General features: G+C 36.1%; 3 protein-coding genes across 5 annotated transcripts; 2 read left to right on the top strand and 1 right to left on the bottom strand.

The window, feature by feature from the left end:
• Positions 1 to 21,827: 21,827 nt before the first annotated feature.
• Positions 21,828 to 52,031, top strand: dis3 (DIS3 exosome endoribonuclease and 3'-5' exoribonuclease). Its single transcript, XM_087237269.1, has 21 exons — positions 21,828 to 22,111; positions 25,364 to 25,521; positions 25,665 to 25,858; positions 27,154 to 27,227; positions 27,321 to 27,488; positions 27,589 to 27,750; positions 27,999 to 28,115; positions 29,912 to 30,049; positions 31,090 to 31,236; positions 31,323 to 31,439; positions 31,537 to 31,638; positions 33,186 to 33,250; positions 33,381 to 33,465; positions 33,568 to 33,695; positions 33,796 to 33,882; positions 41,217 to 41,373; positions 43,893 to 44,107; positions 46,040 to 46,208; positions 46,415 to 46,573; positions 46,676 to 46,798; positions 51,625 to 52,031. Exons 1-21 carry the CDS (start codon positions 21,893 to 21,895, stop codon positions 51,691 to 51,693), a joined length of 2,853 nt encoding a protein of 950 aa, XP_087093395.1. The 5' UTR covers positions 21,828 to 21,892; the 3' UTR covers positions 51,694 to 52,031.
• A 1,654-nt stretch (positions 52,032 to 53,685) lies between these two features.
• Positions 53,686 to 66,697, bottom strand: bora (bora aurora kinase A activator). Of its 3 annotated transcripts, none has more exons than XM_087235721.1 (12): positions 66,560 to 66,697; positions 66,273 to 66,452; positions 64,456 to 64,562; positions 64,323 to 64,368; positions 64,142 to 64,223; positions 63,786 to 63,839; positions 63,628 to 63,684; positions 62,321 to 62,550; positions 62,041 to 62,194; positions 57,549 to 58,159; positions 54,538 to 54,678; positions 53,686 to 54,399 (listed from the first exon to the last, which is right to left on the bottom strand). In XM_087235721.1, the coding sequence occupies exons 2-12, from the start codon at positions 66,423 to 66,425 to the stop codon at positions 54,379 to 54,381; spliced, it is 1,656 nt and encodes a 551-aa protein (XP_087091847.1). In that variant the 5' UTR covers positions 66,426 to 66,452; positions 66,560 to 66,697; the 3' UTR covers positions 53,686 to 54,378.
• A 140-nt stretch (positions 66,698 to 66,837) lies between these two features.
• mzt1 (mitotic spindle organizing protein 1) lies at positions 66,838 to 71,880 on the top strand. The gene is given in 3 exon segments (NM_001302806.1): positions 66,838 to 67,124; positions 69,785 to 69,930; positions 71,542 to 71,880. Coding segments are annotated over 3 exon segments (228 nt in total). The 5' UTR covers positions 66,838 to 67,072; the 3' UTR covers positions 71,572 to 71,880.
• The last annotated feature ends 209 nt before the right edge of the window (positions 71,881 to 72,089 follow it).

Here is a 72,089-nt window from a genome sequence, read left to right as displayed (position 1 = left end):
CGCTCAAACCACTTCAGAAGGTCATCTGGGATGCGTTCCAGATGAAACTGGACAGGTCTAATCATAACCTGAAATGAGCTTAAGTGAGAATTGGTGTCTGTACTGCAGTTCGTTGGCCTATGCTAAAGCACGTAGTTCAATAGGCCTAGATGTAGACTAAATGAGCAGTCAGTCTTTTTGAGGCTAGCCTACTCCTAATTGAGTGGAGGAACTATGACGTCAATTTGTATGCAAAAACTCGGAAGCGAGTTAGAATTTTAGCAGTTCCGGTTCCTTCGTCCCAAAGTCAATGGGTTTTCTCGATGGGGTTTCAGTAAAATCGCTTAAAAAAGGTTCGTGGCAAACACAAACTCAAAATACTTTCACGTTTTGTTCTACCACATAAAACACATCACTTACAGCACACTCTTGAATTTTTTAATGGGTTATGCTTCTTTAAAAAGACGCTTGCTATCAAGTTGCTAAATGGGACTACAGGCGGCGTCGGAGACATTACACGTCATCGAGCTGATCTGGTCTGGAGCGCAGCTCGCTCGTGTTGGGCATTTGGATTAGTCTGTTATTTAGGTGTTTTCATGAATAGTATTATATAGTTTGTAGTATTATTCTATTTGGGAATTCAGATTGTGTGCAGATAATTCCTTCACTTGTAAAGGCTGACGAGACAGATTCATTTGCTAATCATTTATGCTAATTAAACAATATTATGAAGATAACGTTACTGCCTACTAGTGCAGCCGGTCTCTCTCCTGCTCTCAGTAATGCAAACGTATGAATAAACGTGTAGAACTACATGCATGTAGGTCAGTAAATGGTGAGTGCATTTTCATTTTTAGGGTGAACTATCTCTTTAGGGACTCAATACTTTGGTTGCCAAATCCAATAAAACAAGGTCTAATGGACCTTGTGCCATGCTAAGCAAGCGTCTCTCTCTTTATAGACGTCCGACCGTTTAAGCACTCTTTGGTTGTCAAAAATAAAAAGACACAAATAAATTGTAGTGATGAGACCCTCTATTTAGGATATAAATTTGCCATACATATAATATTTTTAGGTGACGCAGTAGGTAGTGCCGTTGCCTCACAGCAGGAAGGTCACTGGTTCGAGCCTCAGCTGGGTCAGCTACCGTTTCTGTGTGGAGTTTGCATGTTCTCCCTGCATTCGCGTGGGTTTTCCTCCGGGTGCTCCGGTTTCCCCCACAAGTCCAAAGACATGCGGTACAGGTGAATTGGGTGGGCTAAGTTTTCCGTAGTGTATGAGTGTGACTGAGTGTGTGTGTGTGTGTGGATGTTTCCCAGAGATGGGTTGCGGCCGGAAGGTCATCCGTTGCGTAAAAATTGTGCTGGATAAGTTGGCAGGTTAATTCCACGGTGGCGTGTAATAATAAAGGGACCAAGCCGAAAAGAAAATGAAGGAATAATATTTTTCAGATGCTTGAACTGTTATTGTCACCCTGAATGACCTTTTAGGGGATGTTTGGTGTCTTTTATTTAATTAGTTGTTTTGATGAGTGAAAACCTCCCCTTCAGTGTGTCTTTATGCCATTAACTATGTACTTTTTCAAAGGTCAAAAAGGTACTTTCAAGAACAACATTGGCTTATTTTTTTGAGCCCCTCCAAATCATGCTAACAAAAAATGCTGAAAATACCACAATAGGTTCTACTTTACTACTGACCATATTTAAATGCCACAGTTTGACTTCTGACAGATCGGAGCTTTAGTGTGACATCAGTTAAAGCTGCACTAGGTGATCTGCCAAAATGCTAACTGGTTAGCATAATATTTCAAATACAATCCCTCCCCTGCTGTCCAAAGCCACGCCTCCTGAAATCACCAACGCGCGCATTAAAGATGACGGACCCACTAGATCATGTCGCTCGCCAGTTAGAAAACTTGATAGTACTTTAAAAATACCACAATTCTGAACGAAAACATGCATTATATCTAGCACGTTTTCAGTTAGCAAGCAAAACTTGTCATGATGTGCAATATTTCATGCATGCAAGGATCGCATGCAAATAAAGAGCCATCGGCCCTTAATTTTTGTCATAGAATTGTGTATTAGATTAGATTGTACGTTAGATCAACAGCACAGACTGAACTTATAGCACCAGGTTAAACTTTCTGACCCCTTTATGGTAATCAAATTGAAAATGAACACAGGCCACAACTGACCATTGAGGATGATCTCCAAAATTAAACCAATGGACTTGTCCTGAACACATGCTGTCCACCAGTCTCCTTGAGGTTAGGTTATTAATATTAAATTAAAGAAATGAATAAATGATTATACAAACTATATAGCCCATGACTGTTAAAACTGTTGCACTTTTTGTGTTGGCAATATGCTCATGTTTATATAGGCCTATTGTTATGTGTGCAACATTTGTATATTTATAGCCACCTCTGAGAAATGTCGGGGTCACAATGGTTTTAAGCAAAGACTTAAAAAGTCATACATTTGAAATAGTGACTGACACCTGCAGAAACCATGGTTGTGATGTTCCATTCCCATATAGACATGGTTACATCAAAACGAGTATTAAATATTAAGCCAAAAATATAAAACCGAATTACGTATACGCTACTATTTTTATAAAGTGATATGTGCAAATAAAAATACACACTTTTGTCTTTGCAGACTTTTCATCTTTGCATTAACTTGTGTTGTATTACAGTTTTTTTTTCAGTCGCTTTGGTAAACTTCTCAGATTTGAAATTTGCTAAGCAGTAAGTGCATTTCTCAAAACAGCACATACAAATAACCAAACAGCATGGATTACATGCAAAGGCCAGTCTCTTGCTTAAAGTCCTTGGTTCATCTCTCAATGAACATGTCAGTGCCGTCAGAATGACAAGTCCTTGTGTCATTGTGTACGGATAAGACAGTCAAATTACTTACTCATGTTGTCAATGTAACAGCGTACTCTGGATGGACGTCCTCATGTAAGCTACGGCTAATTTATTTCATTTTTTTGCGGCTTGTACTGTGATTCGTTGCCAGATCATGTCATTGTGATACAGAAAGGAAAAGACAGCACTTCATAGGACAAAGAAAACAAAAAACAAACCCAAAACAAAAGTAGAAATGTGAACATAGGACAATCTCCTTTCAGATACACCTCACCTTCATTGGACAAAGTCCAGATTGACCTGGGAGCAATTTACCAATTACAGATTTAGAAAAAAACGTCTAATGGAAATGTACAGAAAAATGCATTATCACTAAATATTAAGACAACTTGTTCAACTTCTTTTATATATAATATATAACTTGACATTAACTTTTTTCTCACACCCCACTGGTCATTTTTACGAGACAAAATTTTGTTGTTGAAAACTGTAAATTTGACTTTTGCATGCAAAAAGTACTTGAGTAGGAGACATTTTACTCGATTTGGGTCATTAAAATAACTCTGACTACCAATATAATGATATAGGTAGCCTATATCTGCTGTAGTAACTTAAAACCTACAGTAGTTTGACAAAAAAGAAAAAAAAAGACCAAAAACAATACCCATTCTTGTCTTAAGGAAATTTTTATTGAGCAATTTAAAAAAAAAAAAAAAACAATAAGTTCATGACATGTTAAATATATAGTACATTCTGCTGGTTTTAAACATACATACGTAATAATAAATACAGTCATGTAACAACCATAACATTACCATTATGTCTTAGGACATCTTTGATTAACTTTTTACTACCTTCCCCAAATGTTGACTAATGAAGGTACATTTTTAACAACTATTTACTTGTTAGGCTACTTTATTGTCAAACCACGTTGCGTACAAATGCATTCAACAGACCTGTATGACAGTGTATTGCTGTACATGACAAATAAAAACACGAGACAGGTGTTTAGAAAGAGAAGTTTATTTTGAACTTACCTTGGTCAATTTCTAAGGGCAGCCCCGAGAGAACTGACAACACCGAGCGAGAACCGCCGTGCTTTATAGGAATGCATATGCAAATGTTTACATGGCGACGTCACTGCTGGGAGTCTCGTTGTCATGGTGAGCGCTGAGGAGAGCACGCCTCCCATTGGACCAAACAGGCTCGGGAATCTCCGTCACGGCGTGACGGCGAGTTGCGGACAAAAACATATTAAATATACTCAATATATATATTTTTACATTTTTTTGGTGCCGTGTGTTATTCTGGGATGCAGTAGAATAGGGAGACAGATGATTATAATTAAAGACCAATGACTCTGACAAACTCCTAGTGGTGGTAAGCTTCTTATTATCCAAGATCGCCATCTAGCGATCACATAACCTAATAGCATGTTACTTGCTACTCCACTACATCATGCCCGTAGCCGGGGTGGGGGCATGCCTAGCCCTAACCTAAACGTAAACCCAATTAGTACCTTACTAATTATTAACAAACAGCTAGTTAGTTTACTATGCTAGTAGTGTTAGTTTAATTGTTTGTTAATACTGTGAATTGTGACCTAAACTGAAAAAGTGTTGCCAAAAGGTCCAGCATTTGTCCTTTTAATTATTTTATGTAATTGAATATTATATATTTAACAAATAATGAATATAATATATTTATATTCAATATATATTCCTGTCACGTCTGTGTTTTTGAGGCTGTTTGCTCACTTCATTCGTTTTTTTTTTGTTTTGTTTTTTTGTTCTGATCAGATATCCATCCGATCGCTCAAACCACTTCAGAAGGTCATCTGGGATGCGTTCCAGATGAAACTGGACAGGTCTAATCATAACCTGAAATGAGCTTAAGTGAGAATTGGTGTCTGTACTGCAGTTCGTTGGCCTATGCTAAAGCACGTAGTTCAATAGGCCTAGATGTAGACTAAATGAGCAGTCAGTCTTTTTGAGGCTAGCCTACTCCTAATTGAGTGGAGGAACTATGACGTCAATTTGTATGCAAAAACTCGGAAGCGAGTTAGAATTTTAGCAGTTCCGGTTCCTTCGTCCCAAAGTCAATGGGTTTTCTCGATGGGGTTTCAGTAAAATCGCTTAAAAAAGGTTCGTGGCAAACACAAACTCAAAATACTTTCACGTTTTGTTCTACCACATAAAACACATCACTTACAGCACACTCTTGAATTTTTTAATGGGTTATGCTTCTTTAAAAAGACGCTTGCTATCAAGTTGCTAAATGGGACTACAGGCGGCGTCGGAGACATTACACGTCATCGAGCTGATCTGGTCTGGAGCGCAGCTCGCTCGTGTTGGGCATTTGGATTAGTCTGTTATTTAGGTGTTTTCATGAATAGTATTATATAGTTTGTAGTATTATTCTATTTGGGAATTCAGATTGTGTGCAGATAATTCCTTCACTTGTAAAGGCTGACGAGACAGATTCATTTGCTAATCATTTATGCTAATTAAACAATATTATGAAGATAACGTTACTGCCTACTAGTGCAGCCGGTCTCTCTCCTGCTCTCAGTAATGCAAACGTATGAATAAACGTGTAGAACTACATGCATGTAGGTCAGTAAATGGTGAGTGCATTTTCATTTTTAGGGTGAACTATCTCTTTAGGGACTCAATACTTTGGTTGCCAAATCCAATAAAACAAGGTCTAATGGACCTTGTGCCATGCTAAGCAAGCGTCTCTCTCTTTATAGACGTCCGACCGTTTAAGCACTCTTTGGTTGTCAAAAATAAAAAGACACAAATAAATTGTAGTGATGAGACCCTCTATTTAGGATATAAATTTGCCATACATATAATATTTTTAGGTGACGCAGTAGGTAGTGCCGTTGCCTCACAGCAGGAAGGTCACTGGTTCGAGCCTCAGCTGGGTCAGCTACCGTTTCTGTGTGGAGTTTGCATGTTCTCCCTGCATTCGCGTGGGTTTTCCTCCGGGTGCTCCGGTTTCCCCCACAAGTCCAAAGACATGCGGTACAGGTGAATTGGGTGGGCTAAGTTTTCCGTAGTGTATGAGTGTGACTGAGTGTGTGTGTGTGTGTGGATGTTTCCCAGAGATGGGTTGCGGCCGGAAGGTCATCCGTTGCGTAAAAATTGTGCTGGATAAGTTGGCAGGTTAATTCCACGGTGGCGTGTAATAATAAAGGGACCAAGCCGAAAAGAAAATGAAGGAATAATATTTTTCAGATGCTTGAACTGTTATTGTCACCCTGAATGACCTTTTAGGGGATGTTTGGTGTCTTTTATTTAATTAGTTGTTTTGATGAGTGAAAACCTCCCCTTCAGTGTGTCTTTATGCCATTAACTATGTACTTTTTCAAAGGTCAAAAAGGTACTTTCAAGAACAACATTGGCTTATTTTTTTGAGCCCCTCCAAATCATGCTAACAAAAAATGCTGAAAATACCACAATAGGTTCTACTTTACTACTGACCATATTTAAATGCCACAGTTTGACTTCTGACAGATCGGAGCTTTAGTGTGACATCAGTTAAAGCTGCACTAGGTGATCTGCCAAAATGCTAACTGGTTAGCATAATATTTCAAATACAATCCCTCCCCTGCTGTCCAAAGCCACGCCTCCTGAAATCACCAACGCGCGCATTAAAGATGACGGACCCACTAGATCATGTCGCTCGCCAGTTAGAAAACTTGATAGTACTTTAAAAATACCACAATTCTGAACGAAAACATGCATTATATCTAGCACGTTTTCAGTTAGCAAGCAAAACTTGTCATGATGTGCAATATTTCATGCATGCAAGGATCGCATGCAAATAAAGAGCCATCGGCCCTTAATTTTTGTCATAGAATTGTGTATTAGATTAGATTGTACGTTAGATCAACAGCACAGACTGAACTTATAGCACCAGGTTAAACTTTCTGACCCCTTTATGGTAATCAAATTGAAAATGAACACAGGCCACAACTGACCATTGAGGATGATCCCCAAAATTAAACCAATGGACTTGTCCTGAACACATGCTGTCCACCAGTCTCCTTGAGGTTAGGTTATTAATATTAAATTAAAGAAATGAATAAATGATTATACAAACTATATAGCCCATGACTGTTAAAACTGTTGCACTTTTTGTGTTGGCAATATGCTCATGTTTATATAGGCCTATTGTTATGTGTGCAACATTTGTATATTTATAGCCACCTCTGAGAAATGTCGGGGTCACAATGGTTTTAAGCAAAGACTTAAAAAGTCATACATTTGAAATAGTGACTGACACCTGCAGAAACCATGGTTGTGATGTTCCATTCCCATATAGACATGGTTACATCAAAACGAGTATTAAATATTAAGCCAAAAATATAAAACCGAATTACGTATACGCTACTATTTTTATAAAGTGATATGTGCAAATAAAAATACACACTTTTGTCTTTGCAGACTTTTCATCTTTGCATTAACTTGTGTTGTATTACAGTTTTTTTCAGTCGCTTTGGTAAACTTCTCAGATTTGAAATTTGCTAAGCAGTAAGTGCATTTCTCAAAACAGCACATACAAATAACCAAACAGCATGGATTACATGCAAAGGCCAGTCTCTTGCTTAAAGTCCTTGGTTCATCTCTCAATGAACATGTCAGTGCCGTCAGAATGACAAGTCCTTGTGTCATTGTGTACGGATAAGACAGTCAAATTACTTACTCATGTTGTCAATGTAACAGCGTACTCTGGATGGACGTCCTCATGTAAGCTACGGCTAATTTATTTCATTTTTTTGCGGCTTGTACTGTGATTCGTTGCCAGATCATGTCATTGTGATACAGAAAGGAAAAGACAGCACTTCATAGGACAAAGAAAACAAAAAACAAACCCAAAACAAAAGTAGAAATGTGAACATAGGACAATCTCCTTTCAGATACACCTCACCTTCATTGGACAAAGTCCAGATTGACCTGGGAGCAATTTACCAATTACAGATTTAGAAAAAAACGTCTAATGGAAATCTACAGAAAAATGCATTATGACTAAATATTAAGACAACTTGTTCAACTTCTTTTATATATAATATATAACTTGACATTAACTTGTTTCTCACACCCCACTGGTCATTTTTACGAGACAAAATTTTGTTGTTGAAAACTGTAAATTTGACTTTTGCATGCAAAAAGTACTTGAGTAGGAGACATTTTACTCGATTTGGGTCATTAAAATAACTCTGACTACCAATATAATGATATAGGTAGCCTATATCTGCTGTAGTAACTAAAAACCTACAGTAGTTTGACAAAAAAGAAAAAAAAGACCAAAAACAATACCCATTCTTGTCTTAAGGAAATTTTTATTGAGCAATTAAAAAAAAAAAAAACAATAAGTTCATGACATGTTAAATATATAGTACATTCTGCTGGTTTTAAACATACATACGTAATAATAAATACAGTCATGTAACAACCATAACATTACCATTATGTCTTAGGACATCTTTGATTAACTTTTTACTACCTTCCCCAAATGTTGACTAATGAAGGTACATTTTTAACAACTATTTACTTGTTAGGCTACTTTATTGTCAAACCACGTTGCGTACAAATGCATTCAACAGACCTGTATGACAGTGTATTGCTGTACATGACAAATAAAAACACGAGACAGGTGTTTAGAAAGAGAAGTTTATTTTGAACTTACCTTGGTCAATTTCTAAGGGCAGCCCCGAGAGAACTGACAACACCGAGCGAGATCCGCCGTGCTTTATAGGAATGCATATGCAAATGTTTACATGGCGACGTCACTGCTGGGAGTCTCGTTGTCATGGTGAGCGCTGAGGAGAGCACGCCTCCCATTGGACCAAACAGGCTCGGGAATCTCCGTCACGGCGTGACGGTGAGTTGCGGACAAAAACATATTAAATATACTCAATATATATATTTTTACATTTTTTTTTGGTGCCGTGTGTTATTCTGGGATGCAGTAGAATAGGGAGACAGATGATTATAATTAAAGACCAATGACTCTGACAAACTCAAAAGCTGCGTCCCAAATGGCACACTATACACTATGCACTCATGCACTATGTACTTATGCACTTACACACTCAACAGGATAGTATATGTATGTAGTGCTGTCCCAAATGGCACACTAATGTTTTTTTACTAAGCGGAAATTTAAACCGTTTCCCTGATGACGTTTGACTGTTGCCAAATCAGTGAAATAAACGACTGAATTATCAAGTAATACATGCCGTGAGTATTGCCGCATTTGCCATCCGGAGGCGCTATAATCACTCTCGTAGGAGAATTTTGCTTTCACTATCCAAAATAAATAAAGTTATTCAACATGTGCGTCCGATCGCTCCGCCCCTTCCGCTACGTAAGCAAACCTGCGGTCGTTGAGTGCGTGAAGTGTCCATCATTTTAGCGGCTGAATGAGTGCATCATCCGGGTAATTAAAGTGCACTTATTATTTTGAGAGTTTTCAATGTGAACACACTACTTACACTATTTATACTACAAAATGGCGTAAAATAGTGCATAAGTATGCGATTTGGGACGCAGCTCTAGTGGTGGTAAGCTTCTTATTATCCAAGATCGCCATCTAGCGATCACATAACCTAATAGCATGTTACTTGCTACTCCACTACATCATGCCCGTAGCCGGGGTGGGGGCATGCCTAGCCCTAACCTAAACGTAAACCCAATTAGTACCTTACTAATTATTAACAAACAGCTAGTTAGTTTACTATGCTAGTAGTGTTAGTTTAATTGTTTGTTAATACTGTGAATTGTGACCTAAACTGAAAAAGTGTTGCCAAAAGGTCCAGCATTTGTCCTTTTAATTATTTTATGTAATTGAATATTATATATTTAACAAATAATGAATATAATATATTTATATTCAATATATATTCCTGTCACGTCTGTGTTTTTGAGGCTGTTTGCTCACTTCATTCGTTTTTTTTTTGTTTTGTTTTTTTGTTCTGATCAGATATCCATCCGATCGCTCAAACCACTTCAGAAGGTCATCTGGGATGCGTTCCAGATGAAACTGGACAGGTCTAATCATAACCTGAAATGAGCTTAAGTGAGAATTGGTGTCTGTACTGCAGTTCGTTGGCCTATGCTAAAGCACGTAGTTCAATAGGCCTAGATGTAGACTAAATGAGCAGTCAGTCTTTTTGAGGCTAGCCTACTCCTAATTGAGTGGAGGAACTATGACGTCAATTTGTATGCAAAAACTCGGAAGCGAGTTAGAATTTTAGCAGTTCCGGTTCCTTCGTCCCAAAGTCAATGGGTTTTCTCGATGGGGTTTCAGTAAAATCGCTTAAAAAAGGTTCGTGGCAAACACAAACTCAAAATACTTTCACGTTTTGTTCTACCACATAAAACACATCACTTACAGCACACTCTTGAATTTTTTAATGGGTTATGCTTCTTTAAAAAGACGCTTGCTATCAAGTTGCTAAATGGGACTACAGGCGGCGTCGGAGACATTACACGTCATCGAGCTGATCTGGTCTGGAGCGCAGCTCGCTCGTGTTGGGCATTTGGATTAGTCTGTTATTTAGGTGTTTTCATGAATAGTATTATATAGTTTGTAGTATTATTCTATTGGGGAATTCAGATTGTGTGCAGATAATTCCTTCACTTGTAAAGGCTGACGAGACAGATTCATTTGCTAATCATTTATGCTAATTAAACAATATTATGAAGATAACGTTACTGCCTACTAGTGCAGCCGGTCTCTCTCCTGCTCTCAGTAATGCAAACGTATGAATAAACGTGCAGAACTACATGCATGTAGGTCAGTAAATGGTGAGTGCATTTTCATTTTTAGGGTGAACTATCTCTTTAGGGACTCAATACTTTGGTTGCCAAATCCAATAAAACAAGGTCTAATGGACCTTGTGCCATGCTAAGCAAGCGTCTCTCTCTTTATAGACGTCCGACCGTTTAAGCACTCTTTGGTTGTCAAAAATAAAAAGACACAAATAAATTGTAGTGATGAGACCCTCTATTTAGGATATAAATTTGCCATACATATAATATTTTTAGGTGACGCAGTAGGTAGTGCCGTTGCCTCACAGCAGGAAGGTCACTGGTTCGAGCCTCAGCTGGGTCAGCTACCGTTTCTGTGTGGAGTTTGCATGTTCTCCCTGCATTCGCGTGGGTTTTCCTCCGGGTGCTCCGGTTTCCCCCACAAGTCCAAAGACATGCGGTACAGGTGAATTGGGTGGGCTAAGTTTTCCGTAGTGTATGAGTGTGACTGAGTGTGTGTGTGTGTGTGGATGTTTCCCAGAGATGGGTTGCGGCCGGAAGGTCATCCGTTGCGTAAAAATTGTGCTGGATAAGTTGGCAGGTTAATTCCACGGTGGCGTGTAATAATAAAGGGACCAAGCCGAAAAGAAAATGAAGGAATAATATTTTTCAGATGCTTGAACTGTTATTGTCACCCTGAATGACCTTTTAGGGGATGTTTGGTGTCTTTTATTTAATTAGTTGTTTTGATGAGTGAAAACCTCCCCTTCAGTGTGTCTTTATGCCATTAACTATGTACTTTTTCAAAGGTCAAAAAGGTACTTTCAAGAACAACATTGGCTTATTTTTTTGAGCCCCTCCAAATCATGCTAACAAAAAATGCTGAAAATACCACAATAGGTTCTACTTTACTACTGACCATATTTAAATGCCACAGTTTGACTTCTGACAGATCGGAGCTTTAGTGTGACATCAGTTAAAGCTGCACTAGGTGATCTGCCAAAATGCTAACTGGTTAGCATAATATTTCAAATACAATCCCTCCCCTGCTGTCCAAAGCCACGCCTCCTGAAATCACCAACGCGCGCATTAAAGATGACGGACCCACTAGATCATGTCGCTCGCCAGTTAGAAAACTTGATAGTACTTTAAAAATACCACAATTCTGAACGAAAACATGCATTATATCTAGCACGTTTTCAGTTAGCAAGCAAAACTTGTCATGATGTGCAATATTTCATGCATGCAAGGATCGCATGCAAATAAAGAGCCATCGGCCCTTAATTTTTGTCATAGAATTGTGTATTAGATTAGATTGTACGTTAGATCAACAGCACAGACTGAACTTATAGCACCAGGTTAAACTTTCTGACCCCTTTATGGTAATCAAATTGAAAATGAACACAGGCCACAACTGACCATTGAGGATGATCTCCAAAATTAAACCAATGGACTTGTCCTGAACACATGCTGTCCACCAGTCTCCTTGAGGTTAGGTTATTAATATTAAATTAAAGAAATGAATAAATGATTATACAAACTATATAGCCCATGACTGTTAAAACTGTTGCACTTTTTGTGTTGGCAATATGCTCATGTTTATATAGGCCTATTGTTATGTGTGCAACATTTGTATATTTATAGCCACCTCTGAGAAATGTCGGGGTCACAATGGTTTTAAGCAAAGACTTAAAAAGTCATACATTTGAAATAGTGACTGACACCTGCAGAAACCATGGTTGTGATGTTCCATTCCCATATAGACATGGTTACATCAAAACGAGTATTAAATATTAAGCCAAAAATATAAAACCGAATTACGTATACGCTACTATTTTTATAAAGTGATATGTGCAAATAAAAATACACACTTTTGTCTTTGCAGACTTTTCATCTTTGCATTAACTTGTGTTGTATTACAGTTTTTTTTCAGTCGCTTTGGTAAACTTCTCAGATTTGAAATTTGCTAAGCAGTAAGTGCATTTCTCAAAACAGCACATACAAATAACCAAACAGCATGGATTACATGCAAAGGCCAGTCTCTTGCTTAAAGTCCTTGGTTCATCTCTCAATGAACATGTCAGTGCCGTCAGAATGACAAGTCCTTGTGTCATTGTGTACGGATAAGACAGTCAAATTACTTACTCATGTTGTCAATGTAACAGCGTACTCTGGATGGACGTCCTCATGTAAGCTACGGCTAATTTATTTCATTTTTTTGCGGCTTGTACTGTGATTCGTTGCCAGATCATGTCATTGTGATACAGAAAGGAAAAGACAGCACTTCATAGGACAAAGAAAACAAAAAACAAACCCAAAACAAAAGTAGAAATGTGAACATAGGACAATCTCCTTTCAGATACACCTCACCTTCATTAGACAAAGTCCAGATTGACCTGGGAGCAATTTACCAATTACAGATTTAGAAAAAAAACGTCTAATGGAAATGTACAGAAAAATGCATTATGACTAAATATTAAGACAACTTGTTCAACTTCTTTTATATATAATATATAACTTGACATTAACTTTTTTCTCACACCCCACTGGTCATTTTTACGAGACAAAATTTTGTTGTTCAAAACTGTAAATTTGACTTTTGCATGCAAAAAGTACTTGAGTAGGAGACATTTTACTCGATTTGGGTCATTAAAATAACTCTGACTACCAATATAATGATATAGGTAGCCTATATCTGCTGTAGTAACTTAAAACCTACAGTAGTTTGACAAAAAAAAGAAAAAAAGACCAAAACAATATCCATTCTTGTCTTAAGGAAATTTTTATTGAGCAATTTTTTGAAGAACAGTAAGTTCATGACATGTTAAATATATAGTATATTCTGCTGGTTTTAAACATACATACGTAATAATAAATACAGTCATGTAACATCCATAACATTACCATTATGTCTTAGGACATCTTTGATTAACTTTTTACTACCTTCCCCAAATGTTGACTAATGAAGGTACATTTTTAACAACTATTTACTTGTTAGGCTACTTTATTGTCAAACCACGTTGCGTACAAATGCATTCAACAGACCTGTATGAGAGTGTATTGCTGTACATGACAAATAAAAACACGAGACAGGTGTTTAGAAAGAGAAGTTTATTTTGAACTTACCTTGGTCAATTTCTAAGCGCAGCCCCGAGAGAACTGACAACACCGAGCGAGAACCGCCGTGCTTTATAGGAATGCATATGCAAATGTTTACATGGCGACGTCACTGCTGGGAGTCTCGTTGTCATGGTGAGCGCTGAGGAGAGCACGCCTCCCATTGGACCAAACAGGCTCGGGAATCTCCGTCACGGCGTGACGGCGAGTTGCGGACAAAAACATATTAAATATACTGAATATATATTTTAACAGTTTTTTTGGTGCCGTGTGTTATTCTGGGATGCAGTAGAATAGGGAGACAGATGATTATAATTAAAGACCAATGACTCTGACAAACTCCTAGTGGTGGTAAGCTTCTTATCATCCAAGATCACCATCTAGCGGTCACATAACCTAATAGCATGTTACTTGCTACTCCACTACATCATGCCCGTAGCCGGGGTGGGGGCATGCCTAGCCCTAAAAAAACCTTCTTAGAAAAGTAATAACATGAAAAATGACAGAAACTTATTTATTTATTCATTCATTCATTCATTCATTTTCTTTTCGGCTTAGTCCCTTTATTAATCCCTATAGTCACCACAGCGGAAACTGCCACCTTATCCAGCACATGTTTAACACAGCGGATGCCCTTCCAGCTGCAACCCATCTCTGGGAAACATCTATACAACACTCATACACTACGAAAAATTTAGCCTACCTAATTCACCTACATGTCTTTGACTTTGAACTTACGGGAAACCGGAGCACCCGGCCGGAGGAACGCGGGGAAACTCCACACAGAAACGCCAACTGAATCACTGAAGCTCGAATTCTTGCTGTGAGGCGACAGCACCAGCCACCACGTTATTTAACCTATTTGTTTGTTTGTTTGAACGTATTGTTATTTAAATGAGCCAAGAAAAAAATTAGCCTACTATTAGCCTATATATTTTTTCTGCTTTGTTTAATTTTGTTATTGTGATTTTATCAGATCATATGAACAGTATCTACAAAAAAATCCCATTTCGTCATGTTTTTTTAACAGCATGCGATCATTACATTTTGATAAATTAAAACTGTGAATTCGATCATCCAAATCGCTTCAACATTGAATGTTACATAGGCTTCAAAAACATGTCCTTGTGCATTCTAATTAAACATTGTATGTATGTAGGCCTACCTATATTTATTTGATCTGTTTGTTGTTGTGCATCTGTTAGGCTATTCAGTGACAAATGGTCAAGGCCACTGCACACCACAATTATTTCTCCATAATCTCAATGCTACATAGTTGAGAGGCAGTTTTAACATGAAGTGACACAACATCTGACGCACAGATGCCACTGAGTGTAGTGACACTTCCGGTGCACGTACGGTTTTCACTGTCATGTGTCACTCGGTACTAGTGGCATGCGTAGTGAGCTGTGTCACTCAGTGTCGCGCTGCATGTGACTTCAGTGATATCGACACTAGGCGAAGCTTAATGACACAACATGCGCAAAACCATATTTAATCATTACGTCACTTTTTACATGATTTATTGCGTCGCAAGTTAGTTTATATGCTGGACTACCATTATGTTTTAATAAGGCATTTATTTGACGTATTCGTAGCTATACTTCCGGTATTTATTGCTACTATGCGTAATATTTAGTCATTTGACAGTAAGCTACATATCAGTGGATATCAAATATATTGTGACATGCTGATTTGTTGTGCTGTATATTATTGCATCATGTCTGTTTCTTTGCTGGCTACATGGACTTCTCTATGTTTGTTAATTTATTAATTTATTTTATTATTTAAATTATTTATTTTTATTTTAAGGTATTTTAAATAATATGCTTTATAAAGTTAGAATAAAATGCATGTTGTTAATCCATAACATATATGCGGATAATAGGTGTCATTTGCCTAAATATTTTTAATTATTAATGTAAAATTAAACTTATCATATTGCTTATAACGTGCTTATACTGACACCTATTGGCACATCTCAAAATATCACTGACATGACTCTCTTTTTTATTTTTTTTATGCTGGTTCAACAAGAACCAGCACAGTTTCTTATACAATACAATACAATCACCTTACATTTCTTAACAAGAATGAAATAAGTGAGAAAAAAAAAGTAAAGGAGAAGCAAACAAACAAAAACAAACAAAACAAAAAAAAAGAGAGGAGATACATAATTATCAAATTATACTAAAAAAAATGTATTTCATCAACTGATACAATGCCCAGTTCACAAAAAACCTATAGCTCACAAAAATATAAAGTCATTCAATGCAGTGTGTTCATATATGTACACTTAGCAAACATATTTTCACTTCATTAGTAACTACACAGTTACTTTTAAACAAAATAAGATACAACACAACATTAGCTATCCTTCATATTGGACTTGAACACAGATGCTATTGTCCTCCACAATGGTGCACTCAAAAAAATGATATGTTGGCTCTAACTTTTTTATGTCAACAGGTTCCACGTAACCGAGTTAAGCTTAAAGAAAGAATATTTATTTAAGTGAACTTAAGTTAGTTACATAAATGAAAAGTTGTTTAGTTCAATCAACACAACATTTAGAATTTAGCTTTAATTTATTTACTGTTAAAAAAATCCGTTAAATTTACGGAAAAATGCCGGCAGCTGTTGCCAGTAATCTACTGTACAAATAGGCTACATCAAATACATTCCACAGTCTGTATTTTTCATCAAACACTTAACCCCTTAAATCCCAGAGCAAACTCCTCACTAGTGTCCTCACTACAGAGGGTTGAACACTCAGGCAGTGATGTGATGAAGTTAATCAGATAATTAAGAGTCTAATTAAGGATGAATTGATGAACAACTGTTAACAAGCAGAATCACTGAAGGAAAGAAAAACACAAATTACAGCCAAAAGATGAAATCAACTGAAATTAAAATTCTAAATAAAATAATAATTAAAATAATTACACAATAAAAATGAAGATCTCAGCAGAGATCATTAAACAACTTCACTAACATCAGGAGTTTCACTCATTACTGAGCTCTGACTTTATTTCTGTCATGTGGACAAAAGCTCTTCATGACATTTCTGTTGTTCTTTTGAAGTCACCATGATGTAGGTCAGCATCTGCTTTAGTTGGGCTCTTCAGCTGCTTATTCAACAGTTTATTTTGGGTTGCTATAACTGATTATGTCCTTCGCATATCTGCATAGCATGAGAAACCAAAATCTATATAAGAATCAGTCTGAAAAGATTAGTTAGGGTATTGAAACCTCCCTCATCTGCTTCTGTGTTTGTTGAATAATTTGTTAGCTCGATGTAAGAAATGAGCAATGTGGGTAAATGAAACCTGGCGCTTCAGCTCTACATGCAGGTACGGGTAACTGCAGTCTGGAGCAATGGGCGTGGCACTAGGTGGGGGCGTGGCAAAAGGTATTTCATTGGTCAAAGGTTTTATTCCCGGTTAAATGCTTTGGCTAATCAGCAATCACCAAACGCGACGGTAAGACGTGTTGCTGACAGCTGTAAACAGACGTAAATTAGGATAGTTTTGTTTTTCGGTTAAAACTGTGGTAATTTGTTTAGGTGTCTGTTTTGTGCCAATATTTTGAGACCTCTACACAGGATAGACACTCATTTGCAAAGTTCATCACAAAGTATTATTTATTTTGCAGTATGCATTTTATTTTGGGTCATTTGTGATGCCGTGAACAGTGATCCCACATAGAAATCTGACACGTCAATTGTGTACGTGCAAATTAGGATACATATAAAATAAAAATAATAAATAATAAAATAAATAAATAAATAAAAATAATTATATATATATGTGTGTGTGTGTAAATACATACATATTTAATTTTATATTTACAATATGTATACATGCATGCATACATTATACACTTGATCTTTTTTTTCCTTCAGCCATAGATCCAAGAGGTCTTGTATGTTAATTTATTTTATTTTTATAGTTTATTTTTTTTACTTATTTTCTTTACTTTTTTACATTCATAATTTTTATCATTTAGGGTGAAGCAGTGGCGCAAGAAGGTTGCTGGGTCGCTGGTTCAAGCTTTGGCTCAGTTGGCGTTTCTGTGTGGAGTTTGCATGTTCTCGCTGCGTTCGCGTGGGTTTCCTCCGGGTGCTCCAGTTTACCCCACAGTCCAAACACATGCGGTACAGGTGAATTGTGTAGACTAAAGTGTCCATAGTGTATGAGTGTGTGTGTGAATGTGTGTGTGGATGTTTCCCAGAGATGAGTTGCAGCTGGAAAGACATCCGCTGCATAAAAACTTGCTGGATAAGTTGGCGGTTCATTCCGTTGTGGCGACCCCGGATTAATAAAGGGACTAAGCCAACAAGAAAATGAATAAATGAATTTTCATCATTTATTATTGTGTGTGTTTGTGTGTGTGTGTCTGTGTGTGTGTGTGTGTGTGTGTGTGTGTGCGTGCGTTTTGTCTTTAATTCAGCTACCATCAGAACTGTTTAGAAAGGTTCTTTTAGATGTTTATGATGAAGAAGATGGAGCCTTCCTCACACTATTATCTGGTCAAATATAGAGTGGAGTTTAAGCTCTCCTGATGTGAATCCTGTGGTTGGCTCTACATAAACACCATTGGATACTGTGGCGATGGGAGGAAAAGGAATGTAAAGAGTAATCTATTCAAAAAAGAGTTTGACGTCTTTTGCTGTGAGCAAATGAAAAACGTAAAAATGGCCGTTTTCTTCATTTTCCTTTTTTGGTTTGAAAACGGATATGGATTGGACGGAAGTTACCCTGATTCGGAAGATACCCTGATTGCTTTGGTCACTAAATGTAACTGCAACTATAGAATCACCTATATAGTTCATGGAGAGCAACATGTTTTTCTGGAGTTTTCTTACATATCTTGGCAAACATCACTTATTTTCACTTAATCAGTTAGTTTGCTTCGATTAAAATGACAGAGAACATTTAAAAAGATAAATACATTATTTTTAAAATGCTATAAATTTATTACCTTTAAAATAATTGTTATCATTCATTCATTCATCGTCTGCCGCTTTTCCGGGGGGAAGCAGTCTTAGGAGAGAACCCCAGACTTCCCTATCCCCAGACATAGTGCCTCTAGCATGTCCTGGGTCTTCCCTGAGGCCGCCTCCTGGTGGGACATGCCTGGAACACAGCATCCAGCATCAAACAGCATCCAGAAGACATCAGAAACAGATGCCCGAGCCACCTCAGCTGACTTCTCTCGGTGGAGGAGCAGCGACTCTACTCCGAGCTCCTCCTGGGTGTCAGAGCTCCTCACCCTATCCATAAGAGTGCGTCCTGCCACCCTTCTAAGGAAACTCATTTCGGCCGCTTGTATGCGAGATCTTGTCCTTACGGTCATGATCCAAAGCTCATGACCATAGGTGAGAGTAGGAACGTAGATTGACTGGTAAATCGAGAGCTTTGCCTTTCGGCTCAGCTCCATCTTTACCACAACAGATGTAGTGGTTTTTGGTTTTTCTCTTAATGAATCAAACTCAGTCTGGAGGTTATGAATATCAGAAGAGTATACTTTATTGTCGACAACAAAGGAGAATTTTCAGGAGACCCCCAGTAGCATCTCTGTCTGAAAAATTATGTCTCACTGATGTTCTGGCCTGCTTATATACTTCTTTTGCAACTATTTTTCCCTTTGATCTACATATGTCACACAAATTCCACCTAGGTTAACCCCTGACCTCAATTTCCACCTAGGTTAACCCCTGACCCCAATTTTCACCTAGGTTAACCCCTGACCCCAAATTCCACCTAGGTTAACCATAAAGCTTATCCATTTCTTGTAAAACCTTAATTCTTCTAATAGTATGTATGTCTACAAGCAGATTATACAAATACAATTTGAATATATAGATTAACTTCACACTTTAAAGAGTATAAAATTCACTTCACAGACCGGTACATCGACCGCATTACTGCTGCCGCTGCACCAATCCGCCTGTCAATCTCACGTTCCATCTTTCCCTCACTCGTGAACAAAACCCCGAGATACTTAAACTCCTCCGACTGGGGTAAGGACTTTCCTCCAACCTGGAGATGCCAAACCACCTTTTTCCGGTGGAGCACCATGGCCTCGGACTTGGAGGATAATAGAGATGAAATCCTGTGTTCCCCAAACCGGACCCCCTCCAGCCCAAGCCTGCGCCTTGAAATTCTGTCCATAAAAATTATGAATAGAATTGGTGACAAAGTGCAGCCCTGCCAGAGTCCGACATGCACTGGAAACAAATGTGACTTATTGCCGGCAATGCGAACCAGACTCCTAATCTATTCATACAGGGACGAGACGGCCCTCAACAGATCGCCTCTGACCCCATACTCCCCGAGCACCCTCCACAGAATGCCGCGAGGGACACGATTTAATGCCTTCTCCAAATCCACAAAACACATGTGGACTGGTTGAGCATACTCCCATGAACCCTCGAGCACCCTGGTGATGGTATAGACCTGGTCCAGTGTACCATGGCCCGGACGCAAAACGCATTGTTCCTCCTGGATCCTAGGTTCAACCATTGGCCGGATCCTCCTCTCCTCCTACCCTGGCATAGACTTTCCCCGGGAGGCTGAGGAGTGTGATCCCCCTATAGTTGGAGCACACCCTCCGGTCTCCCTTCTTAAAAATGGGAACCACTTCCCCAGTTGCCGAGTCTAAAGGTACTGTCCCCAACCTCCATGCGATGTTGTAAAAACGTGTCAGCCACGACAGCCTCACAACATCCAGAGACCTAAGATACACAGGGTGAATCTCATCCACCCGAGCTGCTTTGCCACTCCTCCCTGAACCGCCACCTTATCGTGGTGGAGGGGTTTGAGTGCCTGAGTGATCCTAAGAGCTATGTTGTCAGGGGCTAATGCCCCTGGTAGGGTCTTCCAAGGCAAACAGGTCTTAGGTGACAGGTCAGACTAAGTGTGGTTCAAAAACCCCTTATGTGTTCTATAACATCAAGAACTGTGACGTCGCCCGGTATGGCGCAGCCAGGGCCCCACCCTGGAGCCATGCCTGGGGTTGGGGCTCGTATGCGAGCGCCTGGTGGCCGGATTTTTTCCCACGGAACCCGGCCGGGCCTAGCCCGAAGGAGCGACGTGGGACCATTCTCCCGCAGGCCCACCACCTGCAGGGGGAGCCGTAAGGGGCCGGTGCATTGTAGAACGGGTGGTGGTCGAAGGTTAGGACCACAACAACCGGATCGTCGGGCACAGAAACTGGCTCTTGGGACATTGAATTGTTATCATTATATATATATACATTTTTTTTTTTTTTTTTTTGGCCCACCCGAAATGTCACATGGCCAACCCTAGAGTTCCAAGTTGGAGCTGGGCCTGATTTTTAAGGGTTTTTAAGGAAGGGTGAGGGGTGGGGGAGCTTGACTGTTTTATGCTCAATCTAACATGAATATGAATGTACGAATGGTGTGGGACCCAGCAATTTACAGTGTACATCTATTATCTATTTATTTAGGTTATAACCTAAATAGATTTATTACAGTACATCCTATATCAGTTGGGCACAGATATGCATTATAAATAACAATAAAATTCTTAAGCATTAAATAAAGAACAATATCTTAAAGACATTGCTATTACACAGAAACAAATGTATTGAATACAAGCAGTTTTAATAAACTTTCTGTTTGAGCTCTCCTTAACAGCAAGTCAAATTCCTTTAAAAAAGCTGATTGCCGAATTATTGTTATGTTTAATCGTTTGACTTTGGCTAGTAGACTAAATATTTACTCTTATTAAATATTTTCAGGTTACTAGAGCTAAAATGTCGTCAAAGATGTCGAAATTTTCGTGAATCGTAGGAATTTTCCGCCATCTAGTGTTGAATAGAGTGAACATATCAGCTAACGTAAAATGACAGAAGATTAACATGCTCTAACTGCTTACAGCCTCCCAATAATTTACAGCATTTTCAAACACATTGTAAGCCATTTTATCGGCGCATGTGTGAGTTCAGCCAAATATTATAGAATACACTTAAAGTGACTTTGGTTCTTCGTTGTAAGTAAGACTAGGAACCTTTATGTCGCTGAATCACCCCGGAACAATATAGAGGCGGCGCGCGGCTGCACACGCGGGTTCACTGTGTGCTGTGTTTTGGTGGAACAGCTCTTCAAAACCGCTTGACCATTAGCTTGACCATGTTGAAGTCCAAAACATTTGTAAAAAAGACCCGTTCTGGCGGAGTGTTGAAAATCGTACGGGAACATTATCTCCGAGATGACATCTGGTGTGGAAGTGAAGTTTGTAAGGAGTGCAAAGATGAAGCTCCGGTGCTGCAAGAAGAAACTTGTATAGAAAGCAACCTCTGCCCATATCCTCACTATTTAATCCCAGACACCAATGTGGTTTTACATCAGGTACATTCTGGTTTTGTGTTTTTTGTTTTGTTTTGTTGTTTTATATGTGTAATTCACTTGTCTGTAGTTGAACCCCAACATTGTCTTCAGAATATCTGAAAAAGATATTGAATTAACGCTAGTCCGTTAACGTTAGACTTTTTGTGTTGTCGGTGTATGACAAATTATCATGAGGAACCTTATGAAGCGGGGTTAAAAAATCTGTAACGTTAGTTGGCTTAAGGGCTTTAACGTGTACTTAAAAAAAATATGACTGTTTTTTTGTTATTTATATTGTGTTTTGTTGTTTATATAGGTTAATTAATTACGTTTTATTTATTTAACTTTAGTTATTAAAATAGGTCACTGCTTTAGTCAAAATTAAAACTGCAAAGTTTTAAATGCTGCATCAAATCATTTCCATAAAACAACAGGGTTGTTTTTTTACAGGGGGAATTAACTTAACAGTTGTTCTTTGGCAAAATATATTTTATTCAGATTTGATCTTGTTTTAGTTAAATTAAGCATTTAATTCATTCAGAGAAATGTTGCATTAAGCAAAAACATTACACAAATTTGTGCCTTACCACAGCTATTAAAAAAAATGGTTTGTCATAACAGTTTTTTTTTAACGTTTTCAAACAGTAAGTGAAATAGATTTTTCTTCTCCTGAGCAGTAGTTTTTTTTGTTTTTTATGTATTTTTGTCTCTTCCAAAAAAGTATATGATATATTATAAAATATGTGTCATGGTGGTTCAGTGGTTAGCACTGTCAGCTCACAGTAAGAAGGTTGCTGGTTCAAGTTCAAGCTGGGACAATTGGCATTTCTGTGTGGAGATTGCATGTTCTCGCTGTATTTGTGTGGGTTTTCTCCAGGTGCTCCAGTTTGCCCCACAGTCCAAAGACATGCTCTATAGGTGAATTAAATCAACTATATCGGCCATAGTGTGGGTGTTTCCCAGTGTTGGGTTGCGGCTGGAGGGGCATTTGCTTTGTAAAACATGTGCTGGAATAGTTGGCGGTTAATTCTGCTTTGGTGACCTCTGACATTAAGACAGGGCCAAAGGAAATGGAATGAACAAATAGAATAAATATATATGATACCATATAATTTCTTTGTAATAATCCATGTTAAGTTAACAGCTACTTTGATAGTACAGTACTTTATATACATAAAACAAAAATATAATTTGCGTAGTTGAATTTAGGAAAAAAACTGCAATTTTATATTTAATAACTGTCCCTAAAACCAAGGTTTTACTTTAAGTTTATATATTTTTTATTAATATGGTTAAAATGATCAAATATTATGTTATTATTGGTTCTGGTTTAAATAAATATGTTAAATTTTTACTTAAATTATCAATTTAAATGACAATGGACAAACTGTTTCATATTTTGAAATTATTATTTTCTCAAAAGTAGTTTGAAACATTAAGGTATGCACTTAATCTTGGAATACATTTATTATGGTTACTACATTTTTTTTTATGTAGACACCAAAATTCTCATATTTGATTAAAGTGTTTCTGAAATGTATTGCGATTGTGATGCATTTGTAGGCCAGTGAATCTGCATAAAATATAATAAACATATTGCAAAAATAAAGATACAACATAGTTTTCTGGAGAGTCTGCAAGTATTTGGAGCACTGAAATTAAAAGATCAAGTGTAAAATAACACTAAAACCTTTCATCAAAGTTGGCCTAAAACTATTCAACAACATCCATTCTTGTCTCAGGAAAGTTTGAAAAAAACATTTGTTATCCACTTCAAATGTTGACTTCTATGGTCTTCTTTATAGAAATAATTAAATGCAATTATTTTTTGTCAAAGCTATTTATTTGATTATTTCTAGTGCCCATATGGTTTAAATTTGCTTAAAGTCTTACATAGTCATTTGCAGGTCTAAAAAATAAATAAATAAAAAAACACAGTTTTCTGGTTCCAGAACAATGACTGTAAAAAATATGGACAACGCGACAGCCCCTTTTCCCATTGAACGCCTTGAGGGCAAAACGCCTGCTTGACGGGCACAAACTGTCGCAAAAGACTGCTGAAATTGGAGCCTTGACATGCGCAGAAGGACTGTCTGATGGAGCCAGAGGAGGAGCCGCGAAAATGAGCGGAGTCCAGCTTCCAACCAAACGCTTTATGTAAAATCAACCACGCCCCCCGAACTTCTCAGCATGCGTTTGCTGTCATATCAACACAAATGAATTTAATAACGTTAACAAATATGAGTGTTTTATATATTCAATCGCGCCAGCTCCGGGCCGCAGCACATAACATACTCGTGGCGTCGCGGGCTGATTCCGGCTCACATGCGGCAGCGCCGGCTCGCTCGGCCGCCACATCTGGCTCGATTGACTCGGGCTGGAATCGGGCAGTGAGTCCAGGCATACGGAGTAGGTCCAGCAGAGGTAGTCAGTCTGAGCTCTGAGGGGTAAGTCTCCGGCAGGCGAGAATCTAGCCGGAACTAGCCCGAGTGTATTTTGCTATCTGGGTGGTTAGGCGTGTATCAGCAAACTAATAAAGCCCGAAAAAAGCCCTGAACTTAGCGAATAAACAGTGTTCCACCAGGATCATGTATGTCAGAAACTATAGTTTACTGCTGAACTCATTTTGTCATGGTAAAATAACACAGAAATCGAATAATAACACTTCAGTCTCCTGCCGAAGCTCAGACGCGCTGCTTTGAGAAACTGTCAATCACAGCTGTCAATCACGATGACACGCCCAGCATTAAATTACTGCTAAAAACAAACTGTTTACAAAAATGAAGATCTGCACCTATTTCAGCACAACAACCAGTGCCTTAATCGACCAGAACCATCTTTCGGGACATTTTTATTTTATTTTATTGTGTAATTAATTTTTTTATTTAGGCTCAAGTCTCCTTCATTAACACGGAGGAGGCGGACTTTATGACTTGTACTGCAGCCAGCCCCCAGGGGGCGATCTAACGGCCGAGACCTTCACTCAAACGCAGGCTTGCGGCACACTTGTTCCAGAATCCCAACTTAACATTGCAGATTCTGCGATGCAACTATTGCAGATTAGCACATTATAATATTGATATATTGTGCAGCTCTAGTGTAGTGTAAAGAATAATAATTTGGAAAAAAAGTTATGTGTATAATTAAAATCTACAAATGCAAATAAAAAGTGAATAATACAATAGTTTTGGATGTTTTCCCTCTGTTAGCCTGAATGCTGGCAGAGTCTTGCTTTAAATGACACATAACTGATTTGGAATTTAATTCCGACAGATCGACATCCTTGAGGACCCTCTGATCAGGAACGTCATTATTCTTCAGACCGTTTTACAAGAGGTCAGACACAGGAGTGCACCAGTTTACAAAAGAATCAAGGATGCTATTCACGAAAAGGAAAAGCACTTTTACACCTTTACAAATGAGCACCACAGGTAACTCATTTTTCCAGACTGTATTTATTTTTAACCAAGTAACTTCACAACATGCTTTTTATTTGGCTTGAGTACATTGTCAGCACCATTGCTTAATGTTAGGACCCTTTATAGTATAATCTTATCTTTATTTTTGTTTAAAGGGAGACATTTATTGAGCGAGAGCAAGGTGAAAGTGCTAATGATCGCAATGATCGAGCCATCCGTGTCGCTGCTAAATGGTACACTGATCACCTTGCTAAGGCAACTGATGGCGGGACACTGAAAGTGGTTCTGTTGACCAATGACCGGGCCAATAAAGAAAAGGCAGAGCAGTTTGGTCTTACTGTGTACAGATGTAAGAGACATTGTTTTTGTGTTCCTCTAAGGTTTTGTGCCTATAGTTCAACATTCATTTGACTCCATTTACTCTAATGATTTTTGTGGAAAGATTATGACGTTTTTTTTTGAGATTTAAATAAATTTAAGGGTTAGTTGTACCAAAAACACACTTACTGTTTACTCGCTCTCAAATGAGTTTCTTTCTTTCGTTGAGCCCAAAAACAGAAGATTTTGAAGAATATTGGTAACCTATTACTATTCTGTATGACTTCAATTGATCAATCAATTAATAAATACTGTGGAAGTCAGTGTACTTCATAGAATCTGTTTGCGCATAATGGAAGAAATAAACTCAGATTTGGAATAAGTTTAGAGAATAATTTAAGTCAAAAGTAAAATAAATGATGACATGATTTCAAATTTTGAATTAAATACTAAAATTTGGCAAATATGGTTCAAACAATAGTGATGTTTTATAATGTTACAAAATGTTTCAAATAATACTTTTTTTCCTTAATTTATCATAAAAACGGTTATGGTTTCCAGAAAAAAACATTAGGCAGCACAACCATTTTCAACATAAATATTTCTTATGCATCAAATAAACTTGTTTATAATGATTTCTGAAGGATCATTTAACACTCATAACTAGAGGAATGGCAACACACGGGATTACATTTCATTTAAAAAAATCTATAAATATATATATATATATATATATATATATATATATATATATATATATATATAAACAGTTGTATCAAATTCTGATCATATTTCACAAGCTATTGCTGTATTTTAATTTAATGCAAAATTGATGCTTATAATTGATGAGCATAAGGAGACATAGCTTTCAAAAATGATAGTCATGCCTTTAACTTTCTAACAGGAAAGTCAGCACAATAATAATTTTTAATTACTTTAAAAAATAATTTTAAACATCCTTAAAAGGATAGTTCATTCAAACATGAAAATATTTTTTTCATTTACTCACCCTTGGCTTGTTCCAAACCAGTTAACATTTTTTGGTTCTGCTAAACACACAACAAAGATATATTGAAGGATGTTTGATAGCATTGACTTTTATAGTAGGAAAAAAACATACTATGCAAGTCAGTGGTAACAGGTTTCCAGCTTTCTTAAAAAAATCTAATATAATTGCTTTGAAACGAGTCAAGCTTGAGTAAATGATGTATACATTTTTATTATGAGGTGAACTATCCCTTTAATCTTTAATCATATAGTAATAACTGAAATTGCATGTTATAATATGAATACTGGTTTCATTTGTATAATTTGTTTCTTTTGTAGGTGAAGAGTATATCAAGAGTTTGGTTGGCAACCCTGAGCTTGTGGACAGGCTTGCAATGACATCTGATGATCAAGTGCGTACAATGTGTTGACTGAAGAACAAGGTTTTTTTTCTGTAGAATATAGTTGTTTTAATTACATAATAACTTCTCTTTTATTATCTATAGAATGAAATCACTGGCAGTAAGTTACTCTTTCCAGAGCACCTGCCCTTATCCAGGATTCAGACTGGCATCAAGAATGGAGTATTCATTCAGGGTACATTTCATGCCAACCGTGATAACTATCTGGAAGGGACAGTCTTTGTAAATAGAGAGGGGGAGGATATCAATGAGGTAATTAAACTGAATGATAAACGATCAGCCATTAATTGTTTATCTGATAAAATAAATATGATTTCAGCAGAAAATAGTCTAACATTGGATGTTTTGGTAGATTCTACTTCAAGGCCTTCAGAATTTAAACCGGGCTGTGAATCAAGATGTAGTGGCTGTTGAACTCTTTCCAAAAGACCGCTGGGTTGCTCCATCATCTGTCGTCCTTCAGGATGATAATTTAAATGATGAAGATACTGAAGAAGATGAGAATGACAGTAAAGTAGGTTAAGTCCAATATAAAGATCAATGGTTCTACCATTGATACAAGAACAAACATTTGTTAAAACAATAACAATAGTTACCCTGCTGCTGGATCAGAAAGGTTTTGTTTCAGAAGCAGTAAAGTATTTTTTTTAATTGAGCAATAATAATAATAATAATAACAATAATAATAATGTACGCTGTGTTTGTATAAATGTTGTTACCAATGCAATGCTTTTGTAATGTGTGTACTCTTTTGTGTTGTAGTTGAAGAGTGTAGCATCAGAGTCTAGTGTCCTAAAACCCACAGGAAGAGTGGTGGGCATCATAAAGAGGAACTGGAGGCCTTTCTGTGGGATGCTTGCACAGTCACAGATCAAAGAGGTAGCAGTGCACCTCCTTTGCTTATATTATTTGTATTGTTGGCATGTCTGCCCTAGACATGATTTAGATTTTGTGTTCACATGCCTTCTCATTCATTTCAGTTCAGTTTTTTGTTGTGTATAAGCTTGTTTAGTGCCATGAGCAAATGGCTTATGGTTTCATAATGTCGTACTACAATTACTTTTTATTTCACATGTCTTTTCAGGGGTCAACAGTAAGGATTTACCAAATTTATCAACAAAAATAAATAAATAAATAATTATTTCTTAGCCACAAATTTAAATATTGGGTTAATAAAAGCTAAATATAGCTGTATACATTAACTTCTTATTCCACTAAACTTTTCTTTAAAAAAATTTTTATTTAAAAAAGAATTATTGCCATGTATCTGTCCTGGCTAAAGGTCTCTTTAATCACCAGTTAACTACACATAAATGGTGAGTTAATCTCCTATTAAAGCAATGTTATTGTAGTAAATGATAATTAAACCATATTCATTCAGTTTCTTTTCGCTTAGTCCCTTTAATCATCAGGGGTTGCCACAGCAGAATGAGCCGCCAACTTATCCAGCATATGTTGTACTCGGTGGATAACCTTCCAGCTACAACCCAACACTGGGAAATACCCATATACTCTTGTTGTTACACACATACACTACGGTCAATTTAGCTTACCTAATTCACCCAAAGACAAGGAGAACATGCAAATTCCACACAGAAATGACAACTGACCCAGCAACCTTTCTGCCTTGAGGCAATCGTGCTACCCACTGCACCACTGTGACGCCCTTAAACCATATTAACAAAAATAACTAAGCAAAAGACAGCAGGTGAAAAACAAACCGTGTGTGATGATGAAAGGATGATGTGCACGGTTAATGTAAGGCCTACTAATAATCTGTTCAAAGAATGGTTAAAGTGAATGTGGCAACTGCTGCTGCTGCTTGCAAAAATATATATTTTTTTAAAAACATCTGGAACTTTTAAAAGCAGCAGGACTGTGGGTGCACAAGCATCACTTTTGTCCAGTCTATTTCAAAGACAACCGATCGCAGCAGTTGCGTTTCCAGGCATGTTTGCCTCACGCCAGGAACCGAGATCGCATTTGCTTGTCGCACACATCACATTACCTGTCTAACCTGCCACAGCTGATATCTATTCACATTTAGAGGGTTGGCAGGTGTTAATATCAAGCCCTCGGCACAATGCTGGGCCAAGGCAAAGCTGGAATTATCAGACCACATGATGGTGGTCTGATAATGCCTGATTTTCACCTTTAGAGAATCAGGGATGAAATCTCGTCCAGGATCTTGATCGGTTACGATTCTCATTGCAGATTAACTGGTGAAGTGAGCCATTTAAAGATATAATCTGGCGTCTCACAATCTTTGCATCTCACAATCTTGTTGAAGAAAAATTGCAGCCCCTTCGATCTTATAAAAACATGTTTGGAGTAAGGTGATAATTTTTTTTGGATGGACATTGTATACAGTTGTCAACATTTGAAGTGAATGTTAACCTTTGAATAAAGTTCTCCTAAAACAATTAAACAACATCAAAATTGTCATAAGACAAGAATGGATTGACTTTTTTGATCCACTTCAAATTTTGACCCTGTGTATTTTCTAAAATAAGATGAAAGCATGCAAACATAATTCAGTTGTAGCTAAAATAATGTCTAGATTTTGTAGCTTGGCACAATCTTAAAAGGCAAAATGACCAAAAATGTATAAAATATTATATTCCTTTCTGGTGCATTTACTTTATTTTTTGTATTATTTTGAATTTAAACACCAGGCAACAAGACACCTTTTCACTCCAGCAGACCGGAGAATCCCACGAATCCGCATTGAAACCAGACAAGCTGCCACACTGATTGGACAGAGGATTATGGTTGCTATAGATGGATGGCCTAAAAACTCAAGATACCCAAACGTAAGTGTTGATTATTTTTGACATCCTTTTTTTTGCAATATTTTAAAGGGCACATAGTTTACCCCTTTTTTATGATTTAATATTAATATTATAGTTATTCTGAGTGTGCCAGTTTAGCATCAGTTAAAAACACAGTTCAGATTTTTTTATTATCATGTGTTTAAAAGTGTCATGCGTGTGGACAGCTCCCTGTTTTAGAGGCGTGTTGCTTCACATAAAAATTAATTTAAAATTCCCGGCCAATGTAACAAGGGGGCAAAGCTAATAGCTCCCCCGCTCTGTGTTTGGCAACAAACAGGCAGACAGAGAGAAGCAGCATGACAGGATCAGCATTCAGCCGTACATGTATGCCTCGGACACGGACCAAGCAGAGAGTGCACAATCATTTGTGTCTTTGTATAGTTTTACAGCCAACTGTGTGCTAGTTTAAAGTTCCGAGCTTGTACACCAAGCCTAATAACTACACACACTGAATTAACTTTGACTGAGGCACCGGATGACCCACTTAGAGCCGCGAAATGGCACACCAGACATGGACATTCGCACATTCATGTGGTGAATGCTGATATTGTGTAGAGCCCAATGAGCCTTGCATCTAAAAATAGAGCAAGGGTGTTCCTTTAGTGACATCGTTCCTTTAGTGACACACACACGCTGAAAATGGCGGACGTGAAACGACAAACTGATGATTGGGTGACGCGTCCCTGTCAATCAATATTGTTGGGCGGGGGGACCGCACTCCTACGTCAAGTTGTGGTTGATCTAAAAACTGCTCCAATTGGTCCAACGTTTTTATGTTGTTAACTTGGAAAAAAAGGACTGGCTGTGTTTATATCATTCCAATATGACGATCTATACTATACTTACACAGTTGTCTGTCCAAACAGCTTAAAAAGTATTTTTTTCACCATAGGTGCCCTTTAATGCAAACTAATGTAGCTATGAAATGTAATAATCATTTAAACAAAACTGCAATCTGGAAACGTGGATAACATTCCACTCACTAATCATTTCCTAAATCACTTCTCGATGTCTCTCAGGGTCACTTTGTGAAAAACCTTGGCACTGCTGGAGATAAAGAGACAGAGACCGAGGTGCTTCTTCTAGAGCATGATGTTCCTCACCAACCCTTCTCTCAGGCTGTTCTCAGTTTCCTTCCCAAGATGCCCTGGGGTATTACAGAGGAGGTATTCTAAAAGGATTAATTGTATGTAAATGTTTCATAATAACTGATGAAATGCACAAGGCTTGATGTTTATCTGTAATCCCTCAGGACCTGAAGGTCAGGGCAGATCTCAGACATCTCTGTGTGTGCAGTGTGGATCCTCCAGGATGTACAGATATTGATGATGCTCTTCACTGCCGGGAACTGGAGAATGGAAATTTGGAGGTATAGCAGTTTGTGTAAAGTATCAAATGAGGTAAATAATAATGTGGTAGTGCAGTTCTTTTGAGTTTTTGCATTAAATGCTGTGATTTTGTTATAGGTTGGTGTTCACATAGCAGATGTCAGCCATTTTATTCGGCCAGGGAATGCACTAGACCAAGAGGCTGCAAACAGAGGCACCACAGTTTACCTTTGTGGAAAGGTATTTATTTGTGAAAAAAAGCAATGCTTATAAGGATTTAAGGAATGCCAATGTGTTCACATGCACTTAAATAGAAAAAAGTAAAGAAAAACAGAAATTTGCCTAATTCTGTATTTGCCAAATTCTTTTTTGAATTAGCCTTTTGTTGGGAAAAACTAATTCTAATAAATATTCAGTTGAAGACAACATTGTTTGACTTGTTAAATTACCTGCTGTGAAACAACTAGTTTTTCACCTGCTGTGAAAAAAGAGTTTTTTTTTTTTCCAATTTAATAGCTTAATTATTTAATAGTTAATTACGAAGTGAAGATTTTAACACTTTTTTTAAACAATGTTTATTGTTTTATAACTAATTTCTAATAATTTATTTTGTCTTTGCAATGATGACAGTTTATAATATCTAACCAGTTAATGTATTTTGCAATATGCTTGTGTTCAGTACGGTATGGTTCGTTTTCACTGTCAAAGTTTACCTAAAAGCGAACTGTACCATACCACTTTTTGGTTCCTCTTTGCGAAGGGTACCTAGGAGGAAAAACCATACCAAAAGGCGGAGCAAGCTGCGCAGCTGAACGCTATTAGTTTACAGAGATGCATCACTTGAAGAAGTAGAAGAATGAAAAAAAGGAACAACTATTTTTTAAAAACACAGCTGAGACATTACACCATAATAATATATACATATAATAACAAGCCATGGTCGACCCGAGCTCAAACAAACCTTGTCGTCGTCTTGATGAACAGCAAGATAACAAGAGGTTACATGTGCTGCTGAAGATTAAAGACAGATATGAGAGGTTTGCACTGACTGTGGGCTATATTTCGTTTTGTTCGTGAACCCAAATAAGGACTAAATATTTGCTGTGTGTAGTTTTTCTGTAATTGGTAACGTATCATAGATTGTAAGGGTCTGTATGTGTTTATATATGTTGCATTTATTTATTTATTTCACACAATTGCAGATGTTACTGTAGGCTATTTCACATTATCATTGATCAGCAGTTATAATCTAATTCTGTTATAGAAAGGTTTGTAATGAACATTTATACACAAGTATTTATGTGTATAAAGCATCTGTTTTGTGAGAAGTGATTCTCATATGATATATGAATGACCCGTACAGCGTTATTGCGACATTTCCTCTAATTAAAATGACATTGTCTGAAACTTTCTGTCGTACACTAAGCCCACCAAAAGGATAACTTCCTTACTCTGTTAAAAAACACTTGGAAAATATTTGAAAAAGAGTACCTTTGCTTCATTTTTTGCTATATTTGTGAATAATTATTGTTGGATTTAATTTTAAAATTTAATCAGAAACCAGATAACTGAGAAAATTGCTTTACATTGTGCATGCTTCAATTATTATAAATAAATGTTATTCCTTTAACAGATTTATTTATGTAAAATAAATATAAAATCATTCCACAAAAATGTGTTGAGTTATTTAACAGATTTGAGTTTGATAATTATAAGAAAGTTTTACACTGCCTTTATTCAGTACATTATAATAATTTCTGAATTTCCATTGTCGTTTCTTTTGAAAGAGAATAGACATGGTTCCTGAACTTCTGAGTTCCAACTTGTGCTCACTGCGGTCCAACGTTGAGAGGTGTGTTTTCTGTGAACCTTTTATTACATGAGTGATTACCTTTTGCACTCACTCTGATTTTTTATTCTATAATTTCAAATCAATTGTATAGTGAAAACATTCACTTTCTAATGAGCAATTGCTCTCTTAGGTTGGCATTCTCTTGTATTTGGGAGATGAATCATAAGGCTGAAATCATCAAAACTCACTTTACAAAGAGTGTCATTAACTCAAAGGTTTGCTGCATTTAATTTTCAAAAATAATTGTAAACTAAAGTCGGTCCAGTGTAAAGAATTTAATTTTTTATGTTATTAGTTTTTTTTTGTTTTTGCATTAGGCCTCACTTACATATGCAGAAGCTCAGATGAGGATTGATGACACCACCATGAATGACGACATCACAAAGAGCCTTCGGGGCCTTAACAAATTGGCTAAGATCTTAAAGGCCCAGAGAATTGACAAAGGGTATCTCCATTTAACTAGATCTGTCTTTTTTAAACATGGTTATGATTTTTTAAAAACTGTTACATAGCTTATCTTACTGTTGTTGTTGTTGTTATTTCAGAGCGCTGACACTCTCATCTCCTGAAGTACGCTTCCACATTGACAGCGAAACGCATGACCCTATAGATCTGCAGACCAAAGAACTAATGTGAGCTTTTGAAATGTGAATTATGTTATTTATTTTTATATTCTGAACTCCAGAATAGCATGTATTGCCTGAACAAATAAGATCAATAAGGTCTAAAGATACAGACAGCAACATCTGGTTTGATTGCGCTGTACACGTAATGTTAATATCATTACAACTAAAAGTTTTGTTTGTTAGAAATGCATATTTGGCTGTAACTAGAGTTGATGGTCACATAACGTTAGTTCATATCCACATCATGATTAACACAAATGATATTTTATATACATTACATTTGTTATGAAAAAAAATTATTTATTACCTAAATAGAGTAATTTCACATCGGTTAACATTGGGATGTACAAAGATGGGAAAAAATATCAAGATGGACATGTTTACATATATTATTATGTTTATTTGTCTGTTTAAACACACCTAAATCCCAAAGTGTTCACTTTTGCTTCTTTGCAAATCGCATCTACAGAAGCTGTTTGGAGAACAGTGTCTTGTCATTATGGAGCGCGTCTGACAGTCACGCACTGCTCTGTGAATTGACTGAATAACAGGTTGTATAGGAAAGACAATGACGCATGACTTTAGAGAGGAAAGGAATGTGGCTGTTTTTATATTAATTTCAACATGTTTCATGCCAAAACAAAAAGAAAGCAGAATTCTCTTAAACAGCTTTTGGAGTTATATATCATTTAAGAGCAGTTGTGTTCAAAGAAAGATTAAAAATTAGGAAAAATACTTAAAAGGGATGATAGTGAGATAGAATTATAAAATAAGGGAGAAATCTGAGGAAAAGTGGGAGGTCAACAGCACTTCTCTACATGCAATAGGCTCAAGTCTGATAAAGTTAAATAGTTGAATTGTACCATTTTTGAATCCATTCATATTGTGTAGGTCAATAATGTCATTTGTGCAAATGTGTAAGTTATTTTTTTGGGTGAGCCATACCTTTAACTGTTACGTCCAACTGGTTATAGCATAAATGTGGCATTAATACAAGGATAAGATCAAGTATTTAAATTGAAAAAAAAGTTTCTGAGAAAATTTTTGAGAACTGAGAAACGATTTAAACTGAATTCAATAAGGGTAATCCGAACCGGATTCTCTAAAATTATTGCTGCATCCTCCAAATGGTGCATTTGATGCCAAAGGCTTTCTCAATTTGGATCCTCAGTCAAATGTCTACCAAGTAATGACCCCCGTGGGGACCCGGGGTAGAATAGGTCCCTAGCACCCCCTTGCTGATCGTAAGAGGCGACAAATGGGGCAACTTGTTGGCCGTGAGTTGCGACTCGTGTCAGTGGAGGAAGAGATCCTGGTGCTTGAGGATTTTGGTTTGCTGCGGCTACCACTTATCCAACACATCACTTTGGCTCCTACTTCATTTAGACGAGAGGTTGGAAAGGCCCATTCCAATCAATCGGCTTGTCAGGACTTGCCCTGGAACAATTTTGGAATTACAATCAACCATAAAGTTTTCACTCCTTCCAGAAGGCGCTGGCGTAGGGTCAATTGAGCATTATAGACCTTGTGTTTATATGCTTAAGTATACCATTTCTGTATCCTTGATGTACATCCAGTGGATGTCCGTGGCTCTGTACATCCCCTTGTAGGACTCCGAGGTGGGTGAGGAGCAGAGATGATGAACAAATTTCTACTTAACATGGCAAAAATCCAAAACACAAAAAAACGAATACTGGATCAAGATTTGGAGGTTGAACCTACAACTGATTTAATTTTCTCTTCTGAAAATGAAAACTGGCAAAGATTTATCTTATTGGAATCTCTGACTGATGATATGCCCCTTACCAAACTGTCCCCTTTCGCAATTCACAAAGGAATCACAGGAATTGCAGGAGCAGTAAAAGATATCAAAAAGCTGCGATCTGGACAAATTTTGGTGGAATGTGCTAGGAAAGCAAACTCGGAATTTACTACGAGCAACAACTTTGGCTGGAATTACTATGAAAGCTTACCCTCATCCTTCTTTAAACAACAGCAAAGGTGTAATTCGTACCAGAGAACTCCAAGATATGGACGAAACTGAAATTGCGTCTGAATTAAAGCAACTCGGTGTAATTGATGTCAAAAGAATGATCATCAAAAAAGATGGACGGATGATTAAAACAGGAACATACATTCTGACTTTTAACAGACCGCAACCACCAGAGAAAATCAAACTTGGATATCTAAGTGTCACTGTGGTTATATTCATACCAAATCCATTGAGATGTTTTAAATGCCAGAAATTTGGTCATGGGTCTGCAGGATGCAAGAATAAGGCTGTTTGTCAAAATTGTGGTGAGGATGATCATGAAATGAACTGCACAAAACCCTCTAAATGTAAAAACTGCCTTGGAGATCATGCAGCTTCATCAAAGAATTGCCCCATCTGGCTCAAGGAGAAAGAAATACAGAAAATCAAACACACAAGGAAGGTGAGCTATCTTGAAGCTCGTAGGATAGTTGAAGGACTCCCTGCCTTTAACTTGAGTAAGCCCTATTCTGCCGTTCTCACACCAAAGACACAAACAACTAGTTGTCAAACAGATCTAACTTGGTTATCCAAAGACAAACCTCAAACGATAAGCAGCACAAAAAATTCAACTTCCCAAAAAACAAAGAATGTGTACATTCAAACCGGTCCAATTCAAGACTCATGTCTGGAACAGAGAGAATCAAAAGTGAAAAAGAAAACTCAAAGCACAACAACTCAACAGTCAAATCAAGATAAATGTCGATCTAAAAAAAATGATGACAATCCTAAAGATATTGAAATGACTGACATTATGCCTAGTCGTAGTCGCAGTCTCTCACCCAAGTGTAAAAACAAAGGACCTGCACCTGTCTTTCCCACTTGAGGATAAACAGTCATATAATACAGTGGAATTGTAGGGGACTGAAAACTAACTTTGCAGAGTTACAGCAGTTGACTGCTGTTTTTAACCCACTTGCTTTTTGTATTCAGGAGACCCACTTATCTCCAAATGATTCCTTCAATTTTAAAGGTTTTAAAATGTTTAGTATATGTGGACCAAATTTACAACGGCCTTCTGGGGGATCAGCTATCTTGGTGAAAAATGATATAATTCAGAGTCAAATTGCATTGGATACCCAGTTACAAGCAATAGCAGTTCAACTTACTCTACATAGAGCTATTACATTATGCTCTATCTATATTCCCCCTCATGATGCTGTGATACCCCTAGAACTGGATAAACTTGTTTCACAATTACCCACTCCATATATACTTATGGGTGATTTTAACAGCCACAATCCTTTATGGGGCGAAGACCGATGTGATGTCAAAGGAAGAAAAATGGAAGTTTTTATAGAAAATAATGACTTGTGTCTACTGAATGATGGAACAAAAACATATCTTCATCCAGGCCATGGTACATATACTGCAATTGATTTGACAATATGTAGTGCTGATCTTTTTCTTGACTGTTCATGGAGGGTCTGGGATGACCTGTGTGGAAGCGACCACTTTCCAGTTATACTCACATTTCCACAAATTGATGTACAACTTAGACCCTCAAGGTGGCAACTCAAGAAAGCAGACTGGCTCACTTTTCAAACTATGTGTTGCGAAAAATTTATTTCAGCAAACCAAGAAAATCCAATCTCTATAGAATCCTTCACTCAGCAGTTAATTGCCATAGCAGATGAGACCATTCCAAAGACATCAACAAAACCGAAACGAAAGACCAATCCATGGTTTAATGAGCAATGCAAAAAAGCTATTGAAACAAGGAAAAAGGCTGAACGTGTTTTTAATAAACATCCATCTACTGCAAATTTTATTCGTTTTAAAATTTGCAGAGCCCAAGCTCGCAGAATCATAAACGAAGCAAAGAAACAAAGTTGGAAACAATTTGTTTCAAGTTTAACTTGCTATACTCCCATGAAGAGGATCTGGAACATGATTCGTAAAATGAAGGGAATGGAAAATGGATCTCGTATACAACACATTAAAAAACAAGGGATACTTCAGACCAAGGAGATGGATATAGCAAATACGCTGGCTGAATCCTTTGGAAAAAACTCATCAATAGAAAACTGCCTTCCTGAATTTCAGTTAATACGAGCACAGCAGGAATGTAAAGAACTAAATTTTAGTTCTGATAACAAGGAAGTATACAACCAACCTTTTAAGATGGAAGAATTATTGAACTCCTTAAAATGTTCACATGATACAGCTATTGGTCCAGATAAAATTCATTACCAGTTCTTAAAGCACTTGCCATATAGTTCATTATGTCTTTTATTGGATAGTTTTAACCTTGTCTGGTCTTCTGGTAAAATACCAGCTTCCTGGAAAGAAGCAACAGTAATACCTATACCTAAACCAGGAAAAGACCCCTCTGATCCAAATAACTACAGGCCAATTGCTCTAACCAGTTGTTTATGTAAAACTATGGAGAGAATGATTAATAACCGTCTTGTCTGGATACTGGAATCAAATAAACAATTAACTGACTACCAGTGTGGATTTAGACGTGGAAAAAGCACGTTGGATCAATTAATTCGAATGGAAACCTATATCAGAGACGGATTCATCAGGAAAGAACATGTTGTTGCGGTCTTTTTTGATTTGGAAAAAGCATATGATACAACATGGCGGTATGGAATATTAAAGGATCTTTACAGAATGGGATTTAGAGGAAGGCTTCCTATCTTTATCTCAAACTTTCTCACTAGAAGGAACTTTAGAGTTCAAGTGGGAAATTCTCTATCAAATGATCACAAACAAGAACTTGGAGTTCCTCAAGGAAGTATACTCTCTGTCACACTCTTCAGCATCAAGATAAATAGCATTGTGGAAATCATTCGACCAGACATGTTCTGCAGCCTTTATGTGGATGATCTTTGTATCTGCTACAGAGGGAATAATATGAGCACAATTGAAAGGAAGCTACAATTATGTATTCACAGAATTAACCAGTGGTCTGTTAAAAACGGTTTTAAGTTCTCTAGAACCAAAACTGTTTGTACACATTTTTGCATCCAGCGATCTGTTCATCATGATCCAGAACTTTTTATCAACGGAGATCCGATCAAAGTTGTTAAAGAAATCAAGTTTTTAGGTCTTCTTTTTGACAACAAAATGACTTTTATCCCTCATATGAAGTTGTTAAAAAACAAGTGCTTGAAAGCTATGAACATAATCAAAGTGTTGGCAAAAACTAAATGGGGAGCAGATTTAACTGTACTTTTGCGTCTTTATCGAGTTCTCATTCGATCCCGTTTGGATTATGGGAGTATAATTTATGATTCTGCCAGGAACTCGTATAAACAGATACTCAATACAGTACATCAGCAAGGATTACGGCTTGCTTTAGGAGCATTCAGAACATCACCTGTACAGAGTTTATACACTAAAGCCAATGAACCTTCTCTCCAAAACCGACGGCTGAAACTCTCATTACAGTATGCTGTTAAATTAAAAGCAAATAAGAACAACCCAGCTTATTCTGCAGTATTTAACCCACAGTTTGTACAGTTATATGCAAGTAAGCCAAAAACCATCAGACCATTTGGTGTGCGCATTAACCCACATCTACAAAATTTAAACATAAACCTGGACATATTAAGTCAAATACACTTCAGTGCCCTGCCTCATTGGACTCTAAAGAAGCCCATAATCAATATGGATTTAGGACATCAGAAGAAAGGAGTAACTCATCCCAGTGTTTACAGACAACATTATTTGGATATTAGAAGCCAATATTCTCAGCATTCACCTATTTTTACAGATGGCTCTAAGGTGGAAAATAGCATAGCAGCTGCAATGGTAACTGGTCAACAACATTATGGAATCAGTCTGCCTAAAGAATGCTCCATATTCACAGCTGAAGCCCGCGCTTTACTTTTAGCATTGGAGTATATAGAAAATGCCCAACAAAAGAAATCCATCATTTTTACAGACTCTAAAGCATGCCTCCAAGTTATAGAATCTTCAACGAATGATCATCCTTTGATTGATAATATTTTAACTAAAGTTCACCAACTACAAAATCAGTTTTATCACATCATTTTTTGCTGGGTTCCAGGACATGTCGGACTTTTAGGCAATGAGCGAGCTGATGCAGCTGCTAAAGATGCTTTGAAGCAAGTAGTGAACAAATGCCAAATTCCTCCGTCAGAGATGAAACCTTTTATCAACGCTTACATTTTAAACAAGTGGCAAAAGGAATGGGATGCATTAGAAAACAATAAATTACATGAAATCCAACCTGAAGTTTCACACAGAATTTTAAGACATTTTAAGAATCGATTTGATCAAGTAGTTTTTACCAGATGTCGTATTGGGCATACGAGAATAACACATGGTTTTTTGCTCCAAGGTGAAAACCCTACTCAGTGTTTGTATTGCAAAACTCATCTTACTGTAAAACATATTTTACTGGACTGTCCTGCTTTTACTGATTCCAGAAGGACTTTTTATGAAATGAACTCTTTTAAGGACATTTTTGACAAAGTAACACCCGAAAAGATTTTAGAATTTTTATCATGTATTAACACAAAAAATCTTATTTAATTTATGTTTTATTTTGTTTGTTGATTTTTAAATTGTATATTTATTGTTGAAAGATTCCTGCCATGAAGATAGCCTTGGTTGCTGACATGGCACTAAATAAAAAATACATTACATTACATTACCAAGTAATGAAGGATACTATCGGTAGTTCTTTCACAGCCTTAAACATCCCAAGATTTATTGTGCACTGTTTTTAAAGAAATTGCTAAATCAAAAGCACTATGACATTTCTTACCAAGATGTAATTTTATAGACGTTTACGTTTTTATGTGCACATATGTTTACTTTGGCCTATGCATTTAAACAGTTTTGGAACCTTGTTTGCCTTCAGATAATTTTATATAAGTTTTTTATTTAAGACTCAATTGTCTCATTTCAGAACTTACTGTTGAGTGCGTGTAGATGTTGAAGGACTCACATTTGAAGTTTACAGTCTCTGAATTGTGACTCAACTATTGTTTCACCTGTTTTCAGGATCAGTGTTGTGGAGAATGACAGCACTGCCTCATTTAGCTTTAAACTAGTTTAATCTGTCATTTGTTAACACCTCCTGGTTGGTCTTCCATCTGTTCATTGGTCTTGTGAATGACTAGTCCAACAATATGTTTTTGTTCTAGCTTATACAGCACTCTATTCTTCTAAACTGTGCTGATAAATGGTCCATGTAGTGTGTCATTAAAAATTTTTTTTTTTTTGTAAAATATTACCATTTGGTCTCAGTCTGGAGCCTTTCTGTTATTTATGTAAAAAAAATAATAATAATTCAATTACTTGTTTTATGTTATGTTATTTTCCCCAGGGAGACTAACTCTATGGTAGAGGAGTTCATGTTGTTGGCGAATATCTCAGTAGCTCAGAAGATCTATGATGAGTTCTCAGAATGTGCTCTGCTGAGGAAACATCCTGCACCGCCACCGTCAAACTACGACATCCTCATCAAGGCTGCAAAGTCCAGGGTGGGCATAAATCCTTTCATTTCTAATTTTATTTTAATAAAACTGTAATTTAAATGCACAACATGTTTATCACATTTATAAATGCTGTGATCTAACTGAACAGAAGGCAAGTCTGTTTTGTTTTATGGTGTTAAGTTAAGCAGGTTATAGAAGGAGAGTTTTAGCTATGGATCATCATACTATTAATGTACCAAACACGCAGATGGTAAAAATAAATTAAACCAATGTTAGACTTTTTTGCTTTATTTAGTTTGGGGCAGTATTTTCCCCACTAGAATTAATATTTAAAGGTCCCGTTATGAGACTCTGATAAACATCAAGCAAAACTGAAGAGTGAATGCATGCAATTTAATTTTGAAATGATCCTATCAAGATTAAGGTGTTTTGAAGGTTTTTTTTTTCATTAGAAATGTTTCTGACTACCAAACACTAATGATTACACCTTTTACTATCACTTCAGTGATATATTGCTTCACCGCCCTGCTGAAAAAAAACAGCTTAAACCAGCCTAGGCTGATTGGTTGGTTTTAGCTAGTTGACCAGCCTGGTTTTAGAAGGTTTTTGGCCATTTCCAGGCTGGTTTCAAGCCATTTTCAGCCTAGTCCTAGCTGGTCAGGCTGGGAGATGACCAGGTAAAACCAGCTTGACCAGGCTAGCCAGGTTGGGAGCCCAACCAAAACCAGCTATGTCCAGCCTAAACCAGCTGGTTAAGCTGGTTTTAGCTGGATTTATCTGGTCATTTTTCCAACCTGACCAGCTAAGACAGGGCTAGAAATGACTGGAAACCAGCTTGGAAATGGCAAAAACCCTCTAAAACCAGACTGGTCAACCAGCTAAAACCAGCCAACCAGCCTAGGGTGGTTTAAGCTGTTTTTTTAGCAGATGCTATTAGGGATGCTCAGAATAACCGATTAACCATTACCCATGCTTATGCGCCAGGCGTGCCTCACGTTTTGCCGTTGCGCGCTGTGCGCTCAAGCGGGAAAAGCATGTTACCTCAGTCACGTCTTTTTCATTCTTCAATCAAATAAAAGTAGAGTAGGGGTTTCCTCTGAGGTGATAGCAGTGTTTGTGTTGTCAAGACGACTACGGCCAACTTTTAATGATGGAGAGACTATTGGTCGCTGTTCCAGAGCTGTAGGACTTTACAAATCTTGAATATCATAATGCTATTCAAGATTTTTGAAGTCATACAGCTCTGGATGACTTGAAACAGCGACCACTAGTCTCTCCTCCATCATTAAAAGTTCACCGTAGTCATAGTGACAACATAAAAGGCAGTGAGGTGCACCTTGCGTTTTAGGTTTCAGGGTTGACAGTGCATGTCAAAGAACAAACCAAGCATGAAGACAAGTGAATTGTCTGTAGACCTCCAAGACAGGATTGTCTCAAGGCACAAGGCTGGGGAACATTACAGAAAAATTTCTGCTGCTCTGAAAATTCCAATGGGCACAGTGGCCTTCATCATCCGTTAGTGAAAGATGTTTGGAACCACCAGGACTCTTCATAGAGCTGGCTGGCCATCTAAGCTGAGTGATCGGGGGAGAAGGGCCTTAGTCAGGGAGGTGATCAATAACCTGATGGTCCCTCTGTCTGAGCTCCAGCATTCTTCTGTGTAGAAAGGAGAACCTTACAGAAGGACAAACATCTGTGCAGCAATCCACCAATCAGGCCTGTATAGTAGAGTGGCCAGACGGAAGCCACTCCATCCACTCTTTGAAGTGCATGCCAGGCATTAAGTTTAGAGAGAACCAAGCACCTCTCTTCACTAGGCTAATACCATCCATACAGTGAAGCATGGTGGTGGCAGCAGTATCATGCTGTGGGGATGTTTTTCAACAGTACGAACTGGAAGACTAGTCAGGATAGAGGGAAAGGTGAATGCAGCAATGTACTGAGACATCCTGAATGAAAACCTGCTTCAGAGTCCTCTTGACCTCTGACTGGGTCGACAGTTCATCTTCCAGCAGGGCAATGACCCAAAGCACACCACCAAAATATCAATGGAGTGGCTTCCCAACAACTCGGTGAATGTCCTTGAGTGGCCCAGTCAGAGCCCAGATCTAAATCCTATTGAACATCTCTTGAGAGATCTGAAAATAGCTGTACACCATCGCTTACCGTCCAATCTGATAGAACTTGAGAGGTACTGCAAAGAGGAATGGGCATAAAACCCCAAAGACAGGTGTGTCAAGCTTGTGGCATCATATTCAAAAAGGCTTGAGGCTGTAATTGCAGCCAAAGGTGCATCACGTGCACATGTGATTTTTTTTATTTTTTTTTAATTCATTTTTTATTTTGAATAAATTTGCAACAATTTCAAAAAATCTTTTTTTCACATTGTCAATATGGGATATTGTGTGTAAAATTTTAAGGAAATAAAGGAATTGAATCCATTTTGGAATAAGGCTGTAAAAAATTTTTGAAAAAGTGAAGCACTATGAATACTTTTTGGATGCACTGTATGTATTGTTTGTCAGTTTCATTGACATTTCTCTCCTGTTGTTCTTGTCATTCAGGATCTGGAGATCCACACAGATTCCGCCAAAGCTCTGGCCGATTCCCTAAACAATGCAACGATTGAGAACTTTGCATATTTCAACACTCTTCTGAGGATTCTGGCCACCCGCTGCATGATGCAGGCTGTGTATTTCTGCTCGGGCATGGACAGTGATTTCCACCACTATGGCCTGGCATCACCTATTTACACACACTTCACCTCACCCATCAGAAGGTGAGGTGCACTCAAAAACTGCTATGTATTCAATTGAAAGGGTTTAGTAAGTTCAAAAAAAGATAAATCTCATAATTTACTTCCACTCCCTAGGATCTAAAATTAAGCACACAAAAAAATTATTACTAATAGTTCTATTTATCAAACTAGAGTGGACACAACAGTGAACAGTGTTGCAATGGGTCATGGTTTTGTCCTGTTTTCAATCCAAATATCTGAAAAACATTTTAAATCAAGAAACATACTAGACACATGAAATAGCATAAATTATGTCTTGTTTTCTGAAATAACAAAATAAGTAAAAGTTTACTTAAAACAAGCTAAATTATTTGTCAATGGGGTAAGAAAAATAATCTTAATGAGATATAATCTCAAACAGAAGTTTTAAGCATCACTTCATTTTTTCATGCAATTTTTTTTTGTTTAGTAATCTTGATTTAAGATTTTTTTGATATTTGGACTGGAAACGAGACGAAATGACTAAGTAAGAAAAGCTTTTTTGCTGTGCAGCTATACATGACAACAGATGAAAAAATAAATGATCCAAATAAGGCAAGAAAATAAAAACATGTCTTTAGTCTTGCAATGCAGGGCAAAGTAACTGTACCACAAAAGCTTCATTCTGTTATTAACCTTTTCACTGCTCAGTTTAAAAGATTCTATCTAGCCTTGGATTGAGTTTTGTTAGGCGATCATTATTTTAGAACGCTCACCCTTAATGTTTCTGTGTCGTCGCATCATTTTTGTCACGTGACACACCGCAGCCACAATAGCGCTGTATGACAGATGTATTCCTTTTATTATAGTTTTCCCGATCAATACAAAATATTCACACGCTTGCTCATCATCTCATCAACTACCTGATATTCCAATTCACAATATCATCTGAGTGTTTTTGTTGTTTAAAAGACGTATAAATAATCTTGATCGTGATCTATAACATGAGATGGGCATTGCCATGTTTACTTGAGTCCGGTTGTATGCCTCATACATAAAAGCAGGATTCAGCACGTAAATTCATCAGTTACTCCCAAAATGCTTGCAAGCAAGTGGCTGGCCATCTGGGAGAATAATAGTTTAAACTTTGTTGTTACTCTCACTACGTGTATCTGATATGAATAATACACATCAGCAAATTATATTTGAATAGATTGTTAGACTTTCATAGACTTTCTTGTGTGTTTTAAAAACTCTAAATGTATTGTTTTACTAGTACTTGTGTGTATTTACATGCCTAAAACAAAATAAGCTGTGTGTGGTTAGAAACTTTGCATAATTGTGATAATATGACACGTCTTTCTCTGGCTCCAAAGCTCAATTCGAATTTTTCACGTCATGCTTGTCAAGCTGGATAACAAGTAAACACCAGCACCATGGACATTACGTTTCTCACTACAAAACGGAACAAAAGTAGGATTTTGTAGTGATTTGGGATTTGTTGCTCCCTTCCTCGCCATGTATCTTTCCTCTAACGTTACCTCAGCTCGTTTTTTTTTCTCTGTCCTGTCTGTGAGGCGCCGAACTCTGCTGGCATCAGTGCACGAGAGAGGCAGACTGCGTTCACTCTGCTCCTCGCTCAACTAAAGTTTTTTTCAATAATAAAACATCTCCGCTTTGCAACATGACAAATCGATTATGAAATTCATTGCCAATGCTTTTAGTAATCAATTTTAATCGATTTATTGTTGCAGCCCTATTTTAGCTTTCTTCTAACTATCTTATTTTGTGCCTAACAAAAGTATAATTACAGAATGCTTACATTTATGCCAAGCATAAACTAACTCTGCAATCAAAACATGACATTTGGCTGAAATGATTTCACAGATGATACATCCACTGGGATCGTATAAAATACCATGATGATGACAGTAATTCTTCACAGGCCAAGTTCTCTTGATTGAACATTTATACTTGTGCTGTTGTATTTTGTAGATACGCTGATATCATCGTTCACCGTCTGTTAGCAGTGGCTATTAATGCAGACAGCACATACCCTGATTTGATGGACAAGCATAAGCAGTCAGCCTTATGCAACAACATCAACTACAGACATAAAATGGCCCAATACGCACAGAGAGCCTCAGTGGCCTTCCACACTCAGGTTAGTACAAACACTTAACATCTATACTAAAAATCCCTAGATTGACCCTTTGTCTTGCAAATAACCATATGTGGAAACAACCATATTACACTTGTAATAACCCCCCCAGTGGCACTCTAGGGTTTTTCCAATAAGTATTTCCATGACTAAATGGTTAAATGCTTTGTTTTTATTTTAACATGATATCTGTCATCTTGACCCTTTAGCTGTTTTTCAAGAATAAGGGAATCATAAATGAAGAAGGCTTTATTCTGTTTGTGAGAAAAAATGCCATCATCATCCTCATCCCTAAATTTGGTTTGGAGGGGACCGTGTTCTTTGAGAACAAGGACAAACCCAGTCCTCGTCTCAGCTTTGACACGGAGGTTTGTTTAACGCTTGACATCTGTTTGTGTAACCTGTAAGCAGGCAACATTAGCATGATCTTAGCTAGTATTCACCAGGTGCTTGTTTTTTTTTTTCCTCAGGGTCCTACGCTTAAAGTGGAAGAACACACTTTCCGCATCTTTGATCGAGTCAAAGTCACAATTAGTCTTGATGCTTCCAACTTGCAGCACCAAAGGATCAGAATGGCGCTCACTGAGCCTGTGGTATGTTTTTATTTATTTTTCATTGCAAAAACATTTTTTCATGGCTCCAAGAAATACAGGAGTTTTGAGCTAGTGCTGCAACTAATAACTAGAGCAGGGGTTCCTAAACTTTTGAGCTTGTGACCCCCCCAAAAAACTATTCCATTGACTTGCAACCCCCACTATTCTCAGAGGTGGTTTAAAACATACAAATGTTGCAAACATTGGTGCACACATACCAATAGGCCAATATAAAAACAAGAATATTGATAATTTTTTGTCATTTAATAACTATGTTTAGTTTAACACAGTGCTCAGCATAATGAAGTACACCCAATTGAATATGAAAATGAATATTTTCACACATTTTGAAAATTAATATTTGTATCCATTTCTCAGTAAATATAGGCAATGTATTTTGGTGCATTTATACATAACAGATTTATTATACAGATATATTTATTAAAATATTATATTTTAGTCTCCAAACTTATTTAGAAATTAAAAGATACAATTAACTTTAAGGAAAAAAAAAAAAAAAAATATATATATATATATATATATATATATATATATATATATATATATATATATATATATATATATATATATATAAAGAAAAAAGTTACAACCTACATAAATTTTTCCATTTTTCTCTTGATTTTTTTTTCTCTCTTTTTTTTTTTTTTTTTTTTTTTTTTTTTAATTGTGTTTAATATTATTCTTTTACATATAAATTTGGCTGTGCTATTTTTTGGACCATTATCGTAAGCTATTTTGTTAGATAAGCTAAAGATTTGGCTTCAGTACTGACTAATCTAATGTATTTGCACAAATGTAATATTGTATAGCTTCCCAATAAATATAAATTTAAAGGATCGATTTGTGAGGGGTGTATTTAAATATGCTGAGCACTGTAATAATCTTATCTAATGAGACTGGTGGGCACAATGTTTACTGCACAAGTCTATTCTTGGTTTAATTTTGAAGACCACTTGGAGATCATTGTCTATGTTTAGTTATGTATGTTCTTTTTTTTCTAAAAAACTATTATTTTGAATTTACGCGAGTGCCATAAAGGTGTCAAAGATAACAATGGTGCTGTAAAATCAATCTGCTGCAACTAATGTAATTAATATTAAATAATACAATTAATATTAACATAACATAAACACCCCAGGGGATGCAATCCAAAGGAAAAAAATCTAAAGGCTTATGGCTTTTCATTTGAATGAGCGTCAAATCCAGATTTCACCATTTCCAGATGAGAAAAGCTCCCGGATAAAAAATGTTGCTTACGACACGTATTTCTGTCAAGCGTCGCATGAGCTGTAATCCACACGTGAGTCCAGCTGTGCTCTCATAGCGTGAAAATGAAAACAAAACCTTAGATGCAGTAAATTATAAAAGCAACACTTGATGACCCATATCTCCTAACAATTCTTCTTCTCCCACTTGTTTTGGCAACACAACGTGGTGTCTCTGCCATCTGAACACTGTACAGGTAAAAGAGGTACAGGTCTTGGAAGCTATCATGCATATTATTAAAATTGCACCGCATACACAACAGAGTATCCTGATTTGAACCAAGTCTTTCTCATGAATGAATGCAGCACACTCAGAGACGTCCCGAAGTACTCCAAGGTACAAACGTCCAGTATACACGCTGTAATACACACAAGTATCTAATCGGCATGACGTAGCTTCAGAAATTTGTTTTAAAACAGAAGAAGGTATTTGCTCGGAATAACACAAAAACAACCAATTTTCACTTTTTGTGAAATATATGTGTCCTAATAGTGTTTTTAGCAGGGTGGGACACATATATGACTGTCAACAGCTGTAAAAAAATGTGTTTTGGTGTTTCGTGACTCAACTATTTATTTGATTTAAGTGGATAACTATTAAAATAAAAATAGTATTACTATCTTATTTTAATTTAACAACGTAAAGGAAAACTTTGTCATTTTTGTCGATGGAGAGTGGGAAAATATCTTTTCTTTTCAAATGCATGTTAAACCAAGTAAAACTAAAAGCTGATTTCAACAGGTTGCATATTAAACACATCGACACGATTCTATTGGAACTTGATGGAATTAAGATTGAATTGAATTTTAAGGGCATTGTCTTTTCAATTAACCTTCAACAATAATGCAACATCGATTAAAACATTAAACAACAATTCCTTTACACACATCTTGAGCTTAAATGACTAAATACGAGTTACAGAAGCTAAGAATTTGTCAAGAAGATGAAGAAAGTTTTTCAAAATTGTCCTAAAACAAGTATGTTTGTTCAATAGTTGGAAGGTGAAAGGGTTTGATCCACTTCAATTGTTGACTATTATATTTTGATAATAAATTATTAATGTTAATTATTTCTTTGATTTAAGAGGATAACTATTACAGATAGTATTATTACTTTATAATTTTAATTTTAAAATGTAAGGTAAACATTTTACATGTCTTAAACCGTGTACAGCACATGAATCCTTCAAGCTACATTAAAGGGATAGTTCACACAGAAATTAGAATTCTGTCATTCTTTAGTTTTTCCAACTCTGTTTGACTATTTTTTTGAGCACAGATATTTTGAAGAAAGCTGGTAACCTGTAACCTTTTTACTACTATGAAAGTCTATGGTTAAAGGTATTGAACTTTTTTTCAAAATATTTTCTTATGTGTTCCACAGAAAAAAGTTCATTTTCCATTCAGAGTGAACTATCCCTTTAAACTATGTACAAAGCTTGTCAAATCCCTTGACTCACTGACTACAAAGTTGAAAAAATGTCCATGATCAAAAATAACAGAAGAACTAACAGCTTATGCGATCAGCACTAAGCAGAAAAAAAAAAAATTTTGCAAACTTATTTTTGTTCTAAAATGCCTTTGACCAAAGTAGTGAAAGCAGCAAAACAAGTGTCTTGGCTAGAACAAGTAATCAATAACAATGAAAATGCATCTTTTATCACGTTTCTTGGTTGTTGTACAGGGTTCACACACATTTTCACAACTACAATTCCAACATGACTTATAAGTTATTTAATATACTAGACCAATATAGTTACCAAAATGTAATTTCTGCTGATGGAAAGTAGAAGTAAAACTAAACGCTGATTTCAACAGGTTTCATATTAAACACATCGACACGATTCTACTGGAAATAGATGGAATTAAGATTGAATTAAATTTCAAGGGCATTTTCTTTTCAATAAACCTTCAACAATAATGAAACTGATTAAAACATTGAACAATAATTCATTCATTTTCTTTTTGGCTTAGTCACTGTATTTATCAGGGCACACCAGAGCGGAATGAACCACCAACTTATCCAGCATATGTTTTACACAGCAGATGCCCTTCCAGCTCCAACCCATCACTGGGAAACATCTATACACACTCATACACAACGGACAATTTAGCTTACCCAAGTCACCCGGGGGAAACCGGAGCACCCGGAGGAAACCCACGCGAACACGGGTTGTCAATGCAAACTCCACACAGAATCGCAAACTGACTGAGCCAAGACTCGAACCAGCGACCTACTTGCTGTGAGGCGAACGTGCTACCCACTGCACCACCATGCAGCCCAAAAACAATAATTCATTGAACAATAATTCATTTACACAAATATATCCCTAGTAGCCCTATCATGCATCTGGCGCAGTAAGACCAGTTTCAGACCAGCGCAACTCAAATACTAAAAGGGAGGTCTGCTAAGGCACATTGTTGGCGCGGTTGCTGTTTTGAGGAACTGAAATAGACTGCACCATTGACCACCTAAAACATTTACACACTGGTTAAGACCTTAAAGTCCAGCGCAGAGCACGTTAGTTACTAGTATTAGCATAATTTTTTTTTATTATTATTTTGCATTATTTATTAAATGCATATTTATATCTGTTTGAATAAAAACAAGTTTAGATTTGGTCCGTTTAATTGTTTTCTCGCTTGTGAAGCATTCCGTATTTCCACTTACAAAGTCCGCTTTGTAAATAGCTAATGCGCAATAGCAGGAAGCAACTTAAAGGGAATAGGAGATTCTGATTGTTTTATTGCATGTTATGCTCAAAACACACCCCTAACTCATTGAGAGTATAAGCACAACCCTGTTAGATCATGCGCCAGGGTGCACACCGTATTTTTCCATCCTTAAAATAGCAAAAGTGGATTCTGACATGCCCTTAATGCTTTTGCACCATGCGCTTCAGACTTATCGGTTGTTCAAATAGAGCTCATTGAGTTTAAATGACTAAATGAGAGTTAAAGAAGCAAATAATTTATTAAGAAGAAATTTTATTAAGAATTTATTAAGAAAGTCTTGTCAACTTTATTCATGGTAAATTAGTATTACATTTTGAATATATGGGAAAAAATTTGAAGTTTGACAGACAAAAATACATGATATTCCATTATTTAAAAAAAAATTAATAATCCTTACTCTAAAGGTGTAGATTAGACGTTTCAAAATTCCATGCTATTACAGAAATCCCATGAACCCTATATGTTAAGAATATTGTATTAAGCAAGCTCGTGTATAGAATTATCCTTGGTTATATACTTTTTTTTCTTCTTTTACCAGCTCACTCTGCATAGACAAAAAGCATATAGTGCAGTACACAAGCCTTAAGCTCAACCACTCTCAAGTTATGTTTCAGTCCACCTCTGCACATCCGCTATTATTATCGAAAAAAAATTATGAAAAATGTAGGATATATATTTTTATTTGATAAAAACAAAATGCACAAACCATGATGGGAACACTGATATATATTAAGAGATTTAAGAACTTTTTACAGCCTTGCGACTTTAATCAAACTTCTAATGTGTGTTTTCTTTTTTTCTCAGATCCCTGGTGTCAGTGTACCCATCCCTGAATCAGAACCAGAGGCCAAAAAACCCAAGCTTGACCGTTGATATACGAGCATTTAAAGCTATCATACTACTTTATATAAATGCTAACTTTTGCTTTCAGCTCATCTACAAGGTAGTTTCATGAAGACCTTGAGTTAACACCTAAAGCAGTAAAATGGACACAAATGGGTTTTTAATAGTTTTTTTTATAATTATTGAATGCATCCTGTACTGTTTTTGCTCTTGATTCTCTTCTCTCTCTTTTTTTTTTTTTTTTACTAATACACAATTTTTATCTGTTAGAAACGATCAATAGCACTGTATCAACAGTGAGGAGTCTTTCTGTTGGTTTCATTGTCATTGAAAACAGAACATCAATATTAAACAGACTTTTGAAGAAATTCCTTTATTTCTGTTACTGTTTTGTGTAGTAAATAGAAGATGAAGTGGGCTGTTATAGAGAACAGCATGATATTCAGGATTCTCACTTTCATTTATCACTCCTCCATTGCCTAAATACTTAAAAAGTGAAATTAACACTGAATTAGATTCTTTTCAAAGTCCTTTTTAAAAAATGCCAGATAAGGTTAGCATTTTACTACATTTGTAAATCAGGAAATAAGTAAAATATGTATCTTATTTACTGTTTGCATTTTATTCATTTTCTTTTCAGATTAGTTGCTTTATTTTTCAAGGGTCGCCAAAGTAGAATTAACAGCCAACTATTCCAGCATGTTTTACACACATACACTCTCGCATTCGCACTGATCCACTATGGCCAGTTTAGCTTATTCAGTTCACCTATACCACGTCTTTGGAATGTGGGGGAAACTGGAGCACCCGGAGGAAACCCACGCCAACACAGGGAGAACATGCAAACTCCACACAAGCGCTAACCGTTCCAACCAGGACTCGAACCAGCGACCTTAGTGTAAGGCAACAGTGTTAACCACTGAGCCACCTGTTTGCATCCTATTATTTTACATGTGAAACCCTTGCATAATGTAAATTGCAGCATTTCATGATGTTCATAAGGCATAGAAAACTCTTTGCTTGTATATACACTTGCTGGACACTTTATTAGGTACACTTGTCCAACTGCTTGTTAACGCAAATTTCTAATTAGCCATCACACGACAGCAACTCAGTGGATTAAGGCATGTAGACATGGTCAAGATGATCTGCTGCTGTTCAAACAGCATTAGAATGAGGAAGAAGGGTGATTTAAGTGACTTTGAATGTGACATGGTTGTGGGTGCAGGATGGGTTGGTCTGAGTACTTGAGAAACTGGGGGTACAATTTGCACAGGCTTATCAAAATTAAACAATAGAAGATGGGAAAAACTTTGCCTGGTCTGATGAGTCTTGATTTCTGATATGACATTCGAATAGTAGCGTCAGAATTTGGCATCAACAACATGATAGCATGGATCCATCCTGCCTTGTATCAATGCTTCAGGCTGGTGGTGATGGTTTTCTTAGCACACTTTGGGCCCATTTGTCTGATGGCTACTTCCAGCAGGATAACGCGCTATGTCCTAAAACTCAAAATCATCTTAGACTGTTTTTTTTTTTTTTTTTTTTAAACATGACAAGGAGTTCACTGTACTCAAATGGCCTCCACAGTCACCAGATCAAAATAAAATAAAGCACCTTTGTCACGTGGTGGAACGGGAGATTTGCATCATGGATGTGCAGCCGACAAATCTGCAGCAACTGCGTGATACTATCATGTCAATAAGGACCAGAGGAATATTTCCAGTACCTTTTTGAATCTATGCGACGAAGAATTAAGGGAGTTCTGAAGGCAAAAGGGGTCAAACACGGTACTATAAAAATGTACCCAATAAAGTGGCCAGTGAGTGTACATAGTGTAATAGGAATTAATCTAAATCAAAGAGTATCTAGTATTTTAGCTTAGATCAGCAGTGCACAAAACCATGGTATAATGGCACAAGCTACATTGATGGATATGAGATTTTTCTTCATGTCTTTTAGACGTGTTTAATATTTTACATTCTGGTCAGAGAAACTGAAAATATACACTGGTTCTTGTTTTTATCAAGACATTTTATTAAAATAATGTAGATACATGCTGTCATCATATACATGTATACATCTGTGGTATCTCCTTGCGTTTGTTAGTGATTGATTAATGCATAAATAATTAGAAAGATTTTTTTTAAAAACAGCAAAAGGAATTGGTTACAAAACTGCCATCCCTTTTTTACAAATAACTCGTAATTACAAGCTGCACTTATATTTCACAATCAATAAAACCATACAAATTCAAGTTTTCACAGACCCAAAGATTTTTGGAGCAAGAATAAATATAAAAAACTTAAAAGGACAGTTCACTCAAAAAATGAAAAGTTTTCTCAGTCTCTAGTGGTTATAAACCTTTCTTCTTGTACACAAAGATATTTTGAAAACAAAAAGCTGAAACCCTGTAACCATTGACTTGCGAAGTAGGAAAAACAAATACCACAGAAGTCAATGGTAACAGGTTTTTAGCTTCAAAATATCTGATTACAACAGAAGAAAATTCAAATAGGTTTGGAACAAGTGGAGGATGAGCAAATGATCATTTTCAGTTTTGGGTGAACTGACCCTTTAAGAAAGGCTCAGACAGTAATGCTAAAACACAATAATCAGCATTCTCTAGAATAGATGTCTAGAGTATTATTCATCTTGAGGTGTAAACATGAGGGTTAAGACTGCATAAAGTGCCCAGATTGTTCCTCGAGCTCAGTGCGGCGGGACGAACAACTGCAAACAAAACAATTCTTATTTTAAAAGACTTTTGTGCACGTTTAATTTATACAAACAATCATCAAGTGTGTTTTGAATGTGAAAAACTAAAGCGTAAAGTGAAGAACAAAACTTAAAAAGTGAGTGTAAGATTACCTTTGGTTTAGTGTGTCTAGTGAAAGGTCCGCTCTCCTCAGAGGTGTGCGTGTCCAGCATTTCCTTACTCTGGCTGTCCGAACTGAGCGTGTCCATTAGGCTGGTAGTGCACACCGAGTGAGTGTTATAACCGCTGTCCACCTGCACAGACAACATGAAGCGAGAGGTTAAGCTTAAAAAATGATTCCTGAAGACTGCAGTTCGCACTGTCATAAAAGCTTTTACAACTACTATTGCATTTACATATCTTTTCAGAATAAATGTTATTTTAAAACATCATCATTTAAGCATAATAAATCTCCAATTGACTATTAAAAGGTTTTTAAAGGGTTAGTTCACTCAAATTCTGTTACTAATTACTAGGGTTGGTTGATGTTGACCAATTTGGCATTGTACGATCTCTAACATTGTTATGTGAAACTTTGTGATAGACGATGGAATCATCGCTGTAGACAGCAGTGAATTATTTATTTAATTCATAACAAATTGATTATTTGTAGCCTACTGTTTAAACTACCTGACCCGCATGGTCTTTGTTTTACACAACCAAATCATAAATAATGTGCATGATGTGCGTTTTCCACATTATAGTGTGGACAGAGGGCTGTTCAGAAATGCTGCATGAAACAACCGTGTGGACGTGGATTGTTTTCATTCTAAAACGCCATTTTAAAACTAAGAAATATGAGTGTAAACAGGGCTGTGTGTATTTTTCGCGAGCGGGTTGCTGCTGCGACGGGGGCGGAGCGGAGGATCACGATGCCAGCTCAGCATCATGATGTCTAACGGCAAGGACAATGACATTGTCTATCGATCCAACCTTACTAATTACTTCCCCTTGTGTGGTTTCAATCCCCTTAGTTGATCTTCAGAACACAAATTAACATATTTTGGATGAAATCCATAAGTCTCTTATCTTCCATAAACATCATTGGTTACAAGACTTTCATTGCTCCAGAAGAAACCAAATAAAATTGTTAAAGTTCCACATGACTTCAGCAGATTAACTGTAATCATATGAAGCTCCAAGAACACTTTTGTGCAACATATAGACATGAAAATATGACTTTGTTTGGCTATGTTTTCCATGTCAAGACATGGTGCACGTTTACTTTGGGCAGTATGACGTATTTCCATTAGAGTCTACATTGCAACACGCAAGCATATAAAATGTACATTGTACACCCTAATCCAATGCTAGAAGACATTTTGTATTTACAGGTTTTTTCTTCACCCAAGTGATTTTTGAGCCTTGTGCGATTACAGTTGAAGTCACTTGGAATGTTTGGTCCTTTTCTATCCTATGAACGTCTTGAGACTGTTGACTTCTATGGAGGATAAGAGAGAGCTCTCAGATTTCATCTAAAACATCTTTTTGCCCTTGCATGCCATGCGCTCGCAGTTGAAAAAAAAAAAAAAACTCTGAGCAGAAAAGGTGCGTTAAGTCACTCGCGTTGATTCCCCAATCAAATGAAAGCAGATATGGGGTTTCCATTGAGGTGACAGCAACATCGCCAAAAACATCATAAGAGGTGCCTCTCACTGCATAAAGCGCGTTCGGTGTAATCGGCCCCTAAGTCAACCTTTACTTTTTCCAAAACTGAGTTTCTTTCTTCTGTTGAAATGGTCCATGGTATTTTTTTGTTCCTACTATGGATCTCAATGCCTCTTTTTCCCCGAACATCCTTCCAAATATCTTGTTTTATTTAACAGAAGAAATGTATTGATAAAAGTTCTGAACCAGTGTGTAAATTTTCATTTTTGAGTGAGCGATCCCTTTAAAGGGAAAAATAAAAAATCCAAAAATGAAAACTTATTTCAATATGAAAATCATTTGACTCATCATTGTTTTAAAAAATTTAGTTTCTTCTGTTAAACACAAAAAATGTTAAACATACTAAAAACCTGTAACCACTGACTTCTATAGTATGAAACATAAATACTACGCAATATGTCAATAGTTATGTTTCCATCCAAAAATGTGAATAAACTTGATGCGCAAAACTGGACTGCATAAAAGCCGTGTGAATAAAGCAGCATTTCCATACAACGAGTCAAAGTGAACAAAATCAGCAATTCCTGATTAACTGGTGCCAAATATAAACAGTAACATTTTAAATTGAACAGTAGGAAAAGCTGCATAAATCTTTTCTTCATTTAATAAATGACTTTAATAAACACAAATTTCTATTTTAAAAAAAATTAGAATGAGTAAAACAACATTTTAGATGTTTTCAATGTGCTCAGCCTTATGGTTTATCCACGCACACATTTTTATCATCACATGATCTTTTATAACAGTCACATGACTTTTTAATGCGCAGACTGGAATTTGTTCAGTAAATGTGTTTCCATCGTAGATTATGGGCATCTTTTCTTATTGAATAAAAAGTGTATCCTACTAAGTTACGCACATAGATTTTGAAAATGCATATTAAAAAAACGATGTGCATCTTGGCGTATCCTTCAATCGTATCCAAAATGCGCATAAAAATAGGTGGATGGAAACGTAGCTAGTAATTACAGGTTTTCATCTCTCTTTAAAATATCTTCTTTTGTGTTGAACAGAATAAAGCACTTGGGGGTGAGGAAATAAGAAGTGATTTTTCATTTTGGGTGAACTACCCCCTTAAGTTTAATCTTAATTATATAAACTCACACTTTGAACATAAGAAATAGAATATACTTTCATCTTTCATTGAAGAAGTTTTCTTTTTTGGTGTAAAAATCTAACCTAAAAGTTAAATTTTGTATTGACTGGTATGATTTAATCTGTGTATACAATTTTTAATTCATAGTATATTTATATAACGCCATGTAAATTAAAGAAAAAGTTACTAAAATCGTTTTATAAAATAAATGAAATTTACATATTTTAATTGCAAAAAACTTAAGTATTATTTTTTGGTTCAGCTGCTACCTGCTGGTTAACCAAAAGTTTGTCATCTACACCTGCTGTTTAAATGGTGTGGTAGCTGGAATTCTGTTCATCTGACAGCGTGCACACTAACCTGCATGCTAGTGTCATACGGCGTGATGCTGCCTTCCGCTAGCAGGGATAAAAACATGTGTGTACTTTCAGCATTAGGCACACTTCCTGTTCCAGTGCTGGATAGTCGAACCGGTGATGCAGTGTCCTCTTCAGGAACCCAAGCACACGATTCCTCCTCTCCGAGTTCATTCTCCCCTTCATCCTCATTGTCACTTTCACATTCCTTTCCATTAGTCTCAACATTTTCTCCTGTGTCTTTCACAAACAGCTCATCTTGTTCCATTTGTTCAGAAACGGCCACAGAAGCTTCTGATTCACTGCTCTCAGCATGGAGACTATCTTGCTGGGCATGAGGGTCTGTTGAGGTGGCATCTAGGTCCATGGTGGGTAAATGTTGCGTTATGTGGATGTTTTCTTTGTCATGAAGGACTGGGTGGAGGATTGGGGAAATGTGAGCAGGAGAAGCCCACATACAGGCTCTGTTTCGGGGCCGGGACTGAAAGGGGGAGCAGCTTCTGATAGGAGAACAGCCCTCCACCAATGGGCTTTCACCACTGCGGTTCATGTTGATGTCTGAGCTGCCCTTGGGTACGCAGTTGGGAGATAAAAATGATAGTCTTTTCCTCTCACCTGTGAAGATAACATTTTGTCAATTAATGTACACTTATCTAACTAATGAATGGAAATCATTATCCAGGATGCAAGTCATTTTTGTGATTTCAAATATGCTGTGACTTGAAAATTATTAGCCCCTTTAAGCAAATTTTTTTATAGTTTACAGAACAAACCATCATTATACATTAACTTGCCTAATTACCTAACCTGCCTAGTTAACCTAATTAATCTAGTTAAGCCTTTAAGTGTCACTTTCAGCTGTATAGAATTGTCTTAAAAAATATCGATCAAAGTATTGTTTACTGTCATCATGGCAAAGATAAAATAAATCAGTTATTAGAGAGGAGTTTTTAAAATTATTATTTTTAGAAATGTGTTGAAAAAATATTCTCTCCGTTAAACGGAAATTGGAAAAAAACAAACAAGGGGGCTAATAATTCAGGGGGTTAAATAATTCAACTTTACAACCCAAAGTGACTTGCATCAAGTAAGGAAAATAAACGAAAAGTTTCGACACCAGGGCCCGGTTTTTCTAAAGGAATCCAGTGGGATTTCGCATAATGGATTGGATCAAATGTTTGAAATGGGTTTTTCAAAAGTAACAAAGGAATTTTGAAGATCAGACCATGTAATCCAATCTTACATTTGGTTTGGATCAAACCTGCCCTTTGGGTTATTCAATAATTTGAACTCAGATTGGGATCTATTTGATAAAAAAAGGATTATCCTGATCCCATCAGAAGGGTGGATTCAGTTTTGATTATTTGTGTAAAAATATCACGATTTCAGCTACTGCTCTAAAATATATATATTTTAAATGTCTAGATAAAAATAAAACTTTTTCCCGTTTGAACTTTACATTTTATTCTGATAAATATTTTACATATTTTGGAACAGTAAACATGTCAGGGTTAAATAATGCAAATCAATCATTGACTTCTGCTGTCTTCATTAGTTTCAAAAACACATTTTTTTTTTACCATTTAAAATGGCATCTTTGGTATCTTGGTATCTTTTCTGCTGGAGATACTGTTGTCCTAAAAAAAACTATTAAAAAAATAAATAAATCTTGCATATACCATAAGAACCGTAAAGCAGAAAATGTTGACGGTTTTAAAACCTTGACTTTTCTAAACTGCGGTATACTTTGAAAACTGTTATAATCCCATGCCTACTGTAATTAGAACAAACTAAAAAAATGTAAAATGTTTGTTGATTGCAGTGTTCCTGTTTCTTACTATTAAAACAAACAAGGGCTGTTTGTGGCCACTGGTATTTTGCCTACCTGTTGTTCTTTGCTAAACCAGTCGGCTACATTGTTGTTTCAGTTTAAGGCTCTGGTAAAAAGGATTTGGTAATTCTGAAATTTGGTAATTGGATCACAATGATCCAATCAAATGTTCCTTTAAAACAGGGGTACTCAGTCCTGTTTCTAGAGATCTACCTTCCTAAAGAGTTCAGCTCCAACAATGATCAAACACACATAAACCAATTATTTAGGACCTGAACAGCACTTGATAATTACAGAGAGGTGTTTTTATGGTTGCAACTGAAATCTGCAGGAAGGTAGATCACTAGGAACATGGTTGAGCACGCCTGCTTTAAAAAAAACATAAGTAAGATATACCAGTTAATCCTGGACAGCAAAACATGGGATTTAAAAATCTGGGGCCTGTTTCAGAAAGGAGGTTAACTGAAAACTCAAAGTATTTTAACCCTGAAATGAGAGAAACTCTGGGTTTTCTGTTTCAAAATGGCAGGTTTGTTAAACTCGAGAAAGCAGGGTAAGTCAAGCCTGTTTCTGAAAGAGAGGTAACTTTAACTCAGAGTCATTTACTGTGGTAACTTACTCTGTGAATCTAACCTGGTCAGAAGCAGGTTTTATTCTCTAAACTCTGAGTTTCTGTCTGTCTCCTCCCCTTTTTTAAAGATGAAGCGGTATTTCTCGCATTAGTCTTACATTTCCACACACCTATTTTAGAGCTCATTTTGGAGATGTGCATAAAAAAGATTGATGGAAACGTCATGGTTCACATAACTTTTGAAAATACGCATAATATAACAAGTGCATAACTGAGTGGGTTAAACTTTTATTTGATAAGATGCACATAAACTACGAAGTGCACTTAACAAATTACAGTATGTACATTAAAAAATGGTTTGTTAGAGATGATGATAAAAATGTGTGTGAAAAAACAAACCAGCAGACTGAGCACACTGCAGAACATCTTAAATGGTGTTTTAGTCAATCTAAAATGCCTTTACTGTTTCAGTATTAGTGTATATTATTAATTACCTCCGAGCGTCTGGAGTGTGTCAAGATCTCCGCGTCTGGCTTCAAACGCCCCCACGTGTTCATTGTGTGTCAATTGTCTTCTGAGGCTCAGGTACATTAATTAAATAAAAAATCATTGATGCAGCTTCTTCTGCCGCAGTAAATTCTGTTTTTACTGTTGATATTTGGCGCAAGTTAATCAGGAAGTGACGAATGTTCTCTTCGACTCTTTGGATAAAAACGCTGCTTTATTTTTAGGCGTTATTCCAGTTTTGCACAAATTTATGCACAAATTTAAACACAGCTATTGCCTATATTTTTGTCACACACAGAACAAAGTCACGTACGAGGCTTGTCCTTTTTTTTCATAAATAATTAGCTTAACCTTTGACATGCACTGTTACTAGATTAATGGGATTATTATTCTGTCTAAAAATTATTTTATTACTGCTTACCTTCTTAATGTTATATCAACCTCTATCTTGATCAATAAAAAGGCAGACACACAACAAGTGCGCTGTTAAATCTATTAAAACTGATAAAAGTGTATAAAAGTTTAGAAAAAAGTATAAACGTCACACATTACATTACTTATTTTATTATACTTAAAATGTTTAAATACCTAAAATTAAAAATTACGCATTAACTTGAGCAGCTGTTTTCCCTCGCTGTCTCTGTTTCACTGATGGTTGCTTCATTTTAAATATATACACTCATATTTGCTATAACTTTGCATGACAACATCAAGTTCAGCTTGAGAAAGAAATGCTGATCTCTTTTTTTTAAGACGTTGCCATAGTCACTCGTAATGTCTGCGCTCCATTGATAATGCCTTTTAATAGTCACGGTGCGCGCGCTTAACTCTGAGTTGGTCTACTTAAAGTTGATTGAACCAACTCAGATCAGCTGTTCTGAAACCGAAAACTCAGAGTTTTTAATCTCTCGGTAAATCAACTCAGAGTTCAAGTTTAAACTCCGAGTTGTTTGAACCTCCTTACTGAAACAGGCCCCTGGACCAATTTGATCCATATTATGTTTTGGTAAACTGGCCCCAGGTATAATTGTTGAGAATTTATTATTTTTTTTACTAGTGAGTACAGGACACTAAAGGTCATGCATGTAGTGAAGATGGCAAAATAAATTAATCTGTGACATACTATACCCCAAAGTATTTAATACAGTGGACAAGAAAAACATTGCGATATTGATGCTGAAACGATATATTGTGCAGCCCTAGTAGGGACAGATAAAGTTTATTTTTCATAACTTAAATTCTTAAATTACTAAAATAACAGAGAAAATATGTTTCATGCAAGTGATTATTCATTATTCAAGTAAAGTGGCTAAAAAATAGCTAAATGTATGATAGAGCACACAGAGACAGTCAAAAACAAGTGTAGTGGGAGATAACATAAGTATGAGTTTCCAAACAAAATGTCCCTAAACACTCATACAAACTTTAATTTTTAGACATAACTTAATACAAATTGTAATGATTAATTTTTTTTATTCATCGTTAATGTTTTTTTTTTTAATATAGGTTTAGCTACGTGATTAAAAATGCACCCGCAATTCTATAATAATCACTCATAAGCTTTGGCACCATCTGAGGATTTCTTACCTGATTCGGGTGTCACAGATTGCTGTAATCTGATAGGTGACAAAATAGGAGATTTGAAAGCTGGCGATGATCTCTCTGAAAACATAGGACTTGTGACACTGCCCAAACTGTACGCTCGACACTGGCCTTGGATGGGACTTGAAGAAAACTGTCCCTGGATATAAAATGTGTAACAGTAAATGAATAATTTAATAAAAACATCTCAGGGACCCTTAATGCAGATATTTTGGGGTCTACAAAAGTGTACTTTCAGCCTAGGAATCTATAATGCATTACGTACAGACATGGGGGTCCCAGTTGGAATGCCACACTGAAGTGGAGAGACGATAGCAGAAGACATCAACTCTCGACTGCTGGGATGTACGCTAGGAGAATTTCTGTCTGGGCTGGAAGGGGTAGAAGACTCAGAGCCGCTGTCGTGACCATCAAGAAACAGCTTCCGCCGCAGTGAAGAGGAACTCAGGCTCTCCTGAACCTGCTCTGTTAACTCTTCAGTCTTATAGTAATCACCTGGTGAATACAGAAAGGTTCTCCAGTTAAACAGTGGGCATTGGAAGCAGGCAAAATCTTTCTAGAATTTGTGATAATTAAATCCACTTTTAAGATATGAGGGTCCAAAATTTGTTATGTCAGGTATGAATATATGACCTAACAATCTCTTCATTCATAGGTCATAAAATAAAAAAGATAAATGCAAAAGGTTCAAGGTTTTTAGGTTTTAAAAACAAGTCACTCGTACTTTATATTTGACCAAAATCACAGAAAAAAACAATACTGAAACGCTATTGACACAAAATTCCCTATCTTAATATAGTAAATTTGATGTTTGTAGAGCTTTACTTTGTTTTGTAAGCTCAAAAGAACAGAATTGATTTGAGTGTCTATTTTTGTATCAACATAGCTTACTTAAAACTACAATTTTTACAGCAATGTATTCATGTTTACGGCTTTGTGCATACATATCTGCTGTATTTGATAAGTTTTTTCATTTGTAGATTTTTAATTATGTAAAGCCTAACCAGGGAGGAGGGCTGCAAATTAGCTTTATGCTATAAGCCCTTTGAATGCAGCATCGTTTGTCTTTGCATTACAATGTCAAGGGTATTTTACCTAAATAAACCAACAAACAAACAAACAATTACTTTTCATCCTATAGACTCCTCTATCTTCAGATGAGTAGTGTCCTATAAATGACAAATTATACATTTAAACACACCTAAAATACTCATATTTCATGTATTCTCTAAATCATAGCCCTCAAACTCAATTCCTGGAGGACTGCAGCTCTGCACAGTTGTGCTCCAACCCTAATCAAACACAGTTGATCCAACTAATCAAGGTGTTCAAGACTGCTAGAGACTATTAGATCAGTTGTGTTTGATTAGGTTGGAGTAAAACTGCAGAGCTGTGGCCTTCCAGGAATTGAGTTTGAGACCTATGTTCTAAATTATTGATGACAAAAACTAAAACACTGTGTAAAATGGTTTGAGAGAATATAGCAGATGACATGGTAAAATATGTGTGCGTATCTCTTCATTTGATGTAGTAAAGTGCTATATAAAACATAAAAAAATAATAATAAATTACCCAGAACTTTCTCAAGATTGAAGTCCACAGGTAGAGACAGGACTGTCTGACAGATGGCTAGAACACAAACAACAAATACCAATTATTCTGAATCTACATGCATACATTTCTAAACTTGACCATTTATTATTGAATTTTTCTAAAAGCTCTGAACAAACCATTTATTTTCTTTGGTGGCTGAATTTCCTCTGTTACCAGTGGGGACAAGGGACCTAAAATTAGACAGATCAAAATATAGATTTTAACTCCCCTATGATTGTACAAAACACAATTCAATTCATCTTTATTCCTATAGCGCTTTTACAATGTAGGTTGTGTCAAAGCAACTTAACATAAAAGTTCTAGTGACTTGAAACTGTGTCAGTAGAGATTTAAGAGTTGAAGTTCAGTTCAGTGTTTTTTTTTTTTTTTTTCACTGCTGAAAGTCCAAACACTAAAAGAGCAAATTCATCGATATGCAGCTTCACAAGTCCCAAAAACTAAACCAGGATGAAAACAAAACCTCATGACTTACTTTTATGATGCGGCAGTTTCATTGATTGTTTTGATGTTAGTGGTCCCCATGGAGAGGGAACAATTGCACCTTTAGTGAAAAACTGTAAAAAAAAAAAATGTTAAAGCTTCCTTTTCTTTGTTTAAAAGAAAATATTTTTTGTGTTCAGGATTTGCTACATTTAGCAGTAAAACAGTTTTACCTGTTCAATAGCATGTTGGCGTTTTTCCTCAATCTCAGAATCCGCCCTTAATGCATTACAACCCATTTAAGTTAGACATCTAACCAAATCTTTACAAACAAATTAACATTATTGTAAACACAGGAATACATACCTGGCTTGGCTAAAAAACACAGCCTGGCGGTGAATGTCCTCTGGGTCTATTTCCACAGGAAGCAAATTTGCCATTTCATCAATAGACCATTTGAACTTAGCTGGTGTCTACAATAGGAAGTAAAAACAGAAATGACACTTGAGCAATTCCATGCTAATGTCAACCTTGCCATAAAAAATATAAAGTTTTAAACAAAATAGCAAAACCCTTTCCAAGTTTTTTGTGTAGGCTTGTATTTTACAGTACTGTAAAAATACACAAAAATGTCTCAATCAATGTTTTTAAACAATTATATTTAAGTCACATGAGTGACAGTTTAACATGTAACATCCATAATGGAGAGATGCCACATCCATAAAGAAGCTTTTTCCACATAAATACAAAAATGTAAAAAAAAAATACAATCAATAATTTTAGTTCTACAGTGAGCCAACTCTTATCATTTTGATTAGCATTGTTTATTTTAGGTTGTGCAGTTTAATTCACAGTATTTCTACAAAGTATGTTATATACTGCAAACTCGCAGACTTTTTTGGTCACATTCATAAAAAAGCATGTCTATTTTCCTCATTTAAAATATAACAAATGCTTACAGATTGATATTTTGTCAGATCCCATAACTCTGTGGTTAGTTGTTTTGGAAAATTTAATCAGATGTTTCCATATACAGTTGAAGTCAGAATTATTAGCCCACCTGTTTATTTTTTCCCCAATTTTTGTTTAACAGAGAGATTTTCTCAGCACAGTTCTAATCATAATAGTATTAATAACTCATCTCTAATAACTGATTTATTTATTCTTTGCCATGATGACAGTAAATAATATTTGAAAGACAGTTTTATACAGCTTAAATTGACATTTAAAGGCTTAACTAGGTTAATTAGGTTAACTAGGCGGATTAGGATAATTAGGCAAGTTACTGTGTATTGATAATTTGTTCTGTAGACAGTGTAAAAAATATATAGCTTACAAAGGCGAATAATTTTGTCCTTAAAATGTTTTTTTTTTCAATTAAAAACTGCTTTTATTATAGCCGAAATAAAACAAATAAGACTTTCTTCAGAAGAAAAGTATTATCAGACATACTGTGAAAATTTCCTTGCTCCATTAATCATCCTTTGGGAGATACTTAAAAAAAGAAAATTCAAAGGGGGGCTAATAATTCTGACTTTAACTGTACATTCTATGTGTATGCTTTAAGTTTTTACTGCAAATGTCACATCCGTAATGCTGGAATTGCTCTCATCATTTACTCAACCTTAACCTGTTTGAGTGATTTTCCCCTGTTGAACTCAAAGAGAAATTTACAAAAGAACGTTCAGAAATAAACAGCCATTGACTGATTTTTTTTTTTTCCTTCAAACTTTAACAACTGACCAAAGTGTTCCTCACAACTGGCTTGCTAGGTTTGGGACTTGGGAAGCTGCACATCAATGGACTTGCTCTTCTGTATTTGTACTTTTAGCAGTGAATTTTAAATCACAGTAAACTGAACTACACTAAACTGAACTTCAACTCTGGATTGACACAGTTTCCATCTACTAGAAGCAGCTTTGAAACATTCTACATTGTAAAAATAGAAAAAAACATGAATTGAACTTCCATCATGTTTTTAGTGTCTACTGTGAATATCAATCACTGTTTTCGTCCCCCAACATTCTTCAGAATATCTTGTTTTGTATTCAACAGAAGAGAGTATTTAATAATGGTTGAGAACCACTTAAGAGTAAATAATAGTGATGAAATTGACATTTTGGGAGGGTGAGCTATCCCTTTAGTTCTTTCCTCATATGTAGTAGAGTCAGTTAATTACTCACCGCTGACGAGCTCTTACAGCTTTTAAAGACAGACGGACTGGGCACCACAGACTCATGCAGACGGTGATAGTCGTTTGGGCTCTCAAACGGGTTCAGGATAGTAGGTCTAGCAGGAGTCTCGGGAGTTATATGAATCTTTGCGATGTCTCCCATCTTTAAAAAGACATCCAGCTGAGCACGCTGAATGTGTGAGAGTAAAACACGGAAAAGAGGAGATTATTTAAAGTATCAACAAATCAGAGCGATGAACATCATGTTTGCTTAGTTATATATCTTGTTATACATACACAAAAGATCAATGATACAATGTTCTACCTTTGGTAATCAGCAGTCTTAACGTTATAAAAGGAGGGGAAAACGTTAACCATGTGTTAGTTAATTAAATACTTACATCGTAACGAAACTCAAACAAACGTAACTGTGATATATGAATTGCTCCAACGTCTGATTTAATTTTTGATCAAGCGGTGCAAGCCAATCACAATCGAGCAAAACTTGCAAAACAGCCAATCAGGTGAGAAGAACGACACCCTTTCAGTGTCTACGTAACTTCCTTTCGAACGTGTGCAACTTTATTGACAGGATTACCATAACATCAAGCGGGAGGTGTAAATATAACGGCTGACAGTTAGTTCATGCTTGTTGTTGAATGCGTTTTATATTGTTCACCCTTGTTGTAAGTTCGCGAATGGTGAGAGAACGCCAGCAACTAACGTTAACAGAGATAGACGCATCAGTGTCGTCTGAATGAAAGATAGTGCGCTGTTAAGTAATCATATAGCTTTAGCAACGATAGCATCATGGCTAGTCCTGCAAGCGCAAACATGAACGCTGTCCGCGAGACCATGGATGGTAAGATTAAATGCATCAGTAGAATGATGAAATGCTGTCATTATAATGCATGCCCGTAGACAGCCTGGTGAAAGGGGTGGTTCTTTATTTTCTCATATGGTGGACCTTGTTGCAGTTATTCACTTCAAAAAAATGTTTTTTAAAGTAACGTTACTTTATGAAATGTTGCCATATGGCATCGACGTCCAACAGTGGACATAACTTAGAAAATTTAAATGTAGAACTTTCCTTCTAATGAATAATTTTGTTCTTTGAAATGATTTAACTGGTGTTGCAGTATTATAAGCTTTAACACAGAACTTATAAATGACACCTTATGCATACTTTTCAACAACTGATATTCCAACAGCTTTTATTTATTCCATTCTTTTTTGCTGAATATTATTAAAACATAATATTGTTTTATAATGTATACAACACGGTAAAGATAAATATTTTCTAAACATTTAAGTAAATATTATAATAAATATACCAGTACAATCTATCTAGATGTATCAATGTAGTTACTAGCTAACATTGTTTATATATTATATACTATATACTATACTACGCCTGTTTTAAATGCCTCCGAGCAAACTTACCTGAACTGTCTCCATCACTGTTCTTATCAAATGTCCAACCTGCATCATTCTCACGGTCACTAAAACCCATCTCAACATCACTTTCATCTGCAGGAAGAGCCAGATCTGTCCATTTCTTCTTCCACTTACCATAGAACATGGTGGTCCTCATTAATACACTGTTCCCTGTATTTATTTCTAATCAAACGTATTGCCATTAAAATGTGATTTTATCCATTTAATTTCTATTAATATATGACCAATTAACATTATATTACTAGCATTCATGTTGTTATTGTTACAACTTAAAAGATCACAGCTGACCTTGCTAGCTAGCTAACCCATTGCAATACTGCACATTCCACTATTGCACAGAGCAACACATACATTTGATCGAATTACAAAAAACTAACAAATATCTACTTGAATATAAGTTGGTTTTCTTTACCTCTTTTTCTGTCCATTTCTGCCAAAAACATGCTCTTACATAGGGCTGCACAATATTGGAAAAATCTTACATTGTGATATTTCACTTTACTGCGATTAGAAATAGACTGGTATTAGATTCTGATGGTACTGTATGATAACCTTGTATATAAATATGACTGTATTGTGATTACTAAAATATATATTCTTTTTAAATGTCTAAGTAAAAAACAAAAACTTTTTCCCCTTTAAACAACTTTTTTTTATTTAGAGAAATATTTAAAGTGTTTTGAAACAGTAAACATGTCAGGCTAAATAATTAAAATGAATTATTGCATTCTGACTTCATTAGTTTCAAAAACACTGAACAGCTCTACTTGGAAAGAAAGATTTCATTCATATAGATCAGCTGGGATAATTAAATCTTTTTCAATGCAGTGCATCAGCATAAAATATAATAAATTACAAGCATATTCAAACAAGACAGAGCAAAAATAAACAGTGCTTTATGGTTTTCTAAGGAGTGTAAAAGTAATCAAATACAATAAAACGTAAAATAACATCACTGTATAAATAACCTAAAAAATAATAACTTTTTAATCTTTGATAAACAGTCTAATTTTGTGATATGGCTATTGTGGATACACATAATGCAATATAGATGCTCAAACTATATATTGTTTAGCCCTACTTTCACATTATTTGTGCTGTGTAAGCATTACATAAATACATTTTACATAGATATAAAAATAGATTTAAACTAAATAGATTGTTGACTGTTTTACAATATGCAGTGCAAACATTAGGTCATGAAAATTTACTTAAAAGTCCTGGAGAAGGCATGGAATTTTAGTAGTAAAAATGTGTATGAACCCTGTATATTAAAAGATAAATAAATAAAGCTTGATGATTTTTATAGCCTCCCATGTAAAAAAAGGTACATTTGAAAATTCATGGATCACAAGAATAGCCTAGGTATTAACTTTAGTATAACTAAAGCTTTGCTGCTTAAGGTCCAAGATTTAGAATCAAAGTTTTTTGTAAAATGTTTTCTCTATTTAACAACAGTGCAGTTGGTCAGTAGTGAAAAATGATTTCACTTACAGTTGTGTCAGATTCTGCTTTGTCCTAAAGCTATTTATGGGATGTGTTTGCAATTTTTGATGGCTTAGCAGATAAAATTGGACTATTGAGCTCATGTGTGTGGCAAATTCTGGAACTTTGTCGGTGTGGGTGGGTATTTCGAACCACTCGAACCCCTCTTAGCTTTGGGTCTGTAATTTGTTATTTTATTACATGGCGATACAGATCCTCACAAACTAAACATAAGTAACGTAAGAAACATAAGTGTGAATAAAAATGTTAATAATGTAAATTAATAATAATATCTCTATTGGTAATTTCTTTGTTGCATTTTATTGGTGGCATTCTAGTTGATTATGTCTCAAAACGTACTAAAACCAATTCAAATATGTTGTCATAAGAGGTTAAATTAAATTGAAGGTAAAATGAAGTCCTTTAGAACTTCTGTAATGTTTCTGTTTTGTTTTTTTGTTTTCAGAAGGGGGAAATAACTACACTTACTGCGTTAACCAAATTATTTCATAATACATTTATTTATACATTTACATACAAGGTTGTTTGACATGATTTGTTTCATTCTTTCACTCTCAGTTCTCCTGGAGATATCAAGGCTGCTGAATACAGGATTGGACATGGAGTCTTTGTCAATATGTGTCCGTCTCTGTGAGCAGGGGATCAATCCCGAAGCCCTGTCATCAGTTATCAAAGAACTCAGAAGAGCCTCAGACTCACTAAAGGTAGGTTTTTTGATGGCAGTCCATCATTTTTCTGCTTCTTTTTCCACACTCTCTCTTTTAATGGTTTTGAAGATGCTAAATAGCATATGGTCATATACTTATAAATTGTAGTTAAAAATGTTTAGTGCAAGGGTTTGGTTTACCCTGAAAGACCCAAACGTAGAAAAATACACTTTAAGATGTTATTGGAGGCCTCTAATGTAATGAAATAAATTAGTTTTTACATTTAAAAAAAATGTATCAGGAAAATATAATATTGCAATGCTGGGCCTCTGGAGTAGCAGAAAGTTGCAGCAAAAGCTATGAAGATCCAATGTTTTTTTACAGGGTGTACTGCCTATGCAGGCCCATAACAGCGGCCTGTATATCTACACGCAACACAAATCAAAACACAATTAGAATAATTGCCGTGTATAATCTATATTTACAAAATTTGATAAAGTAAATGACAACTTTGACATGTGCATGTCTGTATCTGCAGAGTATATAGAATAATAAAAAATGTCTTTCCTGGCTGGTGTTTTCAATTAAAAAACAAATGCTATTCAATTTGCGAGCTAAATAATATTTAAGAAAATCAGCCCTAATCATACTCAAATATTTTAAAGTAACTATTTACACGTTGCACAATTCAAACACCATTCAGCTCATAGCTCTCTACTTATATGCTAATGGCACTGATAGCGTCACTTTCCTTACAATTATCACCTATTCTCCATGCAGCAAGCAGATATTTGGCCATACAAAAGAACACAGGACCAGTTCTGTTGACTTGATAAATATTCAATAACTTTAAAATTAAACAAGTAAATATTTACTATTTTATAATTATTATGTTTGGTAAAACTCAACATTTGAATAAAAATCTGTTTTCAAAAACTGATACTGGTCATTTTATACTGTGGTCTTTTTTACCACATAGATGAGGTGAGAGGTTAAAATCCTCCATGTAATGTTGGTGATGGACCGGAAAATCTTGCCACCCCTGAGACACTGTTGTAAAATTGACATGACAACAACACTGACATAAGTTAAATAAAATATAACAGGATCAAGCACTTTGTTCTTTATCACCTGCATAATCTAGAAATATAGTACTAATCGCATAAAAAAAGAGACAAGTTTTTAAGTGCTGTGAGTTTAAGTACACTTTAACAAACCTATATACAAAGTCTTGCATCCAATGGCATGACAAGACTGAATATTTGCATCTGTTAGATGCATAAATGTGGTATTTAAAAGAAGGAAAATAATGTTTATGTGTAGATAAAGCTGAGGTTGGTCATTTCAATATTGCACATACAACCCAATTAGGGAATATTGTAATTGTTGATTTAATGTTTGTGGTAACATTGTTAACATTAATCAATAATTAATTAATTTTCTTTTCGGCTCAGTCCCTTTATTAGTCTTGGGCTGCCACAGCAGAATGAACTGCCAACTTATCCAGCTATGTTTTACACAGCAGATGCCCTTACAGCTGCAATCCATCATCACTAGGAAACACTTGGACAGAAATCTAGAATCCACAAAATGTACCATAAAATGTGTCATTGGAATTAATTGTGTAATTTATTTATTTATTTATTGTTATTGTTTCTCATCTTTTAGGCTTCTGAAAACAGCACTAGTCAAGGATGACCAGTCAAACATGGGTGCCTGACAGAGTGGACTTGAAGAAAGAAAATTGTATATAAATATATACATATAATTAATGTATGAAAACAGTTGAATTTTGCCTTGTATTTGAAGTTTTGCCTACATTAATGTGCCTCACTATGTACAATTGGACTCTTTAAGCATGTTTTTGTTTGTTTGTATGTCCATTCAATGTCGTTTATACTTATAACAAAAAATTATGTCAATTCTAAAAGACAAAAAAAAATCTGTCCTCTGGAAACCTTGTTGATTTTGCTCCAGATTAAGTCAGTAAAGTTGTTTTTATCTTTACATGGTGTTTGTGTAATTTCTTTTTAGGTTATTTCCTAACAAGCATTTATCTGGATCTCCCATAGACTGTAAAAAAAAAAACCTCCATGTGCATGCGAGTCGTTTCAACCACACGGTGGCGCCAGTGTTGCATTTATAGTTCCCATATGCTTTGTTTATTAATATATCATCTTTTAAGATTACTTTTTTCCTTTCAACATTTACAGAAA

Source organism: Danio rerio, chromosome 1, assembly GCF_052040795.2.
Source record: "Danio rerio strain M-AB ecotype USA chromosome 1, GRCz13ab, whole genome shotgun sequence".
In the NCBI taxonomy this organism is placed as follows: domain Eukaryota; kingdom Metazoa; phylum Chordata; class Actinopteri; order Cypriniformes; family Danionidae; genus Danio; species Danio rerio.
This window is presented reverse-complemented; position numbering and strand designations above follow the sequence as displayed.

Coding starts and splice junctions, on each gene's coding strand:
- dis3 (XM_087237269.1), top strand. CDS start 21,893: ATGTTGAAGTCCAAAACATTTGTAAAAAAGACCCGTTCTGGCGGAGTG. Junction 22,112..25,363: donor CCAATGTGGTTTTACATCAG/GTACATTCTGGT, acceptor TAATTCCGACAG/ATCGACATCCTTGAGGACCC. Junction 27,751..27,998: donor AAGATGAGAATGACAGTAAA/GTAGGTTAAGTC, acceptor TTTGTGTTGTAG/TTGAAGAGTGTAGCATCAGA.
- bora (XM_087235721.1), bottom strand. CDS start 66,425: ATGGGAGACATCGCAAAGATTCATATAACTCCCGAGACTCCTGCTAGA. Junction 62,195..62,320: donor CAACTGGGACCCCCATGTCT/GTACGTAATGCA, acceptor TTTTATATCCAG/GGACAGTTTTCTTCAAGTCC. Junction 58,160..62,040: donor ATCTGTGACACCCGAATCAG/GTAAGAAATCCT, acceptor TTATCTTCACAG/GTGAGAGGAAAAGACTATCA.